This window comes from Triticum aestivum, chromosome 6B (assembly GCF_018294505.1).
Source record: "Triticum aestivum cultivar Chinese Spring chromosome 6B, IWGSC CS RefSeq v2.1, whole genome shotgun sequence".
NCBI lineage: Eukaryota > Viridiplantae > Streptophyta > Magnoliopsida > Poales > Poaceae > Triticum > Triticum aestivum.
Window position 1 is genome coordinate 378,707,392 of NC_057810.1, and position 72,089 is coordinate 378,779,480.

The window sequence follows — 72,089 nt, forward strand, 5'->3', positions numbered from 1 at the left end:
AAAAAGGTTGCTGCTCAAGAGAAGAAACCCAAGTCTGGACCTAAGCCTGAAACTGAGTGCTTCTAATACAAAGGGACTGGTCACTGGAAGCGGAACTGCCCCAAGTATTTGGCGTATAAGAAGGATGGCAAAGTGAAAGGTATATTTGATATACATGTTATTGATGTGTACTTAACTAATGCTTGCAGTAGCGCCTGGGTATTTGATACTAGCTCGGTTGCTCATATTTGCAACTCGAAACAGGGGCTATGGATTAAGTGAAGATTGGCTAAGGACGAGGTGAGGATGCACGTGGGAAATGGTTCCAAAGTCGATGTGATCGCGGTCGGCAAGCTACCTCTACATCTACCTTTGGGATTAGATTTAGCCCTGGATAATTGTAATTTGGTGCCAGCGTTGAGCATGAACATTATATCTGGATCTTGTTTAATGTGATACGGTTATTCATTTAAATCAGAGAATAATGGTTCTTCTATTTATATGAGTAATATCTTTTATGGTCATGCACCCCTGCTGAGTGGTCTATTTTTGTTGAATCTCAATAGTAGTGATACACATATTCATAGTGTTGAAGCCAAAAGATTGAAGTTTAATAATGATAGTGCAAATTATTTGTGGCACTGCCATTTGGGTCATATCGGTACAAAGCGCATGAAGAAACTCCATACTGATGGACTTTTGGAATCACTTGATTATGAATCACTTGGTGCTTGCAAACCATGCCTTATGGGAAAGATGACTAAAACTCGGTTCTCCAGAACAATGGAACGAGCTACTGACTTGATGGAAATAATACATACTGATGTATGCGGTCCAATGAGTATTGATGCTCGTGGTGGGTATCGTTATTTTCTTACCTTCACAGATGATTTCAGCAGATCTGGTTATATCTACTTAATGAAACATAAGTCTGAAACATTTGAAAATTTCAAAGAATTTTAGAGTGAAGTGGAAAATCATCGTAACAAGAAAATAAAGTTTCTATGATCTGATCGTGGAGGAGAATATTTGAGTTACGAGTTTGGTCATCATTTGAAACAACATGGGATAGTTTCACAATTAACACCACCTGGAACACCACAGCGAAATGGTGTGTCCGAACGTCGTAACCATACATTATTAGATATGGTGCAATCTATGATGTATCTTACAGATTTACCGCTATTGTTTTGGGGTTATGCTTTAGAGACGGCTGCATTCACTTTAAATAGGCCACAATCAAAATCTGTTGTGACGACGCCTTATGAACTGTGGTTTGGCAAGAAACCAAAGTTATCGTTTCTTAATGTTTGGGGCTGCGATGCTTATGTGAAAAAGCTTCAACCTGATAAGCTCGAACCCAAATAGGAGAAGTTTGTCTTCATAGGATACCCAAAGGAAACTATTGGGTACACCTTCTATCATAGATCCGAAGGCAAAATCTTTGTTGCTAAGAATGGATCCTTTCTAGAGAAGGAGTTTCTCTCGAAAGAAGTGAGTGGGAGGAAAGTAGAACTTGATGAGGTAACTATAGCTGCTCCATTATTAAAAAGTAGTTCATCACAGAAATCAGTTCTTGTGATTCCTACACCAATTAGTGAGGAAGCTAATGATGATGAACATGAAGCTTCAGATCAAGTTACTACCGAACCTCATAGGTCTTCCAGAGTAAGATCCGCACCAGAGTGGTATAGTAATCCAGTTCTGGAAGTCATCTTACTAGACCATGATGAACCTACGAACTATGTGGAAGCGATGATGAGCCCAGATTCCACGAAATGGCTCGAGGCCATGAAATCTGAGATGGGATCCATGTATGAGAACAATGTGTGGACTTTGGTGGACTTGCCCGATGATCGGCAAGCCATAGAAATAAATTGATCTTTAAGAAGAAGACCTATGCAGACGGGAATGTTACTGTTTACAAAGCTCGACTTGTTGCGAAAGGTTTTCAACAAGTTCAAGGAGTTGACTACGATGAGACTTTCTCACCCATAGCGATGCTTAAGTCTGTCCAAATCATGTTAGCAATTGCTGCATTTTATGATTACGAAATTTGGCAAATGGATGTCAAAATTGCATTCCTGAATGGATTTCTGGAAGAAGAGTTGTATATGATGCAACCGGAAGATTTTGTCGATCCAAAGGGTGCTAGCAAAGTGTGCAAGCTCTAGTGATCCATTTATGGACTGGTGCAAGCCTCTCGAAGATGGAATAAACGCTTTGATAGTGTGATCAAAGCATATGGTTGTTTATAGACTTTTGGAGAAGCTTGTATTTACAAGAAAGTGAGTGCGAGCTCTGTAGCATTTCTAATCTTATATGTAGATGACATATTGTTGATTGGAAATGATATAGAATTTCTGGATAGCATAAAGGGATACCTGAATAAGAGTTTTTCTATGAAAGACATTGGAGATGCTTAATTGGACTTTCACAAAGCACATATCTTGATAAAGTTTTGAAGAAATTCAAAATGGATCAGTCAAATAAAGGGTTCTTGCCTGTGTTACAAGGTGTGAAGTTGAGTCAGACTCAAAGCCATAGGTTCTATCATGTATGCAATGCTATGTACCAGACGTGATGTATGTCTTGCTATAAGCATAGCAGGGAGGTACCAAAGTAATCCCGGAGTGGAGCACCTAAAATACCTGAAAAGGACTACGGATGTGTTTCTCGTTTACGGAGGTGAAAAAGAGCTCGTCGTAAATGGTTATGTCGATGTAAGCTTTGACACTGATCTGGATGACTCTAAGTCACAAACCGGATACGTATTTTTATTGAATGGAGGAGTTGTCATTTGGTGCAGTTCCAAGCAGAGCGTCGTGGCGGGATCTACGTGTGAAGCGGAGTACATTGCCTCTTTGGAAGCAGCAAACGAAGGAGTTTGGATGAAGGAGTTCATATCCGATTTAGGTGTCATACCTAGTGCATCGGGTCCAATGAAAATCTTTTGTGACAATACTGGTGCAATTGCCTTGGCAAAGGAATCCAGATTTCACAAGAGAACCAAGCACATCAAGAGACTCTTCAATTCCATCTGTCGTCAATTGTCGGAAGGGCACATAGAGATTTGGAAGATACACACGGATCTGAATGTTGCAGACCCATTGACTAAGCCTCTTCCATGAGCAAAACATGATCAACACCAAAGCTCCATGGGGGTTAGAATCATTAATATGTAATCTAGATTATTGACTCTAGTGCAAGTGGGAGACTGAAGGAAATATGCCCTAGAGGAAATAATAAAGTTATTATTTATTTCCTTAATTCATGATAAATTTTTATTATTCATGCTAGAATTGTATTAACTGGAAACTTAGTACATGTGTGAATACATAGACAAAACATATAGTCCCTAGAATGCCTCTACTTGACTAGCTCATTTATCAAAGGTGGTTAAGTTTCCTAACCATAGACATGTGTTGTCATTTGACGAACGGGATCACATCATTATGAGAATGACGTGGTGGACATAACCCATCTATTAGCTTAGCATTATGATCGTGTTAGTTTCATTGCTACTGCTTTCTCCATGACTTACACAAGTTCCTCAGACTATGAGATTATGCAACCCCCGAATACCGCAGGAACACTTTGTGTGCTAACAAATGTCACAATGTAAATGGGTGATTATAAAGGTGCTCTATAGGTGTTTCCGAAGGTGTTTGTTGGGTTGGCATAGATCGAGTTTAGGATTTGTCACTCCGTGTTTCGGAGAGGTATCTCTGGGCCCTCTCGGTAATACTCATCACTATAAGCCTTGCAAGAATTGTAACTAATGAGTTAGTTACGGGATGAAGTATTACGAAATGAGTAAAGAGACTTGCCGGTAACGAGATTGAACTAGGTATTGAGATACCGACGATCGCATCTTGGGCAAGTAACATACCGATGACAAAGGGAACAATGTATGTTGTTATGCGGTTTGACCGATAAAGATCTTCGTACACTATGTAGGAACCAATATGAGCATCCAGGTTCCGCTATTGGTTATTGACCGGAGACGTGTCTCGGTCATGTCTACATAGTTGTTGAACCCGTAGGGTCCGCACGCTTAACGTTCGATGACGATTGGTATTATGAGTTTATGTGTTTTGATGTACCGAAGGTAGTTCGGAGTCCCGGATGTGATCACGGACATGACGAGGAGTCTCAAAATGGTCGAGACATGAAGATTGATATATTGGAAGCCTATGTTTGGACATCAGAATGGTTCCGGGTGAGTTCGGGCATATACCGGAGTACCGGGAGGTTACCGGAACCCCCCGAGAAGTATATGGGCCTTATTGGGCCATAGTGGGAGAGAGGGGGAGGCGTCCAGGTGGAGGGCGCCCCCCCAAGCCCAATCCGAATTGGGTGGGGGCCGCCCCCCTTTCCTTCCTACCTCTCCCCCCCTTCCTTCTCTCCTAGTCCAACTAGGGAAGGGGGGAATCCAACTCCCGGTGGGAGTAGGACTCCTCCAGGGCGCGTCATAGAGGGTCGGCCCTTCCCCTCCTCCACTCCTTTATATACGAGGGAGGGGGCACCCCATAGACACACAAGTTGACATTATTTAGCCGTGTGCAGTGCCCCCCTCCATAGTTACACACCTCGGCCATATTGTCGTAGTTCTTAGGCGAAGCCCTGCGCTGGTAACTTCATCATCACTGTCACCACGCCGTTGTGCTGATGAAACTCTCCCTCGGCCTCAACTGGATCAAGAGTATGAGGGACGTCCTCAAGCTGAATGTCTGCTGATCGCGAAGGTGCCGTACGTTCGGTGCTAAGATCGGTCGGATCGTGAACACGTACAACTACATCAACCGCATTTTCATAACGCTTCCGCTTTCTGTCTACGAGGATACATGGACACACTCTCCCCTCTCATTGCTATGCATCACATAGATAGATCTTGTGTGATCATAGTAATTTTTTTGAAATTACCGCGTTCCCCAACACTATGTTAATAGGTTAGTCCCAAAATATGATATAAAGTTGCTAGTAAATGAATATAGAACATCCAAGATTATAATAGCATGGAACAATAAAAATTTATAACTACGCTGGAGATGTATCAGCATCCCCAAGCTTATTTCCTACTCGTCCTCGAGTAGGTAAATGATAAAAACAGAATTTTTTATGTGGAATGTTGCCTAACATGTTCATCATATATTCTTTTCTTTTGTAGCATGGACATTTGGACTTTTAGATGATTCAAAGCAACCACGTCAAGCATATCATTAAGACATCAATACTCAAGCATATCATCAAGCAACCACGTCTTTCAAATATCAACACTAAAGAAAGCTATCCCTAGCCCATTATGATCAATCATTGTTCCATTCATCAAACACACTCAAACATTAGCTATATCCAATGCACAAGTATGATAATAGTGTTCCCTAGTTGGTGCTTTATTAGAGAAGATGGAAACTCAAAAAACAAAAAATGCATAAAGTAAATAGATAGGCCTTTCGCAGAGGGAAGCAGAGATTTGTAGAGGTGCCAGAGCTCACAGCTTAAACTGGGAGATAAAATTGTTTTGAGTGGCATGCTTTTCCTGTCAACGAAAACGACTGAAAATTCCCAATACTTTCCATGCTAGATAAATCATAGGCAGTTTTCAAACATAAAATAAAGTTTATTCCTTTTTCCATGGCTAGCCGTATCCACGGGTGCCTTCCATACAAACACTTTCCAAGGAATTTATTATTGACAACATATAAATATATTTTTTCATTTCGGGACTTATCATCCCTATTACCTGCCACACTCTCGTGCAATGACAACTGAATAAACACTCATTGTGAGAATGAAATATCTAGCATGGAAAATATTGGTCGCCCCTTGCCGTTTCGTGAGAGGTACGAACACACAAAAAGGAAATTCATTTTGAAAATTAGAGTTGGCACATACAAATTTACTTGGAACAAAATGGAAATACCACATATAGGTAGGCATGGGGACTCATTTGGCACAACTTGAGTTTAAGGAGTTGGATGCACAAGCAGTATTCCCGCTTAGAACAAATGGAGGCTAGCAAATAGATTGAGAAGTGACCAACCTAGAAATGAATTCGATCATAAACGAGCTTTAAGCATACCTAATACAGAATAATGCACCACAAGTAGGATATAACTTCATTGCATAACTATTGACTTTCGTGCTTGCACAGGGAATCACAAACCTTAACACCAATATTCTTACTAAGCATAATTACTCACCAACATGACTCACATATTACAATCTCCATATCTTAAAACTATTACAAGGAATCAAGTTTATAATATCCAATGATCTTCATGAAAGTCTTTATTATATCCCACTTGAATATCTGTCACTTTGGGAATAATTCCATATATCAGCATTGCTACTTTTGAAGCTCTCAAATAAATTTAAGTGAAGCACGAGAGCATAAATATTTCTTCAAAGTTTTCCACTCTCAAAATAATATGAGTGAAGAATGAGAGGATTTCTTTAATATTTAATAACTCTCAAAATAATCTAAGTGAAGCATGAGAGCATTTCTTCAAAAAATTAAACAACCACCATGCTCAAATAGATATAAGTACTAGAGCAATTCCTAGCTCAAACAAAATTTTAAGTGAAGCGCATAGAGCAATTCTAACAAATCATAGCATCATTATGGCTCTCTCAAATAGATGTGTCCAGCAAGGATGATTGTGACAAACTAAAAAAGAATAACATTCAAAGACTCATATAATACAAGACACTCCAAGCAAAAATTATGATATGTGATGAATAAAACTATAGCTCCAAGTAAAATTATCGATGGTCGTTAGAAGAAAGAGGGGATGCCTTCTAGGCCACCCCCAAGCTTAGTTGCTTGGTACTCCTTGAATATTACCTTGAGGTGCCATGGGCATCTCCAAGTTCGGCTCTTTTCACCCCTTACTGCTTCATCCATCGTGATCTCACCCAAAACTTGAAAACTTCGATCACACAAAACTTAACAAAACCTCCGTGAGATCCGTTAGTATAATAAATCAATCACCACTTCAAAAACTGTTGCAAACCCATTCATATTTTATTACTGCATTATACCTACTGTATTCTAACTTTATCATGTCTTATACCCCCCGATACAATCTATAGATTCATAAAAATAAGCACACAATGCAATGAAAACAGAATCTAACAAAAACTAAACAGTCTATAGTAGTCTATACTTTAACCATACTTCTGGAACTCCAAAAATTCTGTAAAATTAGAAAAACCGTAAGCAATTTTTATACCAATCTTGTGTCAAAATTTCAGAATTGTTTGTCGCTCCCGTGATTTTTAGCAATTCTACTACTGGATGTAAAAGTGTGTATTTTCCAACAGGATTAAGTCAACTATGACCCAAGCCGTCCTAAAGGTATTACTTGGCACAAACATTAATTAAAACATAAAAATCAAAATTATATCAGAGGCATAATTGCGTATTTATTGAAAAAAATAAAAGAAACAAAAATTTAAAGGATAAATATTGGGTTGCCTCCCAACAAGCGCTATTGTTTTACGCCCCTAGCTTGGCATAATGCATAGATTCAAGTATTGTCATCTTTAGTTTTTGCTCCATAGGTTTCCCTCATGATTAAATCATATGGTGACTTCATTTTAGTTTGAGGAAAGTTGTCCATACCCTTTCTTAATGGAAACTGAAATTTTATATTCCCTTCATTCATATCAATCGCGACACCTATAGTTCATAAAAATGGTCTACCAAGTATTATGGGTCAAGATGGATTGCAATCAATATCAAGAAAAATAAAATCTATGGGCACATAGTTCCTATTTGTAAGAATAAGAACGTCATTATTTCTTCCCAAGGGCTTTTTAATAGTAGAATCCATCAAGTGCAAATTAAGAGAACATTCTTCCAACTTGGTAAAACCTAGCACATCACATAGAGATTTCAGAATTGTGGAAACACTAGCACCCAAATCACATAAAGCATTGCACTCATAATTATTGATCTTGACTTTAATGGTGGGTTCCCCTTCATCATATAATTTTCTATGAAATGAAATATCCAATTCTAGACGTTCTTCTAAAGGTTTCATCCTCGCTTATACAATATGTTTAGTAAAAGCTTTATTTTCTTCATATGCATTGAGTGAATTTAGCATGGATTGCAACAAAGAGACACTACTAGGGAAAAGCCTAGCAGCAGCGTGGGTTCTAGGTGTATTAGTAGCGCGGGGACTGGCGCTACTAATAAGGCGCTACAGCTAACTCGTAGCAGCAGCACGTGCGCTCCCGCGCTACTGATATAGAAGTGTAGCAGCAGCGTTCTTACAGGGAGCTCGCTACTGCTAATAGCTATAGCGCGCTTCTCCGGTGCATGCTACTGCTACTACCGCGCTGCTGCTAACTTTTCTCCACTCGCTACTGCTAATTTTAGTAGTTTTTTTATTTTTTTCGGCATATTTCTTTTGTATTTGAACAGGCCTTATAGAAGAATTTTTATCACATACAAATGTCATCATGATACACATACAAATGCCTGCGAGACAACAAATGTAATCACAGCATATACATACAAATAATCTCATCATAATCATCATCCAACACAAAGTGGTATCTTGTCATCATCTCGAAAATAGCAATACATGCAAGTCTCGAATACTTGCAACTACAACGTCATCCATCTAAACAAAGGTATACGCGAGAAGAGCTATCACTATGAGTGAGAGCGGAACTATGCAGTACATGAGGTGGCGGTTATGAGTCCTCTCTCGCGCTAGCGTGAACCTCAAGTAACTAGCTTCTCCTTCTTGTCTGCTTTTGAAGCCTTTATGGCTGGCGCCCGAGAACCCATTCACTTGTGCCTAACACTCATGACACTCGTTATACACCCCTGGAACCTTCCCTTTGTACACAACATAGCATTTCCATCTCGCCATCAAGAAACTAGGTACCTGTTAGAGATGCATGTTCATGAAGAGGATGTACAATCATATATATGCAACAAAATTTACTAGAGCAACACCGAAAAAGAAAGGGTTAGCAACTAGATGAAACATACAGTATGCAAACTAATTAACTAGAGGTACGCAGGTCATCGTATGCAAACTAACAAACTAGCGTTACGCAAGTTCGGCAGGGACCACGGACATGACAAAGTTTCATCGCTACAAAAAGTATACAGGTTCAACAGACACATATCATCATCATCGGCATCATAAATCACTAGAAGTTCCATCCTTCCATATCATCGAGGATGGACCCTAGCTTCTTGAACGGCGTGAGGCCTAGACGTTGCATGCCTATGCGAGTTCGGACGTCAGCTCGCGATATAGGGCCGTGGTGGAACATCCCCTTCTCATCGACGACTTCTTTCATGATGATCATCGCAATGTCTCTTTGGATGCGAAAGACGTTATCTCTAAGTTTATAATCCACTTCTCCATGAGATTCTAGCCACTTGTGGATATGATCATCATTTCTGCTTCTCATGTGAAGCTTTTGGTGATCCGTGTTGAACTGAATCATGAGATGGACGATGTAAAATTCATCCTTCTTGCTTGGTTTTGGGACATGGATGCAGGAGACGTTAGTTTTATGCGCGAAACCCATCTTCTTGTTCCTTTGTTTCCTGATTTGCATGTGGCCACCTCTAATGCTGAAGACTTGGAGAGCATCATCTAGAATATTCATTATGTGGGTGTAGTCTTTTTTCTCATAGTCTCTGGAAGGGTCAAAATACACGGCGTGGGAGACTTGCGGGTAAAGAACTATAAGGACGGCGCGCCCGTTGCCGCGGGGAAAAGACACCTCAAATTATTCCCCATATGAGAGAGAAGGAATGATTGAAATATACGAAAGGGTTGTCCGGAACTGACTTACTTTGGATGATAAGGCACGAGGACAACTTCCCGGTCCTTATTCTCTACCATGAAGTTTTGGAGGTACTCCCTAGCAGTTTCACGCTCAAAGCCGTCGAGACTCAAGAAAGACTCGTGCATGTAGTACGGATCCGCCACACAGATTTGCAAGACTTCTTCACTCTTCATGATGGAGCTCATATGTAGCACAAAAAGGTGGACGATTGTAAAATCGAGCCGCCTTGTCAGAAACATCTCAAAGATATGGTCAAACCGCAGGAAGAACACCTTCGCGGGCCGTGTCTCGACGTAGCACTTCCCCTCAGTCTCACGAGCCGCGTATGTCAGATATCCTGGATCCTTGAGGCTAGTAGGCTTTTCTCAGTCGACAGCACATGGTCGTGCAATCTCCTGAGATCCCTTGATAGTGCCTCTAGCGGTTTCGGCGGTAGCATCGGCTCGCCCGTGAGATGGAACATGGCCGCACCTTTCACGGGTACACGCTCTTCAGAATGCATCGTCTGGCTGCTTTGTGCTCTGGCTTGTTTGGAGGCAGTTATCTTCCCCGATCTCTTCCTCTCCTTTTTCTTGGGCAAACCTTCCAGACCCTTCCTTAACCCCTGCCCCAGGGTTCCCGGGCTAAGCACTATATGACCCCTGGCTAGTTGAGCCTGTGTTGAGGCGACATCTTCAGGCGTGTCCTATGAGGAATTCATGAAGAGAGACTTTTTGCAATCCTTCCAACGACCTTCCTGCCCGGGCATATCATCCATATCCTCATTAGCATGCTGATAGCCCGATTCGTCATATTGTTGACTCATCATATCTATGTCACAGTCATACGCATTTGTATTCAGGAAACCCATAGGGTCGACCTCCGTCTCATCGTCCATTCTGTGTTCTACAGGACCGATTACATCAACCAGTACTATTGCACCCCCTTCATCACGTCATCTACCGCTCTCACTCGGCACTACAGGAGCTGGTAATTGCGTAGGCGGGGTGGTGGTCTCCGCACATGCTTTTTGATGTGTGGTTATTGGTGTGCTCTCAGCCGTCTCCAGATGAATAAGATTCTTCGGCCATAGCAGCACCCAACCCTTGCACCTTCCAATCCACGGCGGGGTCTTGTCGTCCTCTCCGACATGCTGTATTGGAGGAGGAAAGGCCTTGTGCCCCGATTTCACACTGGACAAGCTAACCTTGAAGTGCCCAGCGGGGATCGGCTGGTTGTGGAATGTGGGTTTCAAGGGGTTCAATATCATCCCCTTTCCCACATCGACCTTCTGGCCTTTTATCAAGTAGAGTATGGTGCACGGGGTTTCTTCGCCCTGCAAACACATATGTCTGTGGCGTAAAACGTCCGAAAGGCAACGAAAATGGAATATTCTATATATATATATATATATGTGTGTGTGTGTGTGTCCGTGTGTGTGTGTTGGTGTGACATGTAATTACCGTGACGGCGTCGAGCTCAGCCAAAGATGAAGGCCCACCTAGCATGCCAGAGACTGAGGACGGGCTGCTATGAGGGGAAGCGACCGCGAGAGGAGGCCCGGTTGCGTGAGCAAGTGATGGTGCGGTGTTGTTGTTGTTCATGGAGTTGCTCCCGACGAAACTGGCCATCGGGAAATCATGTACCGTCTTGTCTGGATTTTCCGTCGTCCAGTTGATGATAGCTGGAACCAAGTTAGTAGCGAAATAATTTCCGCAGGCAGTTACTGCTGCATTGACTGCCTGCTGTAGCAACTCATTTTTCTCCTCGGCTATTTTTTCCGCGTCCTCAACTGCTTTTTTCTCGACCGCAAGATTCACCTTCGCGTCGATGTCCGCCTAACTAAACTTCTTTTTCTGCTTCTTGGCCTCCAGGTCCTCGTAGTAAAACACCTTCCACGTGGCGCCGTCTCCAGTGCCGTGCACACGACCATATTGCGACCGCCGGCCCAAAGGGAGTCCCTTAAGTTCGTTCAAGGCCCGATTGAGAGGGGTGTCCCACTTGGGCCTCGTCAGAGAAGTAGGGCTTTCGGCTGCAAGCTGGTGATGCTTCTCTAGTAGTCTAATCAATTTCCTCGTGATCTGGTCCGTGTAAAAAACATTTTTCTCCTTGTCCCACTTGTAGCGGGCCCTGATGAAGTCACGCTCCAAGGGGTTGGTGAACTTCGCGAAGGGGTCTGGGAGACCTGCGGCTTCACGTTCCGCGTCCTCCTTATCCCATATGGGCCTTTTACCGAAGTAGCCACGGCTTCTGAGGCGATGCTTCCCCGTGTTCCTTTGCTGAAGGCTCTTAAATTTTGCAGCCTTAGCCTTGCCTGCCTCAGTAGTGCAAGTCTCCTTGAACTTTTTGAACTCCTCTTTCATAAGTGTCGGATTTTCCTCCAGAGTCTTGGACAGGGGTTCCTCAGCCTCAATAGCTCATTTCACCCTCCCTTTCTAGGAGGCCAAATCATTGCTAAACATGCCCATGGCGTGATTGTTAATCTTTTTCATCTTCGGATCATCCCACGGTTGTTCTATTGTTATCATCCCGGTCGGGGAACTTGAATCTCTTGTGCAACTTCATTAGGAGCAACTGCGTCAAATGTTCTTTAATCCTTAAGTCATCGTCGTTGATGCTTGCGCATTCCCGTATGATGCATCCTACTTGGTTCCCATAGCACTTGCGAGGTTCTTCTGGCTCTAATGGCTATCTTTGTGATCACAGGTCGTCCAATCCCTAGTTTGTTAGGTTTTTGTATCCTCTGCTTCTTATGCTTCCTCTTTTCGGTAGCGGCACCGGCGCCGGTACCTTCCCCGCCGGTATATTCCCCGCCGGTACCTTCCCCGCCGGTCTCGGCACCGCCATCGGTGCCGGCACCATCGGTGTCGATGTCGGCGTCAGTACCATCATCGAGGCCGACCTGCAAACCTTGCTTAGCACCCAAATAGTCGAGGTACTCTTGTTCACCCTCACATTCCATCTCGTCTGCATCTTGGTCAAAAGGCCCAGCTTCTTCATTGTTCGACATGTTTCCTATGATTAAGTGTCCTCATTTATTTCTAAAAGTATGAATAAATGAGAAATGACATCAAAAAGAAATCTATGTGCCAGCACTCGATATGCCAACTATGTAGCACAAATCATGCCTTTATTCACGGCAAATTTCGGCATGACCTTTGCTAAAAAATGGACATATCGAGTGCCTGAAATTCACCAGAACGGAAATGAATCAACATTTCGGCGTAACATAGGCCACTCGAATCATTTGCCAAAATTGAACCAAAACATCACATGTCCAAATGACATGTTCAAATTCCAAACATGACATGTCCAAAACATGACATATCCACATATCACATGTCTAGTTTAAATTTGCATATAATTTAGCCTACCAAAATTTGCTTTAACAAGGGATGTTGATTTGGACAATTGCTTAAATGAGGCCTTTTCTTTTAACTACAATTGCTTAACCCTAAATTTCTGTCCTATTTTAAAACCTAGCTAAATTCATAACTAAATAGATAACCTAATTAACCTACTGCCCTAACTAAAACCTAAGTAAATTAACTGAAGAACCCTAGCTAGCAGAGAGAGAGGGGGGTTTACAGAGGGTGCAGGGGTGAGGAGGCAGGACCGACGACGGCCGAGGTTGGGAGGGGAGGAAGCAGAGGAGGGAGGCTAGGGCCGATGAGTCGGGGCGAGCGCGCCAGGGTCGGGGGCGAGCGCCGGGGTTGGGGGCGAGGGCCGGGTCAGGGGCGAGTGCCGGGATCGGGGGCGAGCGCCGGGGCGCGACGGTGCGACGGGGGAAGAGAGAGTGGGGATTTGGGGGGAAAAAGAGGCGGGATGAAGCAGGGGAGAGTGAGAATTTTGGGTTAAGTAGACATAGCAGTAGCGGGTTTAGACAAAACACGCTGCTACTACCTTCACTAGCTGTAGCGGTTTAGACAAAACGCACTGCTACTACATTCACTAGCTATAGCGGTTTAGACAAAACGCGCTGCTACTACCTTCACTAGCTGTAGCGGTTTTATAAGGAAATCGCTACTACTAGCTTGACTGTAGCTATTTTATAAGGAAATTGCTACTGCCAGTTTTCCTTTTTCTTTTCCTTTATTTTCTCCCACTTTTATTTCCCAAGATCAGTGAACGAAGGGAAGGCGATATATATTGCATCATTTGACGGTTAAATATATATACAAAATAGGAACATATATATTACATCATTGGACCCATGCATAATAATGGCTAAGTGTTTATAAAAAATAGGAATATATATATATATATATATATATATTACATCATTTCACCGATAACATACAGTTCCTCAGTGCTAATGTTTTGGTTTTTGAGTCATCTTCTTTCCCTTCTTGTTCGTCGAAGAATAATTGAGCCCCTTATTGTGACTTTGCCTTTTCCATGGAGTACGATTTTTCTTAGGTAATGTAGTATTGGTTCTTCTTTTGACGTATACTTCATCATCATCGTCATCTTCCCTCATTGGGTTGCCGTACTATTCATAGTCTTCCTCGTTGGCGACTCCGTCCATTCCAATGATGTTCCTTTTGCCTCTCCTCACGACAACACGACTGGGATTTCATGGGTCGGTTATGAAGAAGCATTATTCACGTGCTTAGCGTGTACCCATGGCTCGTTTTTGGTGATAGCATTCACAGTAGCGCTCTTGGCATTAGGTATAGTCATGGTAGTGAAAATCCAGTTTTCTCTTTCGACATTCTTTGCCCATCTGATATGGAACATCGTCGTGTTGTGCAGTCCAGAGTAGTCAAGCTCCCAGATCTCCTCGACCCTTCCATAAAATTGTTCAGTTGCGCTGTTGTCGCTGCCGGTCATGCATTCCATCATCACCCCTGAGTTCTGATCATCACTGTCCATATCTTTGGCCTCAGTGTAGAATGTGTATCCGTTGATATCATATGCCTGATAGGTTACGAGGTTGGGCGAGGGGCCATGTGCTAAGGCGTATATGAGCAATCTGTCCTTAGAGCCCTCCTCCGGGGGATTAGCAATAATATGCTCTTTGAACCAATGTAGGAAAGTGGAGTAGTGCTCTCTAGTAACTTCGGCGTCCGTCCTGCATACCCCCCGGTCACGATACTTCTTTGCGATAATTTCTTTGTGCAGTGCCACGAAAGGATCTACCTCGCCTAGGTGTTGTAGCACTACCAAGTTTGCTTTGTCAAAGTCGCTGCGTCGATCTGAGTATGCCACGTGCAGTTCCCTGCAAATGTTGCAGTGACCTTCTCCTTCGAGCCTACCATTGTGCTTGTTAATGGGCAAACCTACACTAACACCGAGCGGTTGGTCTGCGCCATATAGAAAATTCTCACAGAAAGAGATGCACTCTTGTGTCACATAGCCCTAGATGATGCTTCCATCCGGACGGGACATGTTACGAACGAATCCTTTGATGATCCCATTCATCCTCTCAAACCGCATCATGTTGTGCAGAAATGACGGCCCCAGGTCTATTATGTCATCCACAATATGGACACACAGATGCACCATCACGTCAAAGAACGCGGGCGGGAAGTACGTCTCAAGCTCATTCAGTATCACAACGATCTCTTCCTGTAGCCTTCGGAGCTGCTTCACACTGATCGACTTTTGAGAGATGACGTCGAAAAAGTTGCAGAGACCAATAAGCGTGTCACGGATGTGCTTGTCCATTATCCCTCTAAGGGCAACAGGTAGTATCTGCGTCATCATAACATGACAGTCATGGGACTTCATCCCGCTGAACCTTTTCTTGTCCGTGTCTAGATATTTGTTTATCTTGCCACAGTAACCGGAACTAACCTTGACTCCGGTAAGGCACTTAACGAATTTATCGATCTCAGCCTGACTTATGGTGAAGCAAGAAGGGGGGCAATAATCATCTTTCTTTATTTTCTTGCCCTTCTTCTCTCGTGCCTCTATCTCCGTCTCTGTCTCGTCTAACATTTTACAGGGCGGCATGTGCAGATCTTCCCTGATTTTCAAATCTTGCAAGTCTTTTCTTGCCTTCGGCCCATCCTTGGTCTTATCCAGCATGTTCATCAGTGTTGCAAGCAAGCTCTCAAGGACATTCTTACAGATATGCATTTGATCAAGGCAATGAGGTGTATCGAGGTTGTGCCAGTACTCCAAGTCCCAGAACAAAGACCTCGTCTTCCATACCTTCAGCAGCGGCTCCAGCGCCTTTCTCATCGTCTTTCCCAGCGCGGGGCACTCCTTCCAGTTTTTCAACAGCTCATCTATTTCGGCACCGCTCCGCTTACGTGGAGGTCCTCGATGCTCAGTGTGACCATTGAATAGATCTCCACGGTTTCTCCACGGGTCGTCCTGTTCGAGCCATCTTTGATGCCCCATGTACACGATTTTCCAAGACCCGCCATCTTTCCTTGACGTTAGCTGCTGAGACGCCGTATCATCCATGCACCGCGTGCATCTGCAATATCCATGGCACACCTGGCCTGCCACATATCCGTAACCGAGATAGTCCTGTACTGTCGTGATCAGCGCGACTCTCATGTTGAAATACTCGCCTTTGCTGGCGTCCCATGTCTTGGCTGGTGTTTTCCATAACATCTCTAACTCCTCTTGAAGTAGCCCCAGATACAAATTAATATTATTTCCTGGTTGTTTCGGCCCTTGAATAAGCATGCTCATGTGAATGTACTTCGATTTCATGCACAACCAGGGGGGAGGTTGTACATCCATACAAACACGGGCCATGTGCTATGGTTGGTGTTCTGGTTGCCAAACGGATTCATGCCATCGGTACACGCGCCGAGCACGATGTTCCTTGCATCACATTCAAAATACTGATAGAAGTTGTTCAACGCTCTCCACTGGCTTCCATCCTTGATGTGTCTTAGCTTCGGATCATCTCCATCGTCGGGCTTCTTCCTCTCCGCGTGCCAGCGCATTAGCTTTGCTTCCTTAGGATCTACAAAATACCTCTGGAGACGGGGAGTGATCGGTAAGTACCATACCACTTCCATTATCGATCATCTATTCGTCTTGCCCCGTGTCATTATTGCCTGCCCCGTCGGCATCCTCAACATCGTTATCCTCATCTTCAATTATACACCGAGTATATCCATCCATGAAACCAGTCATGAGCAGGTGCACTTCGACATGACCATCGTCATGGGGGTCGAGCCAAACTATTCCTTTGCATTTTCGACACGGACATAAAACCTCTGTCCGGTTATTTTCTTTCATGTCCTGCACCGCAGACCGCAACCACCTGTCTACCATCGTTCCACTGACCATCGTCAACTCTGCACGGTAATAATAAACAAATTGATTATAAAAATGCGTGCATGCATCAAAGTCATACAAAAATTCGGCATGACCTTCCTTAGGAATAGGACATATATAGATCTAGAGTTTGCCCGGAATTTGCCGAAATGGAAACAAATCGACATTTAGGCAAAACATAGGCAACTCAAAAGCACAATTTGACATCAAGTCATGCCACACACACAATTTCCATAAACATATCACACACACATAAACATATTTCCATTTTGCAAAAGCATGAAATTTTAATCACCTCTATCTCGAGATCGAGCACAGGATGGAGATGATGATGTAGGGAGATCAAAAGTGCACAAAGCACTTCTTGACAAAGATAGATCTAGTTAGGGGGAAAATAGGTCACTTAACTAAATGCTACATCTACCTAGCTACCTAATTTGGGAGGAGACAAGTTCAACTAGTGGAGGGGGAAGGAAAAAGAAAAAGGAGATGCATTAATGGAGGTGGTGTAGTTAGGTAGGAGTAATGAAGAGAGAGAAAGGTAGGTAGATGAGGGAGAGTAATGGGGGAGAAGTATTAAGGAAGAAGAAGAGTGAGAGTGGGATAGGTAGGGGAAAGGGAGAGGAGGGGGAGGGGGAGGACGCGTGGGGAAAGGTGGTGGGTGCGGATTAGCAGTAGCGCAGGACATAAAACGCGCTGCTGCTAAGAAAGTAGTAGCAGCGCGCTTTCTGTACAAGCGCTACTGCTAACCAGGACTGAAAGTGTGCCCAATTTGAAAATTAGCAGCAGCGACCTCAGAAAAACCGTGCTACTGCTACAGCTATAGCAGTAGCGCGGCTCGCGGAACCACGCTGCTGCTGAATGGAGTTGGTGGGCACTGTCGGTCGATATTTGTAGCAGCGCGGGCTACACCGAGCGCACTACTGCTAAACACTTGTCAGTAGCGGGTTTTCCACACCTGCGCTACTGCTAATTAGCAGCAGCGCCCCTTTTTGAGCTGCGCTGCTGCTAAGATACTGTGTATAGGGTTTTCCCTAGTAGTGAGACCCACTCAATCAAATAACAACAATCATAATTAAAATCTTTGTAATCCGAAAGAGTGGGCACATCACTAGCTAAAGTTTTTACCTCTTCAAACCCACTTTTGAAAGTGCATTATGTTGACTAAAGGGGGGGCATGGAATCATCACGTCAGATGTCCTAGTGTGAGGACTTAGTCATGGAGCCATCGCAACGTGATTAGCTTAAAGGGGTTAAACCGAACAAATGACACGGGGAGCTTATATTGGTTCGGCCCCTTGCGGTGAAGGTAAAAGCCTACGATCCAGTTGTGGTGGAATTGATGGGGTCTCGATGATCAGGGAGCGAATCTGCTTCACTTGGCTCTGGAGTTGTTGTTTCTTTTCAATCAACCGCCGTCGGGTCATCCCTTTATATACACAGGTTGACTCCTGGCAGTTTACAGAATGCCGAGGCCGTCTCATACACGTGTCTGGCTCGGTTTCAACCTTTTCCTATCTTACAATACAAGTTACCTACCACATGGTGGTTTATGTCTATGGGCCCTAATCCGCCTTTGGGCTCTAGGCCTTTAAGTCTCTGTAGTAAAACGCCATACTTCTGGTCTTCATGGGCTTCGATACAGATGACTCCTTATGAGCATAATCCGGCCCCACCCGGGTGGTTTATACTTAGTAGTTATGTCCCCAACATTAGGCCCCGGATTGATTTGAACCTGTTCATGTCAATCTTCAACACTTTAAGAAAAATTTCTTCTGAACATCTTCACGTGAACCTTGTAAACCGCCATGACATCATCTTCCAAGATTGTCATAAACCGCCATGACGCCACCTGCTTATTAAAACCTGTAAATACTTCCCTTTTATTAATGAGCCTCCGAAAATCGAGGCGACAACTCTGTCACTTATCCATTTTTTGGGCTCCTCGATTCTTGTGCCTGTCACTTATCCCATTGCTTTTTTAAATAGGACCAGGGGTCATTTTCTCTTTTCCCCTTTCATGCCTCTTCACCTCGTCGTCTTCCTCGCGCCGCCCCAACACTTCGAGCTTCAGCCGTTGCCGTCTAGCCTCGCCTTCGACTTCACCTCCGGCCGCTGCATCACCTAGAACGTACCAGAAACACACGGCGCCTCTCCGCTGCTCCCTTAGCATCTGTAAGTCTTCTTTCCTTCTTCCCCAGATCTACTGCTAGGGTTTCGGTGTTCTACGGTGTTCGTTGGCATTCGTCGATGTTCTTCACTTGTACCTTGCTATCACACGAGTATTTGATAAAACTTGGCATTATCCCTGTGCGGCTGCAACCATAATCCATCTTTCTCATTACAACATCTATTTTTCAATGAAAAAATCCCATCTGAATCCTTAACTGTTCTGTCGTCAGCACTTAGGGTTTTGGAATTTTTCTCCTTTTCTGAACTGTGGTAGATCCAAAATTATAACATCAACCTGTAAAACCTGTTTATGCAACACTTAGCAATTTTTCAGATCTGTAATCACCACACCATTGTAGGCGGTTTATCCTTTAAAAAATGATAACCCGCCAGGTACCATTTGCCCTCTCTTAAACCACCGAATCGCCTTTAACATGAAGATCGGGTTTAATATGTATATATGTTTCAACATATTCTCCCTCTGTCCTTGTGCCGGTTTATGCATGGAAGTCCTGAATCTTAAACCGGCATTGATCCTCTTTTCTAGCTCTGTTGAAATGGCCAAACAATTTTATGCTTGCAATTGGGTCCCTTCCCGAGTTACTGAAGAACAGTTAAATGGGCTTGTTGCCACTAGCGTTTTAGAAAAGAAGGAAGTCATACACTAGAGAGTTCCCGGTCCAGAAAATCCTCCTGAGCCAAAGGATGGAGAGGTGGTTGTTTTGCTGACCATCTGGGTCGAGGGTTTAGCCCGCTCGATTCAAAGTTCTTCCGTGACGTTCTTGCTAGCTGCCAGATCAACCCTCAAGATATTGGTCCTAACTCTGTGTCCAATATTTTTAACTTTCAAGTTTTTTGTGAGGCTTATCTGCAAGAAGAACCCACTGTTGAGCTGTTCAGAGATTATTTCTATTTGAACCGTTGTACCGAATTCACAGATGGACCCAACACTGAGATGGGCGGGGTTTCAATCCAGAAGAGAAAAGATGTCAGCTTCCCTCACGCCAAGCATCATAGTCATCCCAAGGACTGGAATCAGACTTCGTTTTACTGCCGTGATACATCTCCACCTGATGAGAACCCTCTGCCGGGTTACCGTGCAAATCGGCTTACCAAATAGCATCCAGTTCTTCAATGACTGACTGCCAAGGAACGATCAAAATACGCCCCTCAGCTATCAAAACTCAGAGATTTTGTTGCAAATGGTCTGACAGGCGTTGACTCTGTTCGGTGCTGGATTTCTTGAAGCATTATGCCTTTAAGCCGGTGCCCCGGTTTAATGTGTGAATACACTGGGGATTTGAAAGACCCTTAGCATCATATTGACATCCAGCTCACTGATGATGAAGTCACCGAATCTGTCAAGAAAATGCTTGATGAACTGGTGGATGTATGTAGCAAAGTAGGGCTTAGTCCCTTCTGTACTTCCAACAAACTGCCAACTGTAAGAATTGCCTCATTTTTGTCTTAATCCATACCCTCTTAAAAAATTCCTTTATAATTTGTTGTCCCTCTATGCAGGGTGATGATCCATTCTGGAAGAAAAAATCGCAGGATAAACCGGCGAAGCCGCAGGATAAAACGGTGAGAGCACGTCGCACCAAGACCAGAGCTATGAAGAAACCTGTGAAGAAGAGAACCGCTAAGTCCCCTGAACTGCCAAATGAAGAAGAATTTGATAATCCAGACTCCGAGGTAGACCTTGACTCTCTTGGTTCCTTTTTCATACACATCATTGACAATGATTATTATCAGGATGACGCGGAAACGAGCCGTGCTGGTGATGTAGAGGTAATTATTCTTTCTTCCGACTCAGAGCCTGTGCCAACACGAAAAATCCGTCGAGCAGTCTGGAAAGTAAAATTTTCATGCCCTCTTGCTTATTCGGATCCGCACTTTCTTTTGAAGACACAGCAGCATGAATCTTGCCGCACAACTCGGCATGGCAGCCAAGTAGTGACCTCCTCCCGTTTACCGAACTCTCCGGTTCATAAACGCCATCACGAGGTCTCTTATACTTTTGATAGACGTTATCCCAGGGCGGGTTATTTCTGATATCCTCTTAATCCATCTAATTCAATTATCAGGGAACCTCCCATTCATCCTCTGGCGAGTCATCGGACACACAACTCCCTCCCCTCAAGACTGTTCCTGGGTAAGCATATTACCCTTAACCCTTCAAGCCTTGTATTGGTTTATTGTACTAACTTTTGCATCTGTTCTTTTCAGTGCCAAAGCCAGACTTAGCAAGAAAGCCAATATGAATAAACCGACCGATGATAATCCGGTCAGTGAACCGGAGACAACCCCAGAGACCTTTGAGCCGAATGCTGATACCATCCTGGATGATCCGGTACCTCGGGTCTAGGACACTTTTGTTGAACCGGTAAATATAAATCCGACGAGCCAGTCTGCTGATCCGCCAAGCCTAGTTGTTGATCCACCAAGTCCAGCAAGAACAACTGATAAACTGCAAGGCCTAGTCAAAACTACCGATGACGATGTTGTTGTTACTGGAACTAGGTTTACCTCCCATGGCAACCCTGTCACTTTATCAAAGCATTCTGCCAAGGAAGAATTTTCTGCTATGGATAAGGGCAAATGGAAAATAGACTTATCAAGCTATGCTCATCTCAACACCCAAGACATCCATTCTGGATATTTAAACCGCCTGTACACAAGCCGCGACTATGAAGCCGGTTTAGTGGGCCTGATGAAGGAACAATATGAGGTAAATATCACTCCCTCTTGCATAAATTTTCTTTCCTTATAACTGGTTTAGACTATCAACTCTAGTAGCCCCCAAGGTCCGGTTCATAAAATTGATGTGAACCGGGACTTGTAGTAGAATCGATGTTTAAATTTGCTTGCATAGCCCCCATGGACCGGTTTATACTTTTTAGGATGAACCGATGCATCTTATGACCTGTAGTTTCCAATTTTTTTGATAATCATCAATGTATTCCATCTAAATAGGAGAAAACCGTAACCTGAAGATGGAGCAAATATGCATTAGCCCCCAAGTGCCAAGTAGCTAACTTGTTATGTGCTTGGGACTTAAAATGTTAGTTAATAAAAAGCAATTTGCATTAGCCCCCATGTGCCAAGTGTATAACTTGTTATGTGCTTGGGACTTCAAAGATGTACTACCAACTCATTAAATGTCTCTTGCAAGCTGATCTAACCAAAAAGGAATCTCAGATCGCCGACCTTCAAGAAAATATTTAGTCCCAGCAAGCAGAAACCCCCAAGGCTAAAGAAGAGCTGACCGCTGCTTTAACAACCATGGAACAACTGAAGGATGGCTTTAAAGGTGAACAGGCAAAATTGGAGACTGAGAAGGCAACTTTGCTAAAGCGGGTGGAGGATGCTGAAGCAACCCTTAACCCGGTAACAGAAGAATTGACTGGCTTGAAGCGGCAGATCAATGCTATGACTTCTACTGTCTTCGGTAAATAACCTCTTCGTAATCTTTAAATTAATAACAACTACGAAACTGCCGGTTTAAGAATACTTTGACCTTTGCAGGTAGCCGTGTTACTCATCTTGGCTCAGACATGCGCAAAAAGCTGAAGGCTGCCTATACCTTGATAGAGCAGTTATATACCGACATAAAATGGGTCATTTGCACAACTTCATATAATAAACCGCCCCCAACTTTAATCAAGGAAACATTGGTAAAATTATCCATGACGCCTGCTCAGCTCGAGGAGTTGAAGAGATCAACTGCAAGGGCTGGTGCTCTCTCTGCACTGACTCATGCCCAGGCCTGGATATCTGACCTTGATCCGAAAGACATTGGAGACGGCTATCCCAGCCAAAACGAAGATGGGTCAGATTTTGACAACGACGCCCTCAGGGCTTTGACGAAGGAAATGCATCCACTTGCAAGTAAGCTGGCTGAAGAGACTGATTTGTCTTTTCACCGGTTGATTTATGACACAGACAACAAACGGGTTGACGCATCTTTATATGATGTGCGAAATCTTATCCCGCCGATCTCTAAGCATACCTACGCCCCCGATGTTGAACCATCCGATCTTATAAGAAATAAAGCTGTCTTCCGAGCTTTACGTGGGATTGACTGGGCAACCATTGACTTCCAGCCACTGGGTGGAGTGGCGGAGGGTGAACCGGCGCGGGATGACCCACAACTGTCAGGCCAGCGTGAGGAAGAATCATGATCCGGAGGCCAGTTTAGCTGATGCATACTAAAATACCGGTGATAAACAATTATTCTTTTGGGCGTCTACTGCCTTGTAATAGGCTAGTTTTAAACTCTTGGTCTCCTATGCCATCGTGCATATTGACGTTGCATAATACTGTTATTCCACCATGATTATGCTTCTATCTTCTTATGATCCTTAGCAGCTTTATGCAATCCTATTTCTGCATAGAATAAACTTGAATTGTCCTGGCGGTTTACCACCAGACGGGTCATAACACCCAATTACAAAGCCAGGGTTTGTAACCAAGACTGTATTTTCAAGAGCAATTAAATATGAAATACATCATACCTGTGACATTGAATAACATCGTTGATTTATCAACTTGATTGTAGTAAGGGTGATAACCCAAATCTTGAGTGCTGATAACTCCCACCATGCTTTGCTGGTTTATAATGAGGCCATCCGGGTTATAATACACCGGATGATCATATTGGTGACTTATAGTCAAAGCCAGACCGGGTTATCAAACGCCGGTTTATAACTGATCGTGTACTGATAACTTATAGTTGAAAGCTGGGCCGGGTCAATTGACACCGGTCATCTTTGTAAGTTTGTACTTGGCCACTCAAAAGCCAGACCGTGTTAGCAAGTACCGGATTAAATATAAATCTCATCGAAATAAACATCGAAAAGAAAAAAATCACAAAAGAAAATATGCAAAAACGGTGAGGCTTTTCTTGGGCTGCCAGGCCACTAAGTTAAACCATTTTACAAAGCCTTTTAAGATGGACCTCACATTAACTAATCGTCGTTTTAACTTTGACAAGTTCAGGGTCTGCATAAGATTGACTTGTCAAACGTTCGGCAGGTCATACCAGAATTACCTGGACAGAGTGACTTACTTGATGAAGGCAGGTTAACCCAGGGTTTTTGGTGAATATACCTGGCTTCCAAGCCTGGCTTTTATAGCCTAGTGCAAGGTGTAGATTCTTAGTTCTTGTAGAAGCAAAGATCCCCCAAGCAATATTTTGAGCTGTGCTCAGTGGACGCCTATGTTTGAGTTATGCCTTGCAATAAACTCTCTTTGGCTCCTTATGATGTTGGGTATTAAGCCCCCAAGCTTATGTTTGAGCTATGTTCTTTTTTTGTGGCTTTATAAGCCGGATTAATGGACAATCAGAACTCTGCTTTATAAGCAGAAGCCCCCCATGTAACCAAGAGAAAATATTTAAAGATGAACGGCAGAGGCCCCGCTTTAGCAAGGATGCTAGTTTATTGTATTGATAATAATATATACATTGTCAAAAATATGTACATAATAGGATCCTATGGCTCAAGTGTAGTAAGGCCAAAGATCCGGTCGGCGGGTCTCCTCCTCCGACTTGCGTGAGTCTTTGTGCTCTCGAATATCAATGAGGTAGTATGATCTGTTGTTCAGATTCTGGCTAACCACAAAGGGCCCTTCCCAAGGTTGGGATAACTTGTGCATGTCGGTCTGATCTTGGATAAGCCGGAGCACTAGGTCGCCTTCTTGAAAAGCTCTAGTTTTAACCCGGCGGATGTGATAACGCCGCAGGTCTTGCTGATAAATCGCCGAATGAGCTGCCGCTATGTCCCATTTTTCATCTAACAGGTCCAATGCATCTTGGCATGCTCTTTCGTTGTCCGCTTCAACATAAGCTGCCACTCGGGGCGAGTCATGGCAAATATCACTTGTGAGAACTGCTTCTGCTCCATAAACCATGAAGAAGGGTGTATAACCCGTAGATCTATTGGGGGTGTTATTAATGCTCCATAATACGGAAGGCAACTCCTCCACCCAACAAACTGGCGTCCTCTGCAAATGGACCATAAGCCGGGGCTTGATACCTTTCAGGATTTCTTGATTATCTCTCTCCGCTTGACCATTAGACTGGGGGTGATCCACTAATGACACATCAAGACGGATGTGCTCACATTGACAGAACTCTTCCATAGCACCCTTGGAGAGGTTCATGCCATTATCGGTTATGATGTTGTGTGGAAAACCAAAGCGAAAAATCACCTTCTTCATGAATTTAACCATCGTGGCTGCGTCACACTTGCTAACTGGCTCTGTTTCCACCCACTTAGTGAACTTATCAACCGCCACCAAAAGGTGGGTCTTTTTATCCTTGGACCTCTGAAAGGGCCCAACCATATCCAGCACCCAAGTTGCAAACGGCCAGGTGATTGGAATCATCCTCAATTCCTGGGCCGGAACATGAGGTCGGCGTGAAAATTTCTGACAACCGTCACACTTCCTGACCAAATCTTCAATATCAGCATGAGCTGTTAGCCAGTAAAAACCATGCCGGAAAGCCTTAGACACAAGGGATTTTGAACCGGCATGATGACCGTAATCCCCTTCGTGAATTTCACGCAAAATATCACAGCCTTCTTCAGGAGAAACACAACGCTGAAACGCCCCTGAGACACTGCAGTGATGTAACTCGCCATTGACAATGGTCATGGACTTGGACCACCGGATTAGCTGTCTGGCCAAAACTTCATCCTCGGGTAACTCGCCCCGGGTCATATACGCCAAGTAAGGCACCATCCAATCCGGGATAGCATGAAGAACCGCCACCAATTGAGCCTCCGGGTCGGGAACAGCCAGATCCTCCTCCGTTGGTATTTTGACCGACGAGTTATGTAAAATGTCAAGAAAGACATTGGGCGGGACTGGTTTACGCTGAGACCCGAGCCGGCTTAAAGCTTCCACCGCTTCATACTTGCACGGATCAATCTGCTCGACCTGGTAACCCTTGAAGTGACCAGCAATGATATCCACCTCACACCGATAAGTCGCCATGAGTGGATCTTTGGAATCCCAAGTACCAGATACTTGTTGAGCCACTAAATTGGAGTCCCCGAAGCAACGTACCCGGATAAGTTCATCTCCTTAGCCATCCGAAGATCGTGGAGCAAGGCCTCATACTCAGCTGCATTGTTTGTATAGGGAAACAACAAGCGGAGAACATAACAAAATTTGTCACCTTGAGGGGAAGTAAGGACCACTCCAGCCCCCGAGTCCTCCAATTGTCTGGACCCATTGAAGTGAATTGTTCATTATGTGTTATCCGGTTTATCCTCAGGCGCCTGCAATTCTATCCAATCGTTGATGAAATCCATGAGTGCTTGGGACTTGATGGCCGTACGAGGCATATATTTTAACCCGTGAGGTCCAAGCTCGATGGCCCACTTAGCAACCCGGCCAGTTGCCTCCCTGTTCTGGATGATATCTCCCAAAGGGGACGAACTGACCACAGTGATAGGATGGCCCTGAAAGTATTGCTCAAGCTTCCGGCTCGCCATAAAAACTCCATACACCAGCTTTTGCCAATGTGGGTATCTCTGCTTGGACTCAATAAGAACCTCACTGGTATAATAAACCGGCCATTGAACCGGATACTCCTACCGGCCTCCTTGCGCTCCACCACAATAGCCACGCTGACACCCGGGCGTTAGCAGCCACATATAACAGCAATGGTTCCTTATCAATTGGGGCAGCAAGAACATGTGGCTCGGCTAACTGCTTCTTCAGATCCTCAAACGCCGCATTAGCAGCATCACTCTAGACAAAGTTGTCTATCTTCTTCATCATTTGATATAGACAGATGGCCTTCTCCCCCAATTGGCTGATAAACCGGCTTAACACCGCAATAAGACCCGCCAGACATTGAACATCATTAATACACGCCTGTTTAGCCAGGGACGTAATAGCCTTGATCTTTTTCGGATTAGCTTCAATGGCCCTGTTAGACACCAGAAAACCCAAGAGCTTGCCTGCCAGTACACCAAAAACACACTTGGCCGGATTAAACATCATCTTATAAACCTGGAGATTATCAAAGTTTTCCATCGAATCAGCTATCAATGTTTCTGCTTTCCTGGACTTCACCACGATATCATCCACATAAGCATGAGCATTGCACCCAATCTGACTATGAAGACAATTCTGCACACATTGCTGATAAGTCGCCTGGGCACTCTTGAGCCCAAAGGGCATAGATACATAGTAGAAGGCTCCAAAGGGAGTTATAAAGGCTGTCTTCTCCTGGTCCTTAACTGCCATTTTAATCTGATGATAACCAGAATATGCATCCACAAAGCCCATACGCTCACAACCCGCCGTAGCATCAATAATATGGTTAATACGAGGGAGAGTAAAGGGATCAACTGGACAAGCTTTGTTCAAATTTGTGTAATCCACACATATGCGCCAGGTGCCGTTCTTCTTGAGTACCAGCACCGGGTTAGCCAACCACTCAGGGTGAAAAACCTCCACAATAAACCCTACTACCAAGAGTCGGGCTACCTCCTCACTAATGACCTTGTGTCTCTCTTTGTTTAAGCGGCGGAGGAACTGCTTGACCGGTTAAAACTTGGCATCAATATTAAGAGTGTGCTCAGCGAGTTCCCTCGGTACACCTGGCATGTCAGAAGGTTTCCATGCAAAAATGTTCCGGTTCTCACGGATGAACTCGATGAGCGCGCCTTCCTATTTTGGATCCAAGTTAGCGCTGATGCTAAACTGCTTGGATGAATTGCCAGGAACAAAATCAACCAACTTAGTCTCATCAGCCGATTTAAACTTGCTAGATCATGCTCTATAGTTGGCTTTTTCAAAGATGTCATATCTGCCGGATCAACATTGTCCTTATAGAACTTCAACTCCTCTGTCGCACAAACCGACTCAGCATAGGCCGCATCACCTTCCTCACATTCCAAAGCGATCTTTCGGCTTCCATGTACTATGACGGTCCCCTTATGACCCAGCGTCTTGAGCTACAGATAAACATAACATGGTCTTGCCATGAACTTAGCATAAGTCGGCCGTCCAAACAGGGGATGGTACGGGCTCCGGATTTTCACCACTTCAAAATTCAATGTCTCTGATCTTGAATCATGATCATCTCCAAAAGCAACCTCCAGAGCTATCTTACCGACAGGATAAGCCAATTTACCAGGTACCACACCATGGAAAACGGTGTTTGACGGTTTAAGATTCTTATCTGTCAACCCCATGCGACGGAAAGTTTCATAATATAAGATGTTGATACTGCTCCCTGCATCCGTGAGCACCTTGGTGAACTTATAACCTCCAACCTGAGGTGCCACCACCAATGCCAGGTGACCCGGATTATCAACCTGGGGCGGATGATCCTCTCGACTCCACACAATGGGTTGTTCACACCAGCACAAGTAACGGGGCACAACCGGTTCAAAAGAGTTCGCTGCCCTTTTATGAAGCTTCTGATCGCGCTTGCACAGGCTAGTGGTGAAGACATGATACCTCCCACTATTCAACTGCTTCGGGTGGCTCTCATAACCCGACTATTGCCGCTGCTGACCCCCCTGCTGATTATAACCACCCTGGTAGCCCTGATTTCCTTGATTGCCATGTCCACTTTGATTACCTTGAAACCCTGAACCGGAATTGCCTCCACCATAACCTGACCCATGAGACCCGGGGCCTGAACTGCCAGACGGTCCATGATCGTACCGGAAGAGATCCGAGTTTTTGAACTCCCTCATAATAAAGCAATCCTTCCAAAGATGCGTAGCTGGCTTTTCTCGCGTCCCGTGCCTTTGGAAAGGCTGATTTAATAGGCGCTGATTAACACCTGATCCTCCACTCCGCGGGGGTGGTCTACCCTTACGACGCTGGCCATTATCCTGCGCATTGGTGTTAGCCACAAAATCTGAACTATTGTCCGCTTTACGCTTACCGTTGTTTCCATGGCCCGCCGGGTTATGCTGCTGCCCTTTGGTGTTGCCGTTCTTCTTTCCCTCCCCCAGCTTTTCATCCTCAGACTCGGGGTCCTTGGTACTATCAGAATTGGCATACTTAACCAGCGCTACCATAAGTGTTCCCATGTCATTGAAGTGACGCTTGAGTCGCCCCAACTTCAATTTCAGCGGCTTAAACCAGCAATTGCCCTCCAACGTTATAACTGCTGAATCGGCATTGATGCGGTCCGATGAATGCAAGATCTCTGAAACCCGGTGCACCCAATGGGTTGTCGATTTGCCTTCTTCTTGGTCACAAGCGGCTAGATCCATAATTGACATGGGTTGCTTGCATGTGTCCTTAAAGTTCGTTATAAACCGGGCCTTCAACTCGGCCCATGACCCAACATAGTTAGCTGGCAAACTTTTCAACCAAGTGCGAGCTGTTCCATCCAACATCATGGTGAAGTACTTCGCACATGTCGCTTCATCCACATCTGGCATCTCCATTGCCATCTCATAACTTTCGACCCATAACTCGGGGGGTAAATCAGCGGTGTAATTGGGCACCTTACGCGGACCATTGAAATCCTTGGGTAGCCGCACATTGCGTAGAGCCGGGGTGAGACACGGCACTCCCCAAGAGCTAAAAGTAAGACCTGGTTCCACTGAAGTCGTCAGACGAATCGGAGTAAGCTGACGGTCCACATACCGTGCTGCTAACTCGTCCTCTCGACGCGCTCTACCATTATCCACCACATCCTGGGCATTTGCACCACCGTGTGCCGGGTTAGGCCCTCGAGGGGCGTCACGATTCCGCGTGCTACTCAACATAGCCGGTTCGTCAATGTCCTTGCTGTAACTCCTGCTCGGGCGAGGGGTGGAATGAATTCTGTCTCAACTATACGAATAAGCCTGCTACTGAACCATAGCTATTTGAAGGAGATCCCTGGCCCGCCGCATCTCAACCACCGCTGGAGACTCACCCTCCATTGGACTAGCTGCCAATCGCGATGCCGCAGCGATCATGTTATCTAAAGGGGTAGAGAAGTGACCCGGTGGTGTCGGCATGTACTGCGGCGGGTCATGGGTCCGTCGAGGCGGGTCCATTGCCCATGAATGATCCGGCACTCCTGTCCCAGGTGCTTCAGTCCGGTTTACCGCTGCCGAATTACTGGGTCCTGCTCCTAGTGTGTTGAAGAGATTCATTGCTTCATAAACCGGTGGCAGACGAGACCGATGCCTCCTCCTCAACACGTCGCTCGAAGCGTTCTCATCCAGCATGAGCCGGTAATTCTCTGCCTGAATCCGCTGTGCCTGAGCATCTAAAGCGGCCCACTCATCAGCCATCCTGGTTTCCTCAGCCGCCAAGTCCTCCTTGGCCTGAGTTAACTGATCTCCCAGCTTCGTGACCTCTGTGTTATGCTGATCTTGATTATCCAGGGTAACCTCTGTAGTCAGCAACGTCGTCCAGGCATCCAATAAATCGGGACAGAACTTGAGCCAGCCGGTGCGCGGGGCCTCCTGCCCCGGCTGCTGATCCGGAAATCATCGCCGCTATTGATGAGGAGTGTTGCGTGGGCTGCTTACCGACCATGAAGATCGCAACCCGGTTTGGCGGTTCAAGGGGGTCTGGAATACTGTCTCCATCGGAACAACCCTCGAACCGGCCATCTTGCAGTTGGTACAGTGACTCAGTCTCACCGGTGGATGACTCGCCATCTGAATAAACGACCGTCTCACCATCGGACACCGGTTCAGATTCCGCACCATTGATGAATCCTACGAATGCATGCTTCATGGCGAGCTGAACCCGGGCGGAGCTTGCACACTGAGCCATCTCAACGATGTCGGTGCAGATGTCCAGCTCAGGCCCCAGTTTGCCGATCTTGCCAATGAAGACATGAATTCCTCCAAAGGGGACCTAGTACCCGTACTCAATTGAGCTGGCCTCGGGGCCCCAACCTGCATCATCGATGTAGAGCTTTCCGCGACGACTTTTGGTCATCCAGCCTACTGCATATCCCTTGAGTCCTTCGAAGTTTCCCTTTAAGAACTCGAAATCATCGTGCGATAGCCCCACGGTGAGCGCCAACTATCATGGAATCATCACGTCAGATGTCCTAGTGTGAGGACTTAGTCATGGAGCCATCGCAATGAGATTAGCTTAAAGGGGTTAAATCAAACAAAGGACACGGGGAGCTTATACTGGTTCGGCCCCTTGCGGTGAAGGTAAAAGCCTACGATCCAGTTGTGGTGGAATTGATGGGGTCTCGATGATCAGGGAGCGAATCCACTTTACCTGGCTCGCGAGTGTTGTTTCTTGTCCTTGAACCGCCGTCGGGTCGTCCCTTTATATACACAGGTTGACTCCCGACGGTTTACAGAATCACGAGGCCGGCTCACACACATGTCCATCTCGGTTTATACCTTTTCCTATCTTACAATACAAGTTACTTACCACATGGCGGTTTATGTCTATCGGCCCTAATCCGCCTTTGGGCTCTGGGCCTTTAAGTGTCTGTAGTAAAACGCCATACATCTGGTCTTCATGGGCTTCGATATGGATGACTCCTTATGAGTATAATCCGGCCCCTCCTGGGCGGTTTATACTCATTAGTTATGTCCCCAACAGGGGGTGAATAGGTGATTTTTATGAATTCTTCACTAAGGAATTTCAGGGTGAGGAAATTATTAAGCGAAGAACTACTGGCAGCAGAATAAGTACTCAGGTATAAGCATAACAGAGCAATAGCTTAGTCATCATGATGGAATGAAAGAAAAAAACATAGAGTACAGAAAGCGTAAACACAGGATAAGCAGGACGAAGACAAACTGACTGAAGAAATAGGATTGAGGAATTAGAGAAACTTTTCAGTCAAAATCTTCAAATAGTGATGATCAGGTTCATCAACACATAACTGAGGAAATGAAAGGGTTGAGGAAATAGAACCAGTAGGCTTGGTGAAGATAGTGATTTGGTAGACCAGTTCCAACTGTTGTGACAGTTGTACGTCTGGTTGGAGTGGCTAAGTATTTAAACTCGAGGACACACAGTCCTCACCGTATTCTCCTTGAGCTAAGATCACACAGACCTCGCCCAACAGTAGTGGTATGTCTTCATAGGTGACTTCCAAACCTTCATAGACCAGGTCACTCGGCGATCCACAATTCCTCCTGGATGCTCAGACCATGATGCCTAACTGTCTGGAGGATACACAGTCCTTAATGGTAACAAGCATTGGTTCCACACAGGAACAATCTCTTCAATGATGCTCAATCACTTTGGGGTTTTAGGTTTGGGTTTGGGATTTGGGTTTTCCTAACTTGATGATTTTCGCTCAAAGTCCTCGGAGGATGGGATGCTCTCAAATGACAACTGTCAGTTTCTCTAGGAGCAGCCAACCAGCTAGTGGTTGTAGGGGGCGGATATTTATAGCCTAGGGAGCAGCCCGACATGATAAGACATAAATACAATTCAATGATATGACCGTTAGGTGGGTAAGTATTTTGGGACAGCTGGCGCGTAGCACAACAACGGTCGGATATTTGAGGTACTAATTCCTCAGGGCTATCATGTTCCTCATTGTGTAGGCAATTGGCACTGGCGAATTCCTAACTCCCCAGTTAGAACAAATTCCTCAAAGACCAGAAGATCTTTGTCTCTGTCACTGAAGAAGTTGACTGAACTGATATGAGATTTCCAATGGCTTCACTCGAAGGATTGGGTAGGTGTAGGATTTTGAGATGAGCATCACTTGGAAATCAGTTTCCTTAGTATTACCTCGACCCCCTTTAATAGTATGGTGTTTCCTATGACTCAAGAAGAAGAAAATGAAACTACGAAAACAAAAGTCTTCACGCTTCATAGTCCTCGCATGAATATCCAAATCTTCACGGTCACACCAATTTCTTCACTTTCAAAGTCTTCAGGAGAACCAAAGTCTTTAGTTGAAGACATTCATTTTTAGGGGTCGACTTTCACTGTAAATATCAAACTCCTCGTTGACTTATAGAACCTGTGTACACTAACAAACATATTACTCCCTTAACCTATAAGTCTTCAATACACCAAAATCACAAGGGGCACTAGATGCACTTACAATCTCCCCCTTTTTGGTGACTGATGACAATATAGGTTAAGTTTTCAATGGGGATAAACATATGAATTGAAAGTGCTCAATATTGAGAAATTTGATTGCAAGATATAGAAGAACCCCCCTGAAGATGTGCATAGTGAGGAATTTGCTTTTGAAGCAATGCACATTTGAAGAGTAGAATCATGGAGATCTCCCCCTATATCTTGTAATCATACACGCATTTAACATATCGAATGAAAAATTTGAAATGCATGATGAAATGTGGTGACTGATGTAATTCAACATGCGTGCATAGCATATATGAGGAAATAGCATGCAGAAAAAAAGACAAAAGTATCAGGTCACCACTGGACTTAAGTTTACAACTCAATCAACAAACACTTCAGAAGAGCGAGAGTTGCAACTCAACAAAAAAACGCCCATATATAGATAGACCCGCTTGAAGACTAAATCAAATTTCTCCCCCTTTGTCATCAAATGACCAAAAGGGACGAAAAGTGAGGACTAAGGCCCCTGAAGAATTTCATCACGAAGTCGATGGAGGAGCGCTAGCATTGTTGAGGTCTGTTGTTGGAGTAGGGCCTGCCGCAGTGTCGTCCAAGTCTTCATTTTCATTAGTCTCGTGGGATGAGGAATATGAGGTGGGCACCAAAGGAGGAAATTCAACCTTTTGAATTGCTTCACCGGAAGCCCATCTGCTTGAGATCTTCATCACCGTAGAGATGAGTCAGAACAGCCCAGGTGCGATCAAAAACTTCATTGAGGTAGTAGTGGTTTTTCTTCACTAATTTGTATGTGGCAGTCATGTTGTGAAGAATAGCGCCAAACTGACGCTTGACCCATTTATGATTGTGATCCACCTTCTGATGAAGACTGAGGGGAAGCTCACGATTAGTCATCACCCTTGGAGCTGTGGCTTGAGGACTTTGCTTTGAGGCATTAGCGGTAGAGTCATGAGTAGCAGAGTTGTCATTGGTGGAATATGAGGTAGCTTTGCGGAACTGTCCATCCAATGGACGAATGCCCTCATCAATAATTGCAGTGGCCTTGCCCTTTTCATCAGCTAAGGAAAATGTCCGCTTGAGGACTTCAATAGGGGGCAAGTAACTTCCATGGTTGAGTGTGTCAGGTCTGTAGTTGAGTGAAGACCTTGATCTAAGGAATCTCATAATCCAGGGAGCATAAGGCTTCAACTCAAAAGGATACATTGCAACGTTTGCCAAAGTCCTCGTGAAGAAGTCATGGTAGTTCACTGGAATACCATGCATTATATTGAGTAGCAGATTCTTCATGATGCCAACTACTTCTTCATCATTCTAGTCGTGGCCTTTGATTGGGCTCAGTGTCTTGGTCAGAACGCGGTATACAGCCCTAGGCACATATTGCAATTCCATCACAAGGAACTTTGTCCTTGAGGCTTGACTAGGCTTCAATGGCTTCATCAGGACTTGCATGAAGTGACCAGACAGTTCAATTTCATTGTAGATAAGACGCGCACCTTCTGGGGGAGGACTGACAGGAATGGCATGAAGCAATTCAGTGGCCGGTGCTTTAAATGAGTATTTTTTGTCATCTAGTCCAACACCCAAGAGTTCACATCTTCAGCATTTCCAGTGATGTGCAGCGTCGCATAGAACTGAAGAATGAGTTCTTCATTCCAATCACAGATGTCAGTGCAGAAGTTGAGTAATCCAGCATCATGAATAACACTGAGGACAGGTGCGAAGCATGACAGTGATTCCATATCAATATGAGGAATGTGCTCATGGTCGAAGACTTTGTCTTTGTTGAAAAGCACTGAAGAATAGAAGTTTGCTTGGCTTGCAGTCCAGAAATGCTTCCTTCTCAGATGAGCACAGTCATAAGGATTGCCGTTAGTGAAGAACACACGCTCATTGAAGAAGGCATGAACCTTGAATTTTGGAGTCTTGGAGAAAGGATTCTTTGGCTTTGGCTGAGGAGTATCAGTCAGTTGCAGCACAACCTCGGGAATCTCAATCTCTGGAGCCGCAGGCTGAGGAATCTCAGCTTCTGCTTCAGTAGCAGCCTGGGTCTCCAATTCATCAGCAACTTTGTCATCAGCACTAGTGGCTAGAATTTCTTCATGAATGGAAGAGGCAGTATGAATTTCATCAGAGCCCATATGAACTTCTGTAGAGACTGGGGACTGAGGAATTTGTTGAAGCGGTGTGAACAGAGGAGAGTTGGGGTGCTGACTGTCCCAAAAGTCATTGTTCATCACAGGTGTGGTGCTCCCAATGTCCACATCCTCATCCTCTTCCATTTCTTCAACGCCTGCCTCTTCAGCTGTGAACTGAGGCATTGGTGATGATACCAGGGGAGATGAAGTGCGAGTGTCCACTTCAATTTCTTCATCCATCAGCTCTGCCGAAGCAGCAGAGGGATTTTTTTCATCAGATTCATCAGGCATCTCATAATCTTCATCAAAAGTAATGAGTTCCATTGATGGCATGCTTGAGAGAGGAACAACATAGATAGGATTCTCAATTGAGCTTGTCAAAATCTTCGCCTTCTTGGGTGCAGAAGATTCTGAGGAAGCAGATGCTTTCCTTTTCTTCAGAGCGGCTCGCTCCGCAGCTTTTGTTTTCTTCATTTCCAGAGCAGAAGGAAGAACTAGGCTTGGTGTCGGTGCAGGCGGAGTAGAGGAAATTGGATCAATTTCTTCAGGCACAATTGATGCAGTTGGCCTGTCTTGTGCAATTTCTTCAGGCACAACTTCAGATGCTTCAGCTGACCTAACTTGTTCTTCAGGCGCAACACTAGTGGTTGCACTAGTAGTTTCTTCAGCGGCTGGTATTTCTTCAGCCCTAAAGAACTTGCAGAAGCTCCTGAGGCAATTGAGACGCCAGTAGTCCTTTGCCAAGTGGCAAGATGCACATGTGTTGAGGACTTTGCCAGAGGAGCTGAGGATTTTGAAGCCCGAGGAACTAGTGCAGCTTGAGGAACAGGGGTAGCTTGAGGAATTTAACTTGATGGCACAGAGGAGCTTCGCCGTGAGGGCATTGTTGAGGAAGTTGGTTTTCGTTCAGGCTTCTTTGGCATAGCCTTCTTGCTCGTGGTGGCCTCACCAGTGGCAGCAGCAGAATCTTCGTTGAATTTCTTCACTGCTTCTTTGACCTGCTTGGCCAACTTAGCTTGCCGCCTGGCCCATTCATCAAAATAATCCTCACCACATTTAAGGCTTGATGGATCAGCTCTTTGGCCAGGTGCCAACGGAGGTCTTGAGCATGGAGGGTGAAGAGAGAATTTATTCATATATTTAGGAGTAACATATCTGTACTCCCTCCATTCCCATGCCCATCTTAGTTCAATCCTATGTATGCTCACTTTGCGCTCATTCTTGGTTTCTTTCCTGTGGGTTGCCTCATCATGTGTGCAGTACCCTGCGTAAATGTCATCAGGGATCTCAAACGTTGTGTTGACTTCTAGTTTCTTTCCTCCTTTCTGAGGTCTTTTACCATCTGCCATTTTCTTTAGCTGAGGAATTTGAACAATAGAGTTCTCTGAGGAAGTATGCAGCTTTTCTTCGAGGAACGCTGCAAATGAGTTAAGTTGATGAGAACCTAGCGATTCAGTAGCAGACATGTGTACTTGTGAACAGAGTATAGGTGCGAAGAATTTGGAGAGGTCATATGCGTTCTCATAAGTTTTTGCAAAATGGAACAACTTTGAGGAAATTGACCAGATGTGTCTTGAAGAATATCACTAAGCGTTCTTTGACTTAGGTTCCAGAGTTGTGTGGATTGTGAGATTCACACAATTGAGGAATCTTGAGGAAAAACGTCACTTAGAGAAATAGATCAAGAGCAGAAGATTTTGCTAGGTGTTTAGAATGTGGAAGTTTAAGAATAAACACCTTTTGAAGATTTGATGAAAATCATCAGTAGTAACAAAGGCAATAAAAGTAACTTTTAATTGCCCTTGACAAAGAACACGACGAACTGGGAATGTAGATTGAGAAGTTCGTCTGTCCAGATCTTCCACGCCCTAACTTGGCGGAGGAAGACGGCTGCGGCGGCAGCGGAGAGAATATATCAATGGCCGACGCAAGTACGACGACGACAAGGTCGAGGCAGTGAAGCTCTTCCTCACCGGCGACGATGAAGGTAGCGGCGGCGCTACGTCTTGAGAGCTCGAGCAGGGTAAATGCAGTTTGAGGAGGGTGAGGGGTATTTATAGCCGCAGTGAAAAATCGTTCTCCCGAGGAAAATAGACGAACATGCCCCTGATCCTTCTCATCCTAGCGACATGTGTCACCCACGTACAGTGTGGTGGAGATCGTGTAAGATCATGGGTGAATAGATAAGTTTTATCGTGGGATGTGTAACGGTTTGAGCGGCAAAAGCCGAAAATTCAGATAAGAATATTTTAAAGTTTCGTTTGCAATTTCTTCATCTGACAAGGACACGGTGAAGATTTTGAACGGGTTTCAAATAGAACGCACATGAAGAATTAGTGAATAGACTAGGTTGAGTTTAGCATAGAGGGGGAAAGGGTCCGATCACATTCACTTAACAGAAAAAGTCAACTTGAAGAATTAGCAATAAGTGAATGTTGTAGAGGACATAAAAACTCAAGTATATATATAGTCAATGAAGAACAACGACAGAAAGAGTGAAAACAATGCAAATTTGAAGAATTTGAAAAACTGAGGAATTTCAAAAATGAAGAAAAACTCAAATTGAAGATTTTCAACTTTGGTTGGTGGTGTAACCCACCGTATAAGAATGATGATTTCAGACACCGCGTACAATTATCGTAGGGTTCTGAGAATCAATTTCTTCATTAATTTCTTCACACTTAGAGGGATAGTCTTCATTGATTGAAGAAAATTGTTACTTCGTGTGTTGCACATCTAGGTCATCAAGTCAGCATAAGTGTGAGGATGTGTGCCCTTTTCAAAGAACATTCAAAGATTCTAAGATATTTAGCTCACATCGCAACTTGCTAAATCTATTCTCATCCAAGGGCTTTGTGAAGATATCAGCCAACTGGTCTTTAGTATTTGCGTGGTCGATGGAGATGTCGCCCTTCAACACATGGTCACGAAGAAAATGATGACAAATCTGGATGTGCTTTGTCTTCGAGTGTTGAACTGGGTTGTGAGCAATCTTGATAGCACTCTCATTGCTGCAGTAGAGTGGCACATTCTTCACATTGATGCCATAGTACTTGAGGGTTTGCTTCATCCATAGCAATTGAGCACAGCAAGATCCAACAACAATGTACTCAGCTTCAGAAGTGGAGAGTGACATGCAGTTCTGCTTCTTCGAGGACCAACATACCAAGGATCATCCAAGGAAATGACATGTGCCTGACGTTGACTTGCGGTCCACCCAATCACCAGCATAGTCAGAGTCTGAATATCCAATGAGATCAAAGGAAGAGCCCCTGGGATACCATAATCCAAGGGTTGGTGTGTGAGTTAGATATCGAAGAATATGCTTCACAACATTATGGTGTGATTCCTTCGGTGTAGCTTGAAATCGGGCACACATGCAAACACTAAGCATAATATCCGGCCTAGATGCACATAGGTACAATAAAGAGCCAATCATGGAGCGGTATACCTTTTGATCAAAGTCTTTACCATTTTCATTAGTGCACAGATGGCCATTTGTGCGCATAGGGATTTTGTCGCCTTTGTAATCTTGCATGCCGAATTTCCACAACACATCCTTGAGGTATTTCTCGTGAGATATGTATATGCCATTGTATTGTTGACGAATTTGAAGACTCAAGAAGAATTTCAATTCTCCCATCATAGACATTTGATATTCTTCACTCATCATATAGGCAAATTCATCACTGTAACGTTGGTTAGTACAGCCAAAGATAATATCATCAACATATATTTGGCACACGAATAATTCATCATCATATGTTTTCGTGAAAAGAGTTGTGTCAAGTGAACCGGGTTTGAAGACTTTCTTCATGAGGAATTCTTTCAGTGTGTCATACCACGCCCGAGGTGCTTGCTTGAGGCCATAGAGGGCCTTGTTGAGTCTGTAGACGTGACCTGGAAATTTTGGATCCTCAAAACCTGGTGGTTGAGCAACATATACTTCTTCCTCAAGCTTACAATTAAGGAATTCACTTTTCACATCCATTTGATGTAAGATGATATTATGATGTTTAGCATAAGCAAGAAATATGTGAATAGCCTCAAGTCTAGCAACAGGTGCAAAAGTTTCATCAAAATCAATTCCTTCAACCTGAGTGTAGCCTTGAGCTACAAGACGGCCCTTATTCCTCACCACAAGGCCATTTTCATCTTGGTTGTTGCGGTAGATCCATTTGGTACCGATGATGTTATGCTTGCGTGGGTCTGGTTGCTTGACAAGCTCCCACACATTGTTGAGCTCGAATTGATGCAATTCATCTTGCATGGCTTGAATCCATTCAGATTCCATGAATGCTTCATCAACTTTTGTGGGTTTTGTGATAGAGACAAATGCAAAATGCCCACAAAAGTTAGATAAATGTGAAACTTTTTGAGCGCGTGAGAGGACTTGGAGCATTGATGTCATCAATGATCTTCTTGATCTGCACTTCGTTTGCAATGCGAGGATGTGCGGGTTGACGACTTTGCTTAGGCTCAGCAATTTCTTCAGGACCAGTTTCTTCAGTAGCACCAGCGTGATTTTCTTCACGATTCAAAATGACTTCTTCAGCAGATTCTTCGGTAGGGATGATATCCTCGGTAGCTTTGAACTTGATGGATTCCTCAGGTCACATTTCATCTAGCACAGGAGGTAGGTGCTCTCTTTGCGAGCCATTAGTTTCATCGAACAACACATCAACAATTTCAACAATCTTGTGATGATTGATGTTCAAGACTCTATAGGTGTGCGAGTCCTTTCCGTAACCAAGCATAAAACCCTCATGTGCTTTCGGTGCAAATTTAGAGTGCTGGTGAGGATCTCTAATCCAGCATTTAGCACCGAAGACTTTGAAATAACTGTAAGTGCATCTAGTGCCCCTTAGTGATTTTGGTGTATTGAAGACTTATAGGTTAAGGGACTAATATGTTTGTGAGTGTACACAGGCTCTATAAGTCAATGAGGAGTTTGATATTTATAGTGAAAGTCGACCCCTAAAAATGAATGTCTTCGGCTGAAGACTTTGGTTCTCCCGAAGAATTTGAAAGTGAAGAAATTGGTGTGACCATGAAGACTTGATATTCATGCGAGGAATCTGAAGCGTGAAGACTTTTGTTTTCATAGTTTCATTTTCTCTTTCTTGAGTCATAGGAAACACCGTACTGTTAAAGGGAGTCGAGGTAATACTAAGGAAACAGATTTCCAAGTGATGCTCATCTCAAAATCCTACACCTACCCAATCCTTCAGTGACAGAGACGAAGATCTTCTGGTCTCTGAGGAATTTGTTCTGACCGAGGAGTTAGGAATTCGCCAGTGCAGATTGCCTACACAGTGAGGAACATGATAGCCCTGAGGAATTCGAACCTCAAAATATCCGACCGTTGTTGAGCCGCGCACCAGCTATCCCAAAATATCCTACAACCTAACGGTCATATCTTCCAAGGGCATTTATGTCTTATCATGTCGGGCTGCCCCTTAGGCTATAGATAGCCACCCTCCACAACCACTAGCTGGTTGGCTACTCCGGGAGAAACTGACACTAGTCATTTGAGAGCATCCCATCCTCCAAGGACTCTGAGCGAATATCATCAAGTGAGGAAAACCCAAATCCCTAACCCAAACCTACAAACTCCAAAGTGATTGAGCATCACTGAAGAGATTGTTCTTGTGTCGAACGGACGCTTGTTAGCTTTGAGGACTGTGTATCCTCCAGACGGTTAGGCACCATGGTCTGAGCATCCAAGAGGAATTGTGGATTGCCGAGTGACCAAGTCTGTGAAGCTTTGGAAGTCACCTGTGAAGACTTACCACTACTGGTGGGCGAGGTCTGTGTGATCTTAGCTCAAGGAGAATACGGTGAGGACTATGTGTCCGGCACTGTGTGTCCTGGAGTTTAAATACTCAGCCGCTCCAACCTGACGTACAACTGTCACAGTAGTTGGAACTAGTCTACCAAATCATTGTCTTCACCAAGCCAACTGGTTCTATTTCCTCAACCCTTTCATTTCCTCATTATGTGTTGATGTACCTGATCATTTCTGCTTGAAGACATTGACTGAAGACACTCTCTATTTCCTCAATCCTAATTCTTCAGTCTGTTTGTCTTCATCCTGCTTACCTAGTGTCTACGCTTTCTGTACTCAGTGTTTGTCTTTCATTTCATCATAATGACTATGTTGTTACTCTTCCTTGCCTATACCTGAGTACTTATTTCGTTGCAAGTAGTTCTTGCTTAGGAATTTCCTCACCCTGAAATTCCTCAGTGAAGAATTCATAAAAATTGCCTATTCACTCCCCCTCTAGTCGACATAACGCACTTTCAGTTAGTATTAGAGCAAGGTACTCCCTTGTTCTGTGTGATTTTGGTTTAACCGCCTGGAGTTTTAGTTATGTCGACTACACGTATGATCAAGGTCTCGGCTGGGTGTCCTACCTTTGACGGGAGGGATTACCCCTACTGGAAGAACAAGATGTGTATGCATCTTGAGGCAATTAATAATGATCTCTGGTACGTTGTGGAAAATAGCGTTCCCTTAGTCACTCCATCTCTAAATGCTACCGATGTGAAGAGACTCAAGCAACTCGATTCTCAAGCGAAGAGTATCATATGTGGCCATCTGAGCAAAGGTCAGTATGGCAGAGTGCATTGGAAACTGCTAAGCTGATTTGGGACAGGCTGTCCAAGGTCACCGAAGGAGTCTCAACTCAACGTGACTCCTGAGTTGATGTTCTTCGCAATCTCTTCAACTACTTCAAAAGACTCGACAACGGAAATGTTCACCAAACCTTCGATCGCCTCACTGACATCTCAAATAACCTTCAAGCACTTGCTGCCACTGATATCACCGATCATGAGGTGGTGAAGAAATTGCTGAGATCACTTGACACCTCATTTGATATCCTCGCACTGATGATTCAAGAACGAGCTGATTACAAGTCACTTGATCCCGCTGATATCCTTGAGAGGCTAAACACTCATGAGTTCCAGCTTGCTGAAAAGAGAGATCTCTATGGATCGAGCTACAGAAGATCATGTGCACTGAAGGCCAAGGCAGTATCTGAGTCCAAAGTTGAGGATTCTGGTAGCAGCCTTGGTGATCCCGAAGAATTGAGCCAGGAGCTAGCAATGCTCATGAGGAAATTCCAGAAGTTCTCTCGTCGTGGCCGTTTAGGAAAGTCTTCAAGAAATGATGATTCCTCGTCCGTGACTACAAGAAGAGAACTTGCCACGAATTCAAGAAACCTGGTCAGTACATGTCTGATTGTCCTCTATGGGAAAAGGAATCAAAGAAGAAGAACTACAAAGATGATGATTCTGATGATTCAAAGAAGAAGAGGATATCCTCAAAGTCTTCATCTTCAAAATCCTCGAAGTCTTCATCTCACAAGAAGAGCAGCTCCAAGAAGGCCCGGACATTCATTGGCAAGGATATGGACTCTGAAGCAGAATCTGAGGATAATGTGGAAGAGGAGGAATCTAACTCTGGTGTGGCTAGCCTAGCCCTCGCTACTGCGTACGTCAGTCCATCTTCAACAATGAAGAAAATGACTTCTCTGACTCTGCTGACAAGGGAAACAATGACTGTGCTCCCACCTATTGCTTCATGGCAAAAGGTGCCAAGATACTCAAGCATTCCCCCTCTGACTCTAGTGAGGATGAATCTGATGACAATCTTAAGCCTAGCTATCCCAAACTTGCTAAAATTGCTATTAAACAACGGAAGGCTTTAGAAAAGATTCAAAATCAACTAGACAGAAGTGATGACCTGTTGGGAGAGGAATTAAATTGAACTAAGACTCTGACAGATAATCTTCAGAGACTTCAAACTCGGTTTGACAACCTTCAAAATCATCATAGCACTCTCTTAACTGATCACGAGACAGTTTCTTATGAATTTCTTCAGAGAAAGAAAGATCTTCAGAAGGAAAACGATTCATTGCTTGCTCAACAGATCAGTTCCGCTCAGGAAGAATTTATTCCACCGTGTCTTAAATGCATTGAGCGTGAATCTGCTAGCTCATCACCTGAATGCTCAAATGCTTATATTGCTGCAAACTCTTCAATTGTCTCTGTTGTCATGAATTCCTCATCTGAGGATACCACATGTATCACTGACGATAATGCAGGGCTGAAGGAATTGTATGTGAAAGGCATTTACAAAACCCTCAAAGGGCATCAGACTCTTTGTGATGTGCTCAAAAAGCAGATTTTGAATAGGAACCCTAGAAAAGAGGTATTGCCTTTGAGAGGAAACTCAATGCTGATGGAACCTACTGGAAACCTGAGAAGTACCCCAAAACCTCATGGGTTGCTGTGAAAGGACCTCCTGTAGATCCATGCAATTTAGCTGGCTTTACCTCTGATTCTTCATATTCCTCTGATGAGTCATTTGACTCCAACTATAAACTGTTCAAGAATCAGAACGGTGAAGTATTTGCTCGATATGTTGGAACTAACTGTTGGAATGGCCCCCCTATGAAGAAATCTGGGTTCCTAAAAGTTGTCATGAAAATCTTCAGGTGAATGTCATCATGACACCACCCATGAAGAATAGGAACCCCAGATCAAATTCTTCATACGGACCAAATTCTTCATATGGATCCAAGTCCTCATATGGACCAAAGTCTTCACGTGGATCAAATTCCTCACATGGATCAAAATCCTCATATGAACATCATCGTGCTAACACTTCTATTTCGCAGGGAAATTCTAAAGTCCATGAATATGTGCATTATTCTTCAAACCATTATCTTCATAAGTCCTCGAAGAATTTCTCTGCTTATTCATATGCTTATCCTAACCACTCTTCTATGAAACGAAGTGCACTGGCTTCTATGCCATCATTTTCTTATGGAGCTCGCAGAATGATGAACTCTTTGCCACCCCTCCAGATGTTGGTGGTGAAGAAAAAGAACTAATCTCTTATGCAGGGTCAAGTCTCCAGATGAACATACTCGTCTGAAGAATTTGCTAGAGACCTGAATGTGCTTGAAAGGACGCAAGCTAAACATGAAGAAATGAATCATTCATTTCTCGCGTCCTCATTGAGGGAGTCTAGGATTAAGGGGTCCTCGGACAGCCGGACTATATACTTTGGCCGGACTGTTGGACTATGAAGATACAAGATTGAAGACTTCGTCCCGTGTCCGGATGGGACTCTCCTTTGCGGGGAAGGCAAGCTTGGATATTCGGATGTGTAGATTTCCTTCTCTGTAACCGACTCTGTGTAACCCTAGCCCCCTCCGGTGTCTATATAAACCGGAGGGTTTAGTCCATAGGACAACAACAATCATAATCATAGGCTAGCTTCTAGGGTTTAGCCTCTACGATCTCGTGGTAGATCAACTCTTGTAATACTCATATCATCATGATCAATCAAGCAGGAAGTAGGGTATTACCTCCATCGAGAGGGCCCGAACCTGGGTAAAACATCGTGTCCCCTACCTCCTATTACCATTAGCCTTAGACGCATAGTTCGGGACCCCCTACCCGAGATCCACCGGTTTTGCCACCGACATTGGTGCTTTCATTGAGAGTTCCATTGTGCCCTCGCTGTAAGGCTTGATGGCCCTTTCGATCATCTTCAATGATGTGTGATACGTCTCCAACGTATCTATAATTTATGAAGCATTCATGCTATTTTACTGTTTTGAATGATTAAGGGCTTTATTATACACTTTTATATTACTTTTGGGACTAACCGACTAACCGGAGGCCCAGCCCATATTGCTGTTTTATTGCCTCTTTCAGTATTTCAAAGAAAAGGAATATCAAATCGAGTCCAAACGGAATGAAACCTTCGGGAGCGTGAATTTTGGAAAGGATATGATCCGGGAGACTTGGAGTTCAAACCAGGGAAGGTTCGAGGAAGCTAGGAGATAGGAGGGCGCGCCCCCTGTCTCCTGGCCCCCTCGAAGCTCCCTCGACCGACTTCTTTCGCCTATATAAGTCCACGTACCCTAAAAACATCAAATACGAAGATAGATCGGGAGTTCCACTGCCACAAGCCTCTGTAGCCACCAAAAACCTCTCGGGGGCCTGTTCTAGCACCCTGCCGGAGGGGGGATCCCTCACCGGTGGCCATCTTGATCATCCCGGCGCTCTCCATGATGAGGAGGGAGTGGTTCACCCTGAGGGCTGAGGGTATGTACCAGTAGCTATGTGTTTGATCTCTCTCTCTCGTGTTCTCTCTATGGCACGATCTTGATGTATCGCGAGGTTTGCTCTTATATTTGGATCTTATGATGTTTCTCCCCCCTCTACTCTCTTGTGATGAATTGAGTTTTCCCTTTCAAGTTATCTTGTCGGATTAAGTCTTTAAGGATTTGAGAACACTTGATGTATGTCTTGCCGTGCTTATCTGTGCCGACAATGGGATATCATGTGCCATTTGAGAACACTTGTATGTTTTGGTGATCAACTTGCAGGTTCCGCCCATGAACCTATGCATAGGGGTTGGCACATGTTTTCGTCTTGACTCTCCGGTAGAAACTTTGGGGCACTCTTTGAAGTACTTTGTGTTGGTTGGATAAGATGAATCTGAGATTGTGTGATGCATATCGTATAATCATGCCCACGGATACTTCAGGTGACCATGGAGTATCTAGGTGACATTAGGGTTTTGGTTGATTTGTGTCTTAAGGTGTTATTCTAGTACGAACTCTTGAATAGATTGATCCGAAAGAATAACTTTGAGGTGGTTTCATACCCTACCATAATCTCTTCGTTTGTTCTCCGCTATTAATGGCTTTGGAGTGACTATTTGTTGCATGTTGAGGGATTGTTATATGATCTATCTATGTTATTATTGTTGAGAGAACTTGCACTAGTGAAATTATGAACCCTATGCCTTGTTTCCTAGCATTGCAATACCGATTACGCTCACTTTTACCACTTGTTACCTTGCTGTTTTTATATTTTCAGATTACGAAAACCTATATCTACCGTCCATATTGCACTTGTATCACCATCTCTTCGCCGAACTAGTGCACCTATACAATTTACCATTGTATTGGGTGTGTTGGGGACACAAGAGACTCTTTGTTATATGGTTGCAGGGTTGCTTGAGAGAGACCATCTTCATCCTATGCCTCCCACGGATTGATAAACCTTAGGTCATCCACTTGAGGGAAATTTCCTACTGTCCTACAAACCTCTGCACTTGGAGGCCCAACAACGTCTACAAGAAGAAGGTTGTGTAGTAGACATCAAGCTCTTTTTTGGCACCTTGCCGGGGAGGCTAGGTAAGCGGCACTCACACCCCGTCAACTAAGCTCTTTTCTGGCGCCGTTGCCGGGGAGGTGAGTGCTTGAAGGTATATCTTTAGATCTTGCAATCGAATCTTTTTGTTTCTTGTTTTATCACTAGTTTAGTCTATAAAAGAAAACTACAAAAAAAATGGAATTGAGTTTGTCTCATACGCTTCACCTTTTTAATATCTTTCATGAGAATGATGGAAAGGAAAATTGTGCTCAATTGCTAGAAGAAGAATGCATTAAAATGCTTGGCACTAAATCCTTGTATGATGAGCATGATTGCAATGTTGTTAGTATGAATTCCTTGAATATACATGATGCTAATGATATGCAAAGCCACAAGCTTGGGGGTGCTATGTTTGATGAAGATGATATGTTTAGTCCCCCAAGCTTTGATGAGAATATTTTCTGATGAAAGCATGCCTCCTATTTATGATGATTATATGGATGAAAGTGGGTTTGGAAGAGTGTCAACTTTAGGAAGTAGTGACCCCACTATTTTTGATGATGTTGAATCTTATTGTGATGAAAATGAAAGTGGATTTGGAGAGGTCATTGTCAGTGTCAAAACCGGGGGATCTCGGGTAGGGGGTCCCGATCTGTGCGTCAAGGCTGATGGTAACAAGAAGTAAGGGACACAGATGTTTACCCAGGTTCGGGCCCTCTCGATGGAGGTAAAACCCTACTTCCTGCTTGATTAATATTGATGATATGGGTAGTACAAGAGTAGATCTACCACGAGATCGTAGAGGCTAAACCCTAGGAGCTAGCCTATGATGGTATGAATGTAATTGTGATCGGCCTTCTAAGGACCAACCTCTCTGGTTTATATAGACACCGGAGAGGGCTAGGGTTTACATGGAGTCAGTTACAAGGAAGGAAATATAATATCCGGATCGCCAAGCTTGCCTTCCACGCCAAGGAAAGTCGCATCCGGACACGGGCTGAAGTCTTGAGTCTTGTATCTCCACGCTTCAATAGTCCGGACGTTGTACACAGTCCGGCTGTCCGGATACCCCCTAATCCAGGACTCCCTCAGTAGCCCCTGAACCAGGCTTCAATGACGATGAGTCCGGCGGGCAGTATTGTCTTCGGCATTGCAAGGCAGGTTCCTCCTCCGAATACTCCAAAGTACCTGTTACGACGAATAGTGTCTGGTCTCCAATCAATGTTGTGCTCCTCGCCTTTAGCGCCTCAGTAATGACCATCTCCACGTGTCGAGCGAATGCGAGGAGTCATCGTATTTTTGCATTTGCCACCCTCGATCCTCCAGGCTAACCGTCTATTTGAAGGGACAGGGATTCTCAGATCCAAACCTCACTATCCTCCCTTGAGCTAGCATCCTAGAGCGCTTCGCGAAAAGCCATTCCAGCATGGCCGGCCGTCGCAGCTCTTCTGCTTGCCCTCCTCGCTCTAAGTCGGGGGATTGGGGAGAGTGCTCAGTTCCTCACAGCCGCTTGGTGAAGTTAAAAACTCAAGGGTTTCTTCCAACGGCATTCATGGTCTCCGTCCGAGCTAGAATAGCTACTTACGACGGAGGGGAACAAGCTGAGGGATCTCCCAACTCGTCTCCGGAGGGGCGAATATGCCTCATCTCGCATCTGCTGAGGGGCGTCGGGTTTCCTATCCACCCGTTTCTCCGCGGGCTCCTGGAGTTCTATGGCCTCCAGTTACACAATCTTACCCCAGCCTCCATTCTGCACATAGCGGGGTATGTCGCCCTATGCGAGCTATTTTTAGGCTGCGAACCACACTTCAGATTGTGGAGGAAGCTGTTCTGCCTTGTCCCCCGCACCGAGGGGGAGTCCCTGTATCAAGTGGGCGGGGCAGAAGTATGGCGCATTGCCGAGACTGGATACCTATCCGGCACTCCTGAGAATGCACCAGGAAACTGGCCTTCAGAGTGGTTCTATATAAATGACGTTCCCCTTCTGGATCCAGTCCGGAGGGGTCTCCCCAAGTTCAGCAACGCCCCACCGAGGGCACGCCTAAGCTGGCATCCCCGGGGCCCTCAAGAAGAGGACACAAGGGAGATATTCCTCCTGATGAATAGGATAAAGTTGTTGGCCAAGTCCGGACGGATGATTGTTGAATTCATGGCAATATGCATAAAGCAAGGAGTGCAACCGCTCCAATATCGGGGGAAGCCCATGTGGCATTACAATGGGGAAGATGACGACACCCATTGTGGTCGTAAGGGTCCGGACTTCGCTGCCGCTTTGGCAAGGATATTGTCCGATTTGTACAAAGGGGAAGAGGAGGAGTTTCTTCGCATAAAAACGCGGGACGGATTCTCCATGTACAACCCCCTAGAGTGGGTAAGTTGCCATTCTTTTCCCGGGGTCATTTACTCTATCGTACTTCTGCTAAGATTACTTGCATCAATGCCTCTGAGCAGGAACTGAGGAGGGCCATGGAAGGAATCTTCAGCCCCTCCCCGCAACCAGAGGACCCTGGAAGGGCCCTAGATCCGGGACTCAAAGTAGATCCGGATATTACCGTGGAGCTTGTCAATGGAGTATTTTATCAGGCGAGCTGGGACGGCGCCCTGGTGGGCATTACGGCTGACTCCCCTGGACTGCTTCCTACGTCGCGTGTAAGCCGAGCTAAAAAACCTTATCCTCCGAAGAGGACTTTCTCCAGGTATTGTAGTTTACCTTTGAGGCATCGCTCTATTTGCAGAAACGATGGCCGGAGCGAGGGGCCGAGCCCCTAGGGACTCATCAACCACGGGCGTCCGGGTCGGGCAGGCTCAAGAGGAAGGCGGTGCGGGCTGACACACCGCTGCAGAGGTAAAGTCATAGCCTGTCCCGCTGTCATAGAATTTGAAATATGACAGCGGACTTTGTGTCTGGCAGGAAGAGGAATAACCGGGCTATATCCTGAAACTCCACCAACCACGCCTCCACTAGCCAGGTTCCAGTACCGGCTTCGGGGGCGGAGGTGGATGCAGGGCCAGCACCGCATAGCTCCCCGACGGAGGGTGCGGATATGTGCTCGGCCACGAACTCCGAAGTGGAGAGCGCCATGAACCACCGGCGCCGGAGGGCCGTGCTCCGGCACAACATCTTTTCCGAAGAGGCTTTTAATGCCTTCAATTCGGCGGACGCATATGTCCGAGCCGCTCAAGGCGGGCTTACCCAAGCGACGAGCCAGTATACCAAAGACATACGGGTAAGAGATTTTGATAAGTATGCCTAGCAGTAGCCCGTGAGACTTAGAATAGTTGGGACAACTGTTTGAAGGATCAATATATCCATAGGTCCTTGTGGACAAGAATTAACAATTGGCGCGGGAGCTGGAGGCCTGCAAGGCCCAATTATTTGATGCGGTAGCCAAGTTAGAGGGATCCCGAAAGGCCCCTGCCGGTAATATTTGTCGCCATTATATACAAATGTGCTAGTTAATAGATGGTTGGTGCGGTTAGTATAACAGTAAGTTCTGTAGACAATCCTGGAGTGCATCCGGATGGCGCAGTGGGTGACGACTCGCATATCCAACGGCAACTAAAGGCCGATGAGCGCATCCTTATGCAGGTGACGCAAGAGAAGAACAAGCTTCATGATGCCAATATTCGTCTGGACGTGGAATTAAAGGACGTCCGCGCACAACTGGAAGACTCCATGAAGGAGAACAAAAAACTTCGTCGCGGTATTTATGGTAAGAACTCGAGCGAACTATTTGATAGTTCGGCGAGGAAGTTTATTAAAAAGGTTTTTCCTTGCAGGAATGCTAACGGGTCGCCTTGAAGAGGAGATGCCCTCATCTGCAGGTGATTTGCTGCAAGAACTGTCGCAGATGCACGGTCGTGCTCGGCAGGTGATGCAAGGCATTGCTCAGGCCTTGTGGCCCTCAAGCCTACTGCCGAATGGCATGGGGGAGCTTGTGGACCTGCTTCAAGGAGCCCGGCGGTGCTTTTGTCTGTGGAAGATATCAGCCTGCCGGCAAGGAGCAAGAGAAGCCTGGGAGATGGTGAAGACGCACTATACCAAGCTGGACCCTAACCATATGGCCGAAGTGGGACCGGCGGGGCCCGATGGGCAAGAAATTCCCGTGAGCCTGGTGTATGACCAGGTAGCATTAGCCGCTAAGTATTCTCAGCAGGATTGTAGGCTAGATAACCTATTAGATGGTATAGAAGAGGAATATAGTCATTCTCAGTGACTGTGTAAATCGATTGGCATAAGTAGCCTCTAGCCGGATTGAAATCATTTGTCATGGCGGACCTTTTCGCTTCAGCCCCCGGATCCTATAGACCGGGGTGTGTCCGAATACCCGCTCGGTTATGCGAAAACAGGGGCATGCGTGGAGACCAGGCGTAGGGGTCATAGGTGCTTGAACAGACAAGTACCCAACTAGTTATGTTATATTGCATGGATAGCAAGAAACATCTTCTAGGGAGAATAGTTCCGTTAAGGGTTCCTTTCCCTAGGTATCCATGTGTCGATACACATGTCCGGACTACGTGCAATGGCACAGGATACAAAGCTTCTGGGGTTCTTTGTTGTAACCAACGAATACATCCTTTGTTCACTGATCGAATATTCTCTTAAGGAAACTAGCTTTTGGCTTCACCCAGTCTGAGGTACACATCCGGCTCAACCGGCAGTAACAATCGCAGAGGTGCTCCCCTTATGCCCTAGCCGAATTAACGAGAACGTAGGGCATAAACACAAGAGCCAGGCCACATCTTAAGTCATATCGATGCATATAATGGTGAAGAAAAGGCACATATGGAGAAAGAACGCATATGTGATGGGCAAAAAGGCCATTAAAGTAATTATGTCTAGCTTCCGAATAGGAAGCCCCCAGATACAGCTTGCACACATGGTACGGCCGGGATAATCCAGGAATCTGCACTGTATTAAACACGTTGTGTGAACGGAAAGAGGGTCGAGAAGGAGAGAAACAGTGGTGGAGCATAATTTAAAAAGGAGGGGTGAGGAGACAAACACTGCGTTCGGCGTTAGGCGTAGAATCTCCGGAGTCTAGCCGCGTTCCATGGGTTCGGCTCAAGTCTGTTGTCAGATGCATTACATAGGCGGTACGCTCCTCCAGTGAGAACTTTGTCGATGACGAAGGGACCTTCCCATCTGGGTTTGAGTTTGTTCTTCTTCTTCTCCGGTAAGCGTAGAACTAGCTCGCCAATGCTGTAAGTTTTGGCCCGCACTTCTCTGCTTTGATATCGTCGAGACTGCTGCTGATAGAATGCGGAATGAGATTTTGCGACATCGCGCCCCTCCTCCAGGGCGTCCAAGTTATCCTGCCGATCTAATTCGGCTTCCTTCTCTTCGTACATGCGTATGCGCGGGGAATCATGTATTATGTCGCAGGGTAGTACTGCTTCCGCACCATACACCATAAAGAATGGTGTGTATCCGGTGGTTCAATTCGGTGTGGTCCGTAGCCCCCAGAGTACGGAGTCGAGCTCCTCTACCTAGTGCGTATCCGATTCTGTTAAAGATCGCACTAATCTGGGTTTTATACCGCTCATGATAAGGCCATTTGCCCGTTTGACCTGGCCGTTTGTTTGCGGGTGGTAGACAGAAGCGTAGTCGAGCTTAATGCCCATTTTGTTGCACCAAGTTTTCACTTCATCGGCTGTGAAATTTGAGCCATTATCAGTGATGATGCTATGGGGGACACCGTACCAGTGTACAACCCCGGATATGAAATCTATTACTGGTCCGGATTGGGCCGATTTAACTGGTTTGGCTTCGATCCATTTGGTGAATTTGTCCACCATGACAAATAGGTATTTTTTCTTATGGCTTCCCCCTTTAAGGGGTCCGACCATATCCAGCCCCCAGACTGCGAAGGGCCAAGTTATGGGGATTGTTCGGAGAGCGGTAGGGGGCATATGACTCTGATTGGCAAAGAGCTGGCAGCCGATGCAATGTTGGACAAGGTCCTGTGCGTCTGCTCGGCCCGTCGGCCAATAGAAGCATCTATGGAAGGCTTTGCTGATTAGCGCACGAGCTGTGGCATGGTGTTCGCCCATTCCAGCGTGAATTTCAGCCAGGAGTTGCCGCCCTTCCTCTTCGGAGATGCACCTTTGGAGCACCCCGGTCGCGCTTTTCTTGTAGAGTTCCCCTCCGTGGACCTTGTAAGATTTAGAACGCTGGACTATGCAGTGTGCTTCATTTTGGTCTTCGGGGAGCTCTTGCCTATTTAGGTAGGCCAAGAATGGCTCGGTCCACAGGGCGATTACGGCCATGATTTCGTGGGCCGAAGGTGTTATTTCGGTGGCAGAGCCTCCGATTGTGTCGGATGGTTCGGAGTCTGGGGGTGTATTCGGATCCGTGCTGGTATTGCCGGACTCCCCTTCCCATACTACGGATGGCTTGAACAGCCTTTCCAGGAATATATTAGGTGGGACAGGGTCGCGTTTGGCACCGATGCGGGCAAGGACGTCTGCCGCTTGATTGTTTTCTTGAGCCACATGGTGGAATTCGAGCCCCTCGAACCAGGCTGACATCTTTAGGATGGCATTACGATAGGCCGCCATTTTCGGATCCTTGGCATCAAAGTCTCCGTTTATTTGTGATATTGCGAGGTTCGAGTCCCCGCGCACTTCCAGGCATTGGATGCCCATAGAGACTGCCTTCCAAAGACCATGTAACAGGGCCTCATATTCGGCCGCATTGTTGGAGTCTGTGTATAATATTTGTAGGACATACTGGACCGTGTCCCCGGTGGGAGACGTCAGGACTACCCCTGCTCCCAGTCCGGCCAGCATTTTGGAGCCGTCAAAGTGCATGATCTAGTTGGAGTACGCGTCGTACTCTTTAGGGAGTTTGGCTTCTGTCCATTCAACGATAAAGTCAGCCAATACTTGCGAATTAATGGCTCGCTGCGGTTTGTATGTTATGTCGAACGACAGGAGCTCGATGGCCCATTTAGCAATCCGGCACGTAGCATCGCGGTTATTCATTTTGTTGTTGAGTGGTACTTTGGAGGCGACGGTAATCGAACACTCTTGAAAGTAGTGTCTTAGCTTCCGAGATGCCATGAAGACTACGTATGCTATTTTTTGATAGTGTGGGTATCGGGATTTACATGGGGTGAGGACCGTGGATATGTAGTAAACCGGCTTTTGAAGCGGGAATTTGTATCCGTTCACCTCTAGTTCGACGACGAGCACTGCGCTTACCACTTGATGTGTTGCAGCTATGTATAGCAGCATAGGTTTGCCGATGTTTGGCGCTGTTTGGACCGGATTACTGGCCAATAAGGTCTTCATCTCATCTAGTCTGGCCGCGGCTGCGTCCGTCCATACAAAATGTTTGGTGCGCCGAAGGAGGCGGTAAAGAGTCAATGCCTTTTCTCCTAGCCTGGATATAAAGCAGCTCAAAGCGACCACGCATCCTGCTAGCTTCTGGATGTGCTTGAGGTCGGTTGGTATGGCCAACTGCGACAGGGCTCGGATTTTTGCTAGATTTGCTTCTATTCCTCTATTGGAAACAATGAAGCCCAGGAGCTTCCCCGAGGGGACACCGAAAACACATTTTTCTGGATTCAACTTGATGTCGTATGTCCGGAGGTTATCGAATGTGAGCCTCAAGTCATCTATCAGGGTGTCGACATGTCTAGTTTTTATGACAATGTCGTCCACGTATGCTTCCACTATTTTGCCGATTTGTTTCTCTAGGCATGTTTGAATCATGCGTTGATAGGTTGCGCCGGCATTCTTGAGCCCGAAGGGCATAGTGTTGAAGCAAAAAGGGCCATATGGCGTTATAATAGCTGTTGCAGCTTGGTCAGACTCTGCCATCCTTATTTGATGGTATCCAGAGTATGCATCGAGAAAACACAGCGAGTCGTGTCCAGCTATGGCATCGATGATTTTATCGATGCGAGGGAGGGGAAAGGGATCCTCGGGGCAAGCCTTGTTGAGATCTTTGAAGTCGACGCATAGGCGCCAGGATTTGTCCCTTTTTGGCACCATTTCCAAATTCGCCAGCCAATCCGGATGTTTAATACCTGTGATGAATCCGGCCTCAAGCAGTTTGGCTAGCTCTTTCCCCATGGCTCGCTGTTTGGGTTCTGAAAACCACCTTAGGGTCTGTTTGGCCGGTTTGTATCCCTTTAGAATATTGAGGCTGTGTTCGGCCAGCCGGCGTGGGATGCCTAGCATGTCTGAAGGGTGCCAGGCGAAAATGTCCCAATTCTCGCGTAAGAAATCTCGTAGTGCGGCGTCCATCACGGGCTCAATTGTGTTCCGATGGATGATGTCTTCGTGGGATCTGTTGGGTGGACCTGGAATTTGACTATCTCATCTGCAGGTTTAAATGAAGTCGACTTGGGTCGTTTATTGAGTATCACGTCATCCTTGTCCATGGTGGCCCGTAGTGTTGTCAATTCTTCGGCTGCTAGGGCTTCAGATAATGCTTCCAGGGCTAGTGCTATGGATTTGTTTTCGGCGCGGAGCGTGACGTCCGGATCACTGGCTAGAGTGATGATTCCGTTGGGCCCAGGCATTTTAGGCTTCATGTACCCGTAATGGGGTACACCTTGAAAGCTCACAAACGCGTCCCGCCCTAGAAGGGCGTGGTATTCGCTGCTGAAAGGAGCCACTTGGAATTTGATATCTTCGGACCTATAATTCTCCGGGGTGCCGAACACCACATCAAGTGTGATTTTTCCCGCGCACCGTGCTTCCCAAGTAGGGATGATTCCCCTGAAGGTGGTGCCGCTTTGCTCAATGCGGCCTCTATCCATCTCCATTTTGTTGAGAGTTTCTTCATAGATCAAGTTTAACCCGCTTCCGCCGTCCATGAGTACTTTGGTGAGCCGGAAGTCGTCCACGATTGGGCTAAGGACTAGAGCGGCCGGTGCCTGGACAGTCTGGAATCGAAGTTCGTCACTGGCATTGAAAGTTATAGCCGTGTCGCTCCAGGGGTTTATCTTTGCCACACGGCAAATTTATACGAAGCTTCGGTGAGCCCACTTGTGCCTGTTGTTCGAGGCGAAATTCTCGAAGACTGTTAGCACCGTATTGTGTCCGCGGGCAGGATATTGTTCCGCTTTATGGCTCGCAAGAAGATCCTCGCCGCTTTTTGCCACCTGCCGGAGTATCCAACATGCCCTAAGGCTATGAGTTGGCATTGTATCCGCCGTACCGTGGAGGTTGCATGGCCTATCGAGCCATCCTTCCAATACGGATCCCCGTCCTAGGGTGGGCTTCAGTTTCTTGGGGATTGGATCGGACGTCCTACGAGAGTTCGTCCGTTTGGTTCGGACAAAGGTCTTGGTGAGAGCGGTACTATCCCAAAATTCTATTTGGGTCTTCCAAGCGCTCTCCATCGCACAGTACTTACGTACAATGACTACCAACTCCGCGAAACATATTATTTCGCGACAGCCTAAAGCATTGAGGAGTCCTTCGTCCATGCAGTTTTTGCAGAAGAGTGAGACCATGTTCTCCTCGCGGTAGTCCTTAACCTTGTTAAGCGCAAGGAGGAATCTGGTCCAGTAATGATGCACCGTCTCCTGGGGCTCTTTCCTGATGTGGGAGAGACAGTTTAAGTCCAAATAGGTATTGTTATCAGAATCCGGATTATGATCCGATCTAACGCCCGAGGGCACGGGCGGTTCCGAGCCCAGCAACTCGGAATCCGGAGTGTTACCCAATTCCTTTGGCCCAATGCACGATTCTAAGTCTGAGACCTGGGGCAGGTTGTCCTTTGAGCAGATTTTTGGCTCAAAGAGTTTGGCGATCCGAACATAATTCATCCTCAAAGTTGGGGGACGATCCACGTGTGGTTCTTCCACAATCGCCATCTCATGGGTGACCGGTGGGGATCTGATGTCCCTTCGGTCGGGTTTAAGCCCAATCCGGTCATAATTCGTAGCGACTCCCAGAGCCGCGACGCGATCCAAGAGTTAATTAAAGGAGGAGAGCTCCATTGGATCCATCTGTTCGGCAAGATCCGAACTGACCCGAAGGTTATGATTGATCACCCGAGAGGCCATCGTCGGCTCCATCGCCGACGGGGCGGCCATGATAAAGCCGCCGAGCCAGAGCGTCTGGCCTATAGCCAGAGCTCCCTCCGAAGCAATATCGTCCTTGAAGACGAGTCGAGCCATCAAGCCTTGCGGCAACGTCACAGAGGAACTCTCAATGAAAGCACCAATGTCAGTGTCAAAACCGGCTGATCTCGGGTAGGGGGTCCCGATCTGTGCGTCAAGGCTGATGGTAATAAGAAGTAAGGGACACAGATGTTTACCTAGGTTCGGGCCCTCTCGACGGAGGTAAAACCCTACTTCCTGCTTGATTAATATTGATGATATGGGTAGTACAAGAGTAGATCTACCACGAGATCGTAGAGGCTAAACCCTAGGAGCTAGCCTATGATGGTATGAATGTAATTGTGATCGGCCTTCTAAGGACCAACCTCTCCGGTTTATATAGACACCGGAGAGGGCTAGGGTTTACATGGAGTCGGTTACAAGGAAGGAAATATAATATCCGGATCACCAAGCTTGCCTTCCATGCCAAGGAAAATCCCATCCGGACACGGGCCGAAGTCTTGAGTCTTGTATCTCCATGCTTCAATAGTCGGACGTTGTACATAGTCCGACTGTTCGGATACCCCCTAATCCAGGACTCCCTCAGTCATGACTGTATTTAGTGATGAATCCACTATTTCGGAATAGGTTCCAATTGATTATGAGAACAAAGTTTCTACTTATGATGATTATTGTGATGACCTATATGCTATTAGGAATAATGATAACCATGAAACTAGTCATCATGATTTTAGTTTTCAATTGGATTATGCCTCACGTGATAATTATTTTGTTGAGTTTGCTCCCACTACTATTCATGAGAACAAATTTGCTTATGTAGAGAGTAGTAAATTTTCTATGCTTGTAGATCATGACAAGAATGCTTTATGTGCTGGTTATATTGTTGAATTCATTCATGATGCTATTGGAAATTATTATGAGAGAGGAATTGCAATAATATCAAGTTTTCTCTCTATGTGTTGAAAATCTTGAAGCTATGCTTGTTTTACCTTCCTATGCTAGTTGATTATTGTTCCTATAAGTTGTTTGCTCACAAAATCCCTATGCATAGGAAGTGGGTTAGACTTAAATGTGCTAGTCATATGATTCATGATGCTCCCGTTATGTTTCAATTCTTACCTTTTATGTGAGCATCATTGCCATCATCATGCCTAGCTAGAAAGGCATTAAAGAAGAGAGCTTGTTGGGAGGCAACCCAATATTTACCTTTACTGTTTTTGTGTGTTCAAATTATTATGCTACTGTAGTAATCATGTTTTATATCTTTTGTTTCAATAAAGTGCCAAGTAAGACCTTTAGGATAGCTTACGGTGATAGTTGTGTTGATCCTGCTAAGAATCGGAAACTTTTGCACCCAGTAAATTAGTTTTTTTAATTCAAAGAAACGTGATTCGGATGTGATTAGTTTTCCTCTAGATTGGTACGAAAATTTCTTAGGACTTCCTAATTTGGTAGGATTTTTAGAGTTCCAGAAGTATACGTTTGATACAGATTACTACAGACTGTTCTGTTTTTGACAGATTCTATTTTCTATGTGTTGTTTGCTTATTTTGTTGAATCTATGAGTAGGATCGGAGGGTATGAACCATAGAGAAGTTGGAATACAGTAGATATTACACCAATATGAATTTAGTATGAGTTCATTACAGTACCGAAGTGGTGGTTTTATTTTCTTACACTAACGGAGCTAACGAGTTTTCTGTTGAGTTTTGTGTTGTGGAGTTTTCAGGTTTTAGGTAACGATTCGATGGACTATGGAATAAGGAGTAGCAAGAGCCAAAGCTTGGGGATGCCCTAGGCACTCAAAGGTAATATTCAAGGACAACCAAGAGCCTAAGCTTGGGGATGCCCCGGATGGCATCCCCTCTTTCGTCTTCGTTCATCGGTAACTTTACTTGGAGCTATATTTTTATTCGCCACATGATATGTGTTTTGCTTGGAGCGTCATTTTCTTTTGTTAGTTTTGCTTGCTGTTATTTATAATAATGTCTTGCATCTTTATTTTCAATAAAAATGTCAAGGATAGCCTTTGTCATGCTTATTTTGCTAGTATACATGTTGCTGTTTCAAAACAGAAAGTTTACCGCTGTTGCAAAAATTCCCAAGAAAAGTCAGAGAATGATATAATGTTGAAACTTTTTGCGTATTGAGCTCTCATAAATCTTCTACAGCGTAGTATTTTTCTCATAATTTTTGGAGTTAGGGAACTATGATGAATCTTGCATTCTTTACAGACTATACTGTTTTGGCAGATTGCTGTTAGGGTTGCATTGTTTGCATATGTTTGCTTGTTTAATGATTCTATTTGAGGATGGGAGTGTTAAATATGCAGGGGCATTTAGTATGCAATGTTGAATAATAATTTTATTGATTTGTTACAGTAGAAAATGACATTGGTTTATACTAACCTATCTCACGAGTTCTTGTTGAGTTTGGTGTGAATGAAGCTTTTGATAAAAAGAGAAACCATGATATGAGAGAAATTAAGGAGACACAAAAGTTCAAGCTTGGGGATGCCCAAGGCACCCCAAGATAATATTTCAAGAAGTATCAAGCATCTAAGCTTGGGGATGCCCTGTTAGGCATCCCACCTTTCTTCTTCAACAACTATCGGTTAGTATTGGTTGAGCCTAAGTTTTTGCTTCTTCACATGAGTTGTGCTATCCTTGCAATGTAATTTTGTTTTGCTTGCTGTTTGAATAAAATACATTAGATCTGAAATTCTTAAATGAGAGAAAGTCTTCACATAGTTGCATAATTATTTAGCTACTCATTGATCTTCACTTATATCTTTTTGAGTAGTTTGTCACTTACTCGTGGGCTTCACTTATATCCTATGAATAAATCGTTGAATGAGTTGAATTTCATAAATCTGAAATTTTATATGTTTCATTTGCTTATCCCATGGGGAGTAATGACTTCACATCTAAGAAGTAGAGGTTGTAAATTTATTGAAGGTTAGCAAGCATTATTTTGGTCATTTGAACAATTCATGAAAGAATATTGAAGGAAGAGAGTTTTCACATATAAATATACTATCCTAGACATCTTTTATAATTGTGAGCACTTATTAAGTATGACATGCTAAAGAGTTGATGTTGGACAAGGAAGACAATGTAATGGGTTATGTTTTCTCACATCTCAGTTAAAGTATATTGTCATGGATCATTCAAACATGTTGAGCTTGCCTTTCCCCTCATGCTAGCCAAATTCCTTGCACCAAGTAGAGATACTACTTGTGCTTCCAAATATCCTTAAACCCAGTTTTTCCATGAGAGTCCACCATACCTGCCTATGGATTGAGTAAGATCCTTAAAGTAAGTTGTCATCGGTGCAAGCAATAAAAATTGCTCTCTAAATATGTATGATCTATTAGTGTGAAGAAAATAAGCTTTATACAATCTTGTTATGGAAGCAATAAAAGCGACGGACTGCATAATAAAGGTCCATATACAAGTGGCAATATAAAGTGAGGTTCTTTTGCATTAAGATTTTGTGCATCCAACCCTAAAAGCGCATGAAAACCTCTGCTTCCCTCTGCGAAGGGCCTATCTTTTACTTTATGTCTTTTACTTTATGCAAGAGTCAAGGTGATATTCACCTTTCCCTTTTTCATTTTATCCTTTGGCAAGCACATCGTGTTGGAAAGATCCTGATATATATATATCCAATTGGATGTAAGTTAGCCTGAACTATTATGTTGACATCACCCAAAGGTGAATACGCTGGGAGGCAACACTATAAGCCCCTATCTTTCTCAGTGTCCGATTGAAACTCCATAACCATTAGTATTGCATGAGTGTTAGCAATTGTAGGAGACTATATGATAGTTGAGTATGTGGAGTTTGCTAAATCAAGCTCTGACATAGACCCTTCCTGAAAATAAGATGAATTGTAATTGTTTGATGACTGAGAATGAAGTTTGCTAGTTTTCAATAAAGTTTATGGTCTATGCTTTAACATGTGAATTGCTTGTTGCTTGTTCATGAGAAGTTTTATGAGATGAACCACTGTTATGACATATAATCATGCTAGAAAAGGTGATTGAAATTATCATTGATCAAACTTGTGCGCCTGCTAGCATTCGCACTTCATAAATTATTTCTTTATCATTTACCTACTCGAGGACGAGCAGGAATTAAGCTTGGGGATGTTGATATGTCTCCAACGTATCTCTAATTTATGAAGCATTCATTCTTTTTTATTATCTGTTTTGAATGATTACGGGCTTTATTATACACTTTTATATTACTTTTGGGACTAACCTACTAACCGGAGGCCCAGTCCATATTGTTGTTTTATTGCCTGTTTAAGTATTTTGAAGAAAAGGAATATCAAACCGAGTCCAAACGGAATGAAACCTTCGGGAGCATGATTTTTGGAAAGGATATGATCTGGGAGACTCGGAGTTCAAGCCAGGGAAGGTTCCAGGAAGCCAGGAGATAGGAGGGTGCGCCCACCCCTCATGGCCGCGCCCCCTGTCTCCTGGGCCCCTCGAAGCTCCCCTAACCGACTTCTTTCGCCTATATAAGTCCACGTACCCTAGAAACATCGAAGACGAAGATAGATCGGGAGTTCCGCCGCCACAAGACTCTATAGCCACCAAAAACCTCTCAGGAGCCTATTCCAGCACCCTACCGGAGGGGGGATCCCTCACCGGTGGCCATCTTCATCATCCCGATGCTCTCCATGACAAGGAGGGAGTAGTTCACCCTCGGGGCTGAGGGTATGTACCAGTAGCTATGTGTCTGATCTCTCTCTCTTCTCTCTCTCTCGTGTTCTCTCTGTGGCACGATCTTGATGTATCGCGAGCTTTGCTTTATAGTTGGATCTTATGATGTTTCTCCCCCCTCTACTCTCTTGTGATGAATTGAGTTTTCCCTTTGAAGTTATCTTGTCGAATTGAGTCTTTAAGGACTTGAGAACACTTGATGTATGTCTGGTCGTGCTTATTTGTGGTGACAATGGGATATCACGTGCCACTTGATGTGTGTTTTGGTGATCAACTTGCGGGTTCCGCCCATGAACCTATGCATAGGGGTTGGCACACGTTTTTGTCTTGACTCTCTGGTAGAAACTTTGGGGCACTCTTTGAAGTACTTTGTGTTGGTTGGATAAGATGAATCTTAGATTGTGGGATGCATATCGTATAATCATGCCCACGGATACTTGAGGTGACAATGGAGTATCTAGGTGACATTCGGGTTTTGGTTGATTTGTATCTTAAGGTGTTATTCTAGTACGAACTCTTGAATAGATTGATCCGAAAGAATAACTTTGAGGTGGTTTTGTACCCTACCATAATCTCTTCATTTGTTCTCCGCTATTAGTGGCTTTGGAGTGACTCTTTCTTGCATGTTGAGGGATTGTTATATGATCTATCTATGTTATTATTGTTCAGAGAACTTGCACTGGTGAAAGTATGAACCCTATGCCTTGTTTCCTAGCATTGCAATGCCGTTTACGCTCACTTTTACCACTTGTTACCTTGCTGTTTTATATTTTCAGATTACAAAAACCTATATCTACCATCCATATTGCACTTGTATCACCATCTCTTCGTCGAACTAGTGCACCTATACAATTTACCATTGTATTGGGTGTGTTGGGGACACAAGAGACTCTTTGTTATTTGGTTGCAGGGTTGCTTGAGAGAGACCATCTTCATCCTACGCCTCCCACAGATTGATAAACCTTAGGTCATCCACTTGAGGGAAATTTGCTACTGTCCTACAAACCTCTGCACTTGGAGGCCCAACAACGTCTACAAGAAGCTGCGTAGTAGACATCAATGCGGTCCAGGGGGAGGTTTTCCTTCCCGGACAGATCTTCATATTCGGCGGCTTTGTACTATGGGCCAACTCACTTGGTCATCTGGAGCAGACCGCCCCTGGCCATCAGGTCAGGTTTGGAAGATTAAACTATACTTCCGACATCCGCGGAGACTTGATCTTCGACAGATTCGAGCCCATGACAAGTGCGCCGAGCAGTCACGACGAACATGACTTTAATCTGCCGCCGGATAGTATAAGGGAAATCGCACTCGCGTTGGCGCCGGGAATCAACCCGGAGCAGATCTTGCCTTCAGAGGACGGGTGGATGGACCCCGCCACGGAGGCCGCACACTCATCGGCGTTGGAGCCGAACACTGATTCCACCTCCTATGAAAGGAGTGTCATCGAACCCCCGGATTCTTCCCCGGTTGCAGGGTCCGAACTGCGTGCGTCCATGCCTATCGAATCAAATTGGGCACCCGTCATGGAGTTCACCGTCGTGGATATTTTCACCACTCACCCTTGGGAGATGTGCTGAACTCATTAAGGTCTCTGTCCTTGTCAGGAGACTCTTGGCCGAACTATGTCCGGCTCGAGTGGTAAGCGGACGATGAAGAAATTTGTTCCCCACCCACCACCCACTTCATAGCCACTGTCGATGACTTAACCGACATGCTCGATTTCGACTCCGAAGACGTCGACGGTATTTACGATGACACAGGAGAAGAACAGGAACCACCGCCCACTGGGCGCTGGACTGCCACCTCATCATACGATATATACATGGTTGACACACCAAAAGAAGGAAATGGTGACGATACAACGAAGGATAATTCCCTCGGTAAGCCACCAAAGCGGCGCCGTAGACGCCGCTCTAAATCCTGCCACAGTAAAAACAGCGACTACAACACAAGAAATAATAATACCCCGGTTGATTCCAAAGGAAACGACGACCCGATGGACCCAGCGATGGAGTAGGGTGAGCCAGGGGACGATGAAAATAGTCCGGAGCCGATGTCAGATAACGCCGATCCCGAGGGTAAAATTCAACAACCTGTCTCCAGAGAGGAGGACAGCCCGGACGATGATGCACTTATCATCCTAGAAAAATCTTGGAACAAGAGAACCTCCACAGAAGACTTATCGCCACCGCGCGGAGCCTAAAGAAGCAAAAGCAAAAGCTTAAGGCCGCGCAGGATACACTCAACCGCAGGTGGAACAAAGTGCTCGACACTGGAGAAAAATACGGCGACGATCGCCACACAAAGAGCTACCCAAAGCGCAAGCTGCTGCCCGAATTCGACGACGAGGCCGTAGAGCCCACTCAGCCGAAAACTACCGATCAGCCAAACCGACCGCCCCGTGGCTGTGACAAGATAGCTAATGATGCCACCCACAAGTCAGCACACGATTTACGTGAGCTCCTGGACAAAAAGTCCGGTATGGCCAGATCCATCTACTGATCTAGGAAGCGCGCTCTAGCGAACGATCAGAACTACCGAAACGATCACATCGATCGAATACCAGCTTGGAATCAGAACCAAACACAACAACCGTCGACAGCATGCCACGACACAACCAAATACACGGGTGCCACACACCCCCTGTGCTTCAACGATGAGGTGCTGGATCATGAATTTCCGGAAGGATTCAAACCCGTGAATATAGAGGCATACGAAGGAAATACAGACCCTGGGGTCTGGATCGAGGACTTTATCCTTCATATCCATATGGCTCGCGGAGACAATCTCCATGCCATCAAATATCTACCCCTCAAATTAAAGGGACCAACTCGGCACTGGCTGAAAAGCCTTCCCGAAAACTCAATTAGAAGTTGGGAAGAGCTCGAGGATGCTTTCAAGGCCAATTTTCATGGGACCTATGTCCGGCCTCCGGATGCTGACGACCTAAGTCATATAATTCAATAGCCCGGAGAGTCAGCCCAAAAGCTCTGGAACATGTTTCTTACTAAGAAAAACCAAATAGTCGATTGCCCGGATGCCGAGGCTTTAGCAGCCTTCAAACACAGTATCCGGGACGAATGGCTTGCCAGACACCTCGGCCAAGAAAAGTCGAGGACGATGGCAGCCTTAACAAGCCTTATGACCCGCTTTTGTGCAGGCGAGGACAGCTGGCTGGCCCGTAGTGGCACCAGCGACCCAAGCACATCCGAAGTCAGGGATGGCAACGGGGAGCCGCGACGCAACAAAAACAAGCGTCGAAACAATAATCACAGCCCAGAGAATACGACAGTCAATGCCGGATTCAGGGGCTCTTGATCGGTCAGCGGAAGAAGCCATTTAAAGGCAGCAGAGATGAACCGTCCAGCCTAAACAAGATTCTAGACAAATTATGTCAGATTCACGGCACCCCCGAAAAGCCTGCAAATCACAGCCATAGAGAGTGTTGGGTTTTCAGACAGACCGGCAAGCTGAACGCCAAACAAAAGGGGAGGGAGACGCCAAGTGAGGACCAGGAGGAGCCTCGTCAGCCGAACACTGGAGGACAAAAAAAATTCCGACCAGAAGTCAAAACAGTGAATATGATTTACGTAACTCACATTCCAAAGAGAACGCGCAAACGCGCACTCAGAGATGTATACGCTGTTGAGCCCGTTGCCCCCAAATTTAATCCCTGGTCGGCCTACCCGATCACCTTCGATCGCAGGGACCACCCAACTAGTTTCCGGCACAGAGGATCGGCTACCTTGGTGCTCGACCCAATAATTGACGGATACCATCTCACACGAGTCCTCATGGACGGCGGCAGTAGTCTAAACCTGATATATTAGGACACTGTCCTCAAAATGGGGATAGACCCTTCAAGGATCAGACTAAGTAACACTACCTTTAAAGGAGTAATACCAGGCGTTGAGGCCCACTGTACGGGCTCTCTAGTACTATAGGTTGTATTTGGTTCCCCCGACAACTTCAGAAGCGAGGAATTAACCTTCGACATCGCTCCGTTCCGGAGTGGCTATCACGCACTACTCGGACAAACGACCTTCGCTCGTTTTAATGGAGTATCGCATTACGCCTACCTCAAACTTAAGATGCCCGGTCCACGTGGCGTCATCACAGTTAGCGGAAGCACAGAGCGTTCCTTACGCGCGGAAGAATATGTGGTGGATCCAGCAGCCGAACACTGAGCGGCCCCTCCAACCAGGACTAATGGCCGGTCGTCAAGACCACGGACATGGTTAGACGAGTCTGGAGCTCCACCTAATCTAACAACCCAGTTGGGATTTCCCAATGAAAGATGCTAGGGGTTGCTCGCAAAAGGAGCCCATAGTTTGGCTCGACCCTATCAATACAATAACATATTGCATTTTCGTTAATGAACACCACGCACGAAGTCTTTCACCTGGGTTTTTTATTTTATAGGCGACCATCGTGCTACACCCTTGCAGGATATGGCACAATGGAGATAAAGGCGCAGACGTGCAGCAGGGCCCCGCACAAAGGTTTCTCTTTAGATTAAGACCCTGCATAAACCTTTTTAACATCTCTTATTGCTTCTTCCCCTCCGGAAACTTTATACAACCGGGGGGATACTGGCATTTTTGGCATTTTTGTCACACCAGAACACTGCTCATACCTGGAAACTCAGGCCTCATTGTTAAAAGCGTTATTTAGCCCAGTACACATTATAAAGTCCGAATACCTTAGGGAGTGTTCGGTGTCAGGAGTTTGGCCTTATATGCATCAGCTCCGAATCATGTCTTTGGTCAAATGTTGGGTTTGCCCAGCTCCTGTGTTTTGCTACCTTACGTTCCGTTCTATCGGCTAAGGCGGCACCAGGAGAACTACTGCGATTGTGCCCCGGTTCACCCGGACGAGCACCTCAGTAGAGAAAGCCGAAAACTGACTGTCATGAGACAGCGCGAGACTGGTCAACCTCGATGACCTTGCGGAATCTTTGCGATTCCTCCGCATTAACGAAGGACCGGTTTCCCGGTCACGTACATATGCACACCATATCCGGCTGAACGTGAAAGTACCAGGTGCTATATAGTAGCCCCGCCATCAAAATCCTATGCCTAAGTGAAAGTGTTAAAGCTATATACTCCGATTGCCTGGTTCGCCGCACTATCACCTCCTTAATGGATCAAGACGTTGGATCAAGTGTGACTACGCGCTTTCTCGAACACCCCCGCATTATATGCGTGGGGGTTGAAGCCGACGACTGCAAACTTTCAGGATACATATATATACATAAACGGTCGCACAGGAGGCATTATACTACTTTTAGGAAAAGTATAAAAATAGCCTTTATAATCGAAATAGCATTGTCTTTACAATCGCGATACATGTCATTCGAACATGGAACTCTTCGAGCACTGAGTCTCTATTAAACGGGCGCCTTCTAAGACTTCTTCGAAATAGTGCTCGGTTGGGTCCGGGCCGTCCACCGCACTTCGGGTTGCAATAGAGGTGGCTTCCATCCTAGCCCAGTATGTTTTAACATGGGCAAGAGCCATCCGCGCACCCTCTATGCACGCCGACCTCTTCACAGCGTCGATATGCGACACAACATCAAGGAATTGTTGCACTAATCCAAAATAACTGTCTGGCCTTGGCCCTTGTGGCCAAATATGATCCACGACAGACCTCATAGTAAGCCCGGACAACCTGTGGAGTTCGGCCCACGCGGCCATCTTTTCATTTAATGGCAGCGGACGCGTCGGGGCACTGAACTCCGACCAGAATAACCTCTCAGCCTTATGGTCCTTCCAATCTTTGTAAAACTCGAATGCATCAGCAACACTCTTTGCCAGGTCCATATATGCGTCCGCCGCACTCCACAACTAATCCAGAGGGCATACTTTGGATCTCCGAATTTCATCCGCAATAGATAGGGCTTTCCAGCCACGATATCTCCGGCTTCACGAAGCTCCTCCTTCATCCCCCTCATTTCAGAGCGGGTTTCCTTGGCTGCCTCTAGGGCCTTCTTCAGGTCAGCTGCTTTTGCTTGATTTTCCATTTCAAGGAGCTCGCGGCGGTTGGCGGCATCTTCCAGCTCGGTAGCCATCTGAGCTATCTTTTCTTTGCTCCGGCGACAAGCAGCCTATTCGGATTTAAACTCTTCGACCGCCTTCAGAGCGGCCGCATCACTTATCCAGGCTTTCTCCTTGGCTCGGGCAAGCTCCGCCCGAAGGGTCTCCACGGCAATAGCTCCATCTGCAGTAACAGCATATTATCGATACTAGCACCATGCTCCTCTTAAAGGATTTGCTGATAAGCCGAATATACATACCCTGGGCCTCATCAAGCCGCTTGTTAAGAAGCGTGATGTCGGCATCGGCCACGTCTAGCTGCCGCTTTAGTTCGGCAAAATCAGCAGATCGGTCGGCCGCCGAACCCTCAGCCACCTGCACATAAAGCAACGCGATTATTAACTGAGATTATGATCCTCTATCCGCCATGTTGATGGAAACCAGAGTCTCAGGGGGTACTATCTATATAGAGCACACTTAGCATGTGCAGAACCATAAAAAATACATTTTTTGTGTACCTCAAAGCCTCTTAGCAGACTCGTAAAAGCTTCATTCAAACCGCCTTTCGCGGATGAAATCCTCTCAACTACCATGCCCATTAAGGCACGATGTGTCTTGGAGACGGCCGCTCGCTCCAGAAGGCCCATTAGGGTGTCCGGCTATGTGCCGGACAATCTCGGACTCCTCCTAAAGCTCTCCTTGGGAGCCGGATATTCCAGACTCCGGGCGGCCGAAGTGTCAACTTCTAGCCTTGGCGGATCAAGAGAAATCCTCCGTGACGACACTTCGGGGTCATCCGCCCCGTGTGACAGGGAGGCAGGGGGAGGCGACTCGCTCTCCATCATCTCCGGGGGAAGATCCCACGAGGATGAACTCTGTGGAGAAGGGCTACGAGCCGGACTGCAACAAATATGTTTCGGTCATTATCCTCAGAAAATAAATGGGGTATGTCTACCGAAGTACTCTCTCACTTACGGCTCGGTGGAGGGCCGGTCCCCTTGTGAGATCTTCTTCCCTCGCTTAGAAGCCTCGGTTTCCAAATCTTGGGAGGCGGCCCTTTTCTTACCTTGGGGAGAGGGGATTTTAGATTCCCCTCCCCGATTATCCTCCTTCATGGAGGCATCTACTCCTCCAATCTGGATGTGTAAAAAATGAGGCCCGTTTGTGGCTTCTCTATTCCTCCCCTCGTCTTTGCCAGATGGCACCCGATACAGCGCACGGCCAAGCATCCTGGTCAACAAAGGATTATGTGAGCCTTCGGGAAGAGGGACCGGACACCTAATCCTCTCCGCCTTCTTCAGCCCGTCCTGGCAGAGAACATTTTTTTAGAATGATGTTATAATAAACATAAAGGATGGTCTGTTTGGTAGCAGAAGTATTTAATAGGGTATCCGGGCGGTTACAATTGAGACCCACGTCCTCGGTGGTGTCCAGACACATTATTCGTGATCCGAAGAATAACTCGTACATCTCTTTGAGCGTCATGCCAAAGAATTGTTGAACGGTTCGCGGTCCTTCCAGGTTGAACTCCCACATACGGAGAGGACGACGTTGGCAGGGCAGGACTCGATGAACCAGCATCACTTGCATTATCCTAGCAAGACTGATATCCCTCTTGAGAAGGTCTCGGATGCGGCTCTGTAATGTCGGCACATCATTTGTCAGCCCCCAGTCCAGCCCTTTGTTGACCCATGACGCCAGTTGTGGTGGAGGGCCCGGGCGGAACGCTGGAGCAACCACCCACTTTGTACCTCGGGGGAGCGGTGATGTAAAACCACTCCCGCTGCCATAAATCAGAAGTCTCCACGAAAGAGCCCTTTGGCCATGGGGCGTCGGTGCCTTTGCTTATTATAGCGCCCCCGCACTCCGCGTGACGCCCGTCGATCACCCTCAGCCTCACATTGAAGATCTTGAGCCATAGGCCGAAGTGGGGGGTGATGCAGAGGAAGGCCTCACATATGATGATAAACGATGAGATGTGAAGAATGGAATTCGGAGCTAGATCGTGGAAATCTAGTCCATAATATAACATGAGCCCTCTTATGAAGGGATCAACGCTAAAACCTAGCCCTCGGAGAAAGTGGGAGATAAAGACAACGCTCTCGTTGGGCTCGGGAGTGGGGACGACCTGCCCTGGAGCAGGTAGCCTGTGCGGAATCTCGACGGTGAGATACCTGGCCTCCCTAAGCTTCCGGATGTCCTCCTCTGTGACGGAGGAGGCCATCCACCAGCCTTGATTGGATCCGGACATGGTCGAAATACCGAGGTGCTTTAGCTTGAGCCTTGGGTGTTGGAACTCGAGGTGCGGGAGGGGAAGGATCGAGCGTGGAAAGAAAAGGACAGGCCTTGGCCCCCTTTATAAAGAGGACGAATATCAAGCGTCCCCCGCGTGACCATTTGGGACTTGCCTAAAATCGAGGAGTCATATTAAACAAAGACGGTTGGGTTACCCACACAATCTCGTCATAAGGGGGGACACGATCTCTGCTTCGACAAGACGTGCTAGTAATACCGCCTCGTAGCGCATGTAGTGGCTGGTTGAAAACGGTTCGAATAAAGGCCAAACCGTGGCGTGATGTCATGCTATAAAAAGCTGTCAGCAGATTAGATTTGTGGAATATTATACTCTCTACGGTGGTATGTGGAATTTTTTTTGCAGAGTCGGACACGACCCTTGTGTCCTAAATCTTCTATGGAGTATTCGGAGAAGGAACCCGCCTTGCAATGCCGAAGACAATCTGCGTGCCGGACTCATCGTCATTGAAGCCTAGTTCAGGGGCTACTGAGGGTGTCCTAGATTAAGGGGTCCTCGGTTGGCCGAACTGTATACATCATCAACAGGGTATATCTTCAAAAATTCTTCAAAAAGACCTCATATGAACTCCTCACTGACAGTAAACCCAATGTAAGTTATTTCAAAGTCTTCGGTGCTAAATGATGGATTGCAGATCCTCACCATCACTCTAAATTTGCACCGAAATCACATGAGGGTTTTATGCTTGGTTACGGAAAGGACTCGCACACCTACAGATTCTTCAACATCAACCATCACAAGGTTGTTGAAACTGTAGATGTGTGGTTCGATGAAACTAATGGCTTGCAAAGAGAGCACCTACCTCCTGTGCTAGATGAAATGTCACCTGAGGAATCCATCAAGTTCAAAACTACTGAGGATGTCATCCCTACCGAAGAAATTGCTGAAGAAGACATTCCTGATCGTGAAGAAAATCATGCTGGTGTTGCTGAAGAAACTGGTCCTGAAGAAATTGCCGGGCCTAAGCAAAGTCGTCCGCACATCCTCGCATTGCAAATGAAGTGCAAGTCATGAAGATCATCAATGACATCCGTGCACTAGGTCCCCTCACGCGCTCAAAAGCTTCACATTTATCTAACTTTTGTGGGCATTTTGCATTTGTCTCTATCACAGATCCCACTATAGTAGATGAAGCATTCATGGAATCTGAGTGGATTGAAGCCATGCAAGATGAATTGCATCAATTCGAGCTCAACAATATGTGGGAGCTTGTCAAGCGACCAGACCCACGCAAGCACAACATCATCGGTACCAAATGGATCTACCGCAACAAACAAGACGAAAATGGCCTCGTGGTCAGGAATAAGGCTCGTCTTGTAGCTCAAGGCTACACACAGGTTAAAGGAATGGATTTCCATGAAACTTTTGCACCTGTTGCTAGACTTGAGGCTATTCGCATATTGCTTGCTTATGCTAACCATCATAATATCATCTTACAACAAATGGATGTGAAAAGTGCATTCCTCAATGGTAAGCTTGAGGAAGAAGTATATGTTGCTCAACCACTAGGTTTTGAGGATCCAAAATTTCCAGATCACGTCTACAGTCTCAACAAGGCCCTCTATGGCCTCAAGCAAGCACCTCGGGCGTGGTATGACACACAGAAGGAATTCCTCATGAAGAAAGGCTTCAAACCCGGTTCACTTGACCCAACTCTTTTCACCAAATCATCTGATGATGAATTATTCGTGTGTCAAATATATGTTGATGATATTATCTTTGGCTGTACTAACCAACGTTACAGTGATGAATTTGCCTATATGATGAGTGAAGAATATCAAATGTCTATGATGGGAGAACTGAAATTCTTCTTAGGTCTTCAGATTCGTCAACAATACAATGGCATATTCATATCTCAAGAGAAATACCTCAAGAATGTGTTGAGGAAATTCAACATGCAAGATTGCAAAGGCGTCAAAATTCCTATGCCCACAAATGGCCATCTATGCACTGATGAAGATGGTAAAGACTTTGATCAAAAGGTATACCGCTCCATGATTGTCTCTTTATTGTACCTATGTGCATCTAGGCCGGATATTATGCTTAGTGTTTGCATGTGTGCCTGATTTCAAGCAACACCGAAGGAATCACACCATAAGGTTGTGAATCATATTCTTCAATATCTAGCTCACAGACCAACACTAGGATTATGGTATCCCAAGGGCTCTTACTTTGATCTCATTGGATATTCAGACTCTGATAATGATGGCGATCGGGTGGACCGCAAGTCAACGTCAGGCACATGTCATTTCCTCGGACGATCCTTGGTATGTTGGTCCTCGAAGAAGTAGAACTGCATATCACTCTCCACTGCAGAAGATGAGTACATTGCTGCTGGATCTTGTTGTGCTCAATTACTAT